General features: G+C 42.0%; 2 protein-coding genes and 1 long non-coding RNA gene across 4 annotated transcripts; 1 reads left to right on the plus strand and 2 right to left on the minus strand.

Moving 5' to 3' along the window:
• The first annotated feature begins 1,367 nt into the window (after nucleotides 1-1,367).
• On the plus strand, nucleotides 1,368-20,991 carry galr1b (galanin receptor 1b). The gene is made up of 3 exons (XM_080884846.1): nucleotides 1,368-2,142; nucleotides 3,540-3,605; nucleotides 19,581-20,991. The coding sequence occupies exons 1-3, from the start codon at nucleotides 1,453-1,455 to the stop codon at nucleotides 19,896-19,898; spliced, it is 1,074 nt and encodes a 357-aa protein (XP_080740972.1). The 5' UTR covers nucleotides 1,368-1,452; the 3' UTR covers nucleotides 19,899-20,991.
• LOC308398293 lies at nucleotides 2,843-7,264 on the minus strand. The gene is made up of 2 exons (XR_013971910.1): nucleotides 5,532-7,264; nucleotides 2,843-4,233 (listed from the first exon to the last, which is right to left on the minus strand). It is a non-coding gene; the product is annotated as an uncharacterized lncRNA (long non-coding RNA).
• A 1,688-nt stretch (nucleotides 20,992-22,679) lies between the features above and the next one.
• On the minus strand, nucleotides 22,680-43,280 carry LOC308398300 (transient receptor potential cation channel subfamily M member 1-like). 2 transcript variants are annotated; one of them, XM_080884853.1, is made up of 27 exons: nucleotides 41,072-43,280; nucleotides 39,730-39,922; nucleotides 39,436-39,649; nucleotides 39,190-39,314; nucleotides 38,899-39,070; nucleotides 38,120-38,294; nucleotides 37,695-37,818; nucleotides 35,253-35,325; nucleotides 34,770-34,870; nucleotides 34,425-34,589; nucleotides 34,145-34,279; nucleotides 33,035-33,085; nucleotides 32,614-32,754; nucleotides 32,486-32,515; nucleotides 32,116-32,408; nucleotides 31,712-31,940; nucleotides 31,347-31,475; nucleotides 31,130-31,276; nucleotides 29,473-29,601; nucleotides 28,382-28,633; nucleotides 27,905-28,079; nucleotides 27,514-27,534; nucleotides 26,899-27,043; nucleotides 25,372-25,577; nucleotides 24,983-25,115; nucleotides 24,390-24,766; nucleotides 22,680-24,301 (listed from the first exon to the last, which is right to left on the minus strand). In XM_080884853.1, exons 1-27 carry the CDS (start codon nucleotides 41,242-41,244, stop codon nucleotides 23,709-23,711), a joined length of 4,701 nt encoding a protein of 1,566 aa, XP_080740979.1. In that variant the 5' UTR covers nucleotides 41,245-43,280; the 3' UTR covers nucleotides 22,680-23,708. The 2 variants fall into 2 exon arrangements, with proteins under 2 accessions (XP_080740979.1, XP_080740978.1); XM_080884852.1 differs by lacking the exons at nucleotides 22,680-24,301; nucleotides 24,390-24,766; nucleotides 24,983-25,115; ... (14 more) ...; nucleotides 34,425-34,589; nucleotides 35,253-35,325.
• Nucleotides 43,281-51,453: the final 8,173 nt, after the last annotated feature.

Raw genomic sequence — 51,453 nt, forward strand, 5'->3', positions numbered from 1 at the left:
CAGCATCCTGAGCACAGGTGTGTTGCTCTGAAGCAGAACAGTACTTTTTCTCAGGCTTCTTGGTTCAGTAAAGACTGCAGGTTGAGAAGCACTCGTAGAAAATGTGTGATGTAATGTGTGATAATGTTATCTCACCAGATAAAACATAATCTGTGCGTGCAATGATCCACAGTTAGACTTATCAGCACGAGAGGATTTTAGTGTAACCGAGTTTAAAAGTTTAAAAGTGATCAGATATAGTCCGATTTTAGACTCACAGAAACTTCGTTTTTTAAACTAAATATTGACGTGAATGAAACGCTGTGGTGACTCGTAGCAGACAGTAAAAGCTCAGCGTGTACGAAGTGCCATCGAAATCAATCGAACTTGAGACACGCCTCGAAACTTCTGAACGGGAAATGGCAAACAAATTGCTCAACAAAATAAAAGCCTCGTTGGTCAAGACAGCTGGGAGCGACACAGAAAGTTTTGAGGAGGAGAAACATCACGAAACCCAGGTCACTGATATTCTGTTAGTTATTAGGAGAGAAAAACAGATACGAATAAATAAAAAAGCACTTTAAACCTATCAAAGAACATAAACAGAATCTATATTGTATAAACATGAGTTGATACAAAAATGGACAAAAAATAATGAGGAAAAAGCACAAAATATCAAACCAACTCTTAGTAGTTCAGCTTCATTCCTGCTCATTTTTGCAAAAGGTCGAACTCTTACACTCCACACTCATAGCGTTTAACTATATAAAGTGACCAGAAACCTATTATACAAGAATATACAGTGACAACAACAAATGCCATGCACTTTAGTCTCTATATCACAACATGTTAAAAAGTGACATTATCTCTGGGACACAAATCTTTAAAAATATGCATCTGATGTAAATAATAACAGGTCCATAGTTTTTGTTTTAAAAAGTGTTGTTTGAGTTTCATAAAATGTTTGCACACACACTGCATTGGAGCTTTTTTATTTTTTTATTTGCATTACTCCCTAAAAAGTGAACTTTTTGTTTTATAAATAATTTCAATTAACTAAATATCTCCTGAGCTTTTAAAGGAATCTGTTGACATCTTTAAGATGTAAAATTTCACCTGCTTTTTGTGCCTTCACTCTAATACTGTTTTATGTGCTCTGGTTCTCAGTGACGTTTTGTTTTGTTCTTTCTCAAGATGAAATGAAGATGCTTTGTTCACTGCTGAACATCTAGGTTCTTTATTAGCACGAATAAAAGTAAGAAATAGAGGACTACCTTTTGAATAACATGGCTTTACTTTGAAGTCCCCGGACAGGAAACAGCCTTCAACGTTTCCCTAAACTTGCAGTGTTTCCAGGAGTCCTCAGAGTCTCAGAGCTGACTCCGCTGCTGGAGGTGTTTGATCGGGATCATGGAGCTGGTCTTTCTGTCAGCCTGTCCCTCTCTGCACCTCTAACCCTCCAGCTGCCCCACTATGGCGCTCCCGGTAAACGACTCCTGCTCCGTGCCTGACCTCCCCGAGTTCAATCGGTCAGAGGACGACGGACACACACCGGAGTCGGTGATTGTGCCGGTGGTGTTCGGGATCATTTTCGTGTTGGGGGTGGTGGGGAACATTTTAGTGCTAGTAGTGATAGGGAAGGTGGGGTACAGCGCAGGTGGGGGAGGCGGCGGTGGAAGTGGAGGAGGAGTTGGGAGGCGCTCGCTTAGCCCGACCAACATCTTCATCCTGAACCTGAGCGTGGCGGACCTCGGCTTCCTGCTCTTCTGCGTGCCCTTCCAAGCCACCATTTACACTCTGCCGGAGTGGGTGTTCGGGGCCTTCCTCTGTACGTTTGTACACTACATCTTCACCGTCAACATGCTTGTGAGCATCTTCACGCTCGTGGCCATGTCCGTGGACCGCTACATTGCCGTGGTGCGCTCCAACAAATCTCTGAGCGTCCGGAGCCCAAGGAACGCACTGGCAGGGCTGTGCGTCATCTGGACGATGTCTCTGGTGTGCTCGGTGCCGGTGGCCAAGCACCAGGGCCTCATTAGCTACCACAACGGAACTTTCTGCTGGGAGGACTGGGCCGGAGCCTCCAAAAACGCCTACAAAGTGACCCTCCTGGTGTTGGGGTACCTGCTACCGCTGCTCCTCATCAGCTGCTGTTACACTAAGGTCAGTTCAAAATAGGAGGCATTTAACGGGGTAATGTTTGACCCCCAGCTGCAGTAAAACAGGCATTAAGAACAGAGCAGAAGGTCCAAAGGCCGTGCACAAAGTCCTGCAGATCATAAAAGCTGTGCGTATAAACGCGCGTGAGGCGCGCACTCACCAGCACCGGTGTGGCGCTTCAGAATAAAACCAATTCAATAGGTCAGCTTAATGTGGGTCACATGTGATAAACCGATATGACCAAACTATGATAACATCATACAAAATACCCAGCTGAAGTTTCAGAATAAACGCACCAGACGCAGGTAAGAAGCTTTTGCTTCATCGTAATGATTATCGAGACATTTCCCAGAGGTTAAATATTCGTTTCCCCAACTGTTTTATTTAAATGAAACTTAACATCAAATATGGTTCATTTTCTTTAAACCAGGCAGTAAAAACATCAGCATCCTAGACCCCTGATAACCGGTTTAATATCCATCCTCTGCATTTAAATTTATGATCAGACTGTCAGAGATCTGTGAGCGTCAAAGCTGATCTGTTATAAGTCAGTCATAAATAACCGTTCAGCGATACCTGTAGCAGTTATTATCAGTTTATGTGTAAAATATTTTCTGATTCATTCATTAATTGCTTTAAAACGCAATTAATCACATTTTCTGCTAATAAAAGTCTGGAATCCAGCCAAAGAAAAATCTCTGAACACGTTTGCACTGTTTAATAAACAAATAATACAAAAATATTAATTTTACATATAAATTCAGTTCTGATGGGTTAACCATTTGCTCTCACTTATTTAATAAACAAACAAAACTTACAAAATAATAAGTATTAAATGAGTACAAGTCCGTCCTTCCATCAGCTTATCCCCTTCAGGTTCACAGGGGGGCTGGAACCAATCCCAGCTTGCCACTGGAATGTGAAAAATGTATTTATTTTATTGGCGAAGTGCTTTTAATACCTACAGATTGTTGACTTGAACTACACATTGATTAGATTAAACAGATTTAAAATGAACATTTCTGTTGCTTCCTGAAAGTGGCTGTAATTCGGTTACCAGGGAACTAATTAATAAATAAATTCACAATAAATTCCAGGTTCATTTATTTGGATTTTTTTCACGGTTAAAGTCACTTATCAGATAAAAGTGTCAAGCTGAAGTAGCACAGAGTCAGTTTGTGTTTATGTAACAGCCGACTGTCACAATAAAAGTCCTCTGGTGTGGCCTGTGACTTCCTCCAGCTGGCATCTGTGTAACTTTAACCTTCAGCTGCTGATATGAGTACAAGTTGACCAAGTTGATGCATTTGCTGTTTACAGACCAGTTGATCCGTTTTTGATAAATCATTAAGAAGTATTTCCTTCAAAATTAATCTGTCTGCTCTACTTTTTCTCTCCAGATTTTATTTCATCTCCATAAAAAAATGAAGAACATGTCCAAGAAGTCTGAGCGCTCCAAAAAAAAAGTAAGGGTCTCCTCTTCCTTCTGTGCTGCGCTGCATGCAGGGAGACCAAGCATACGATTACCTTCTGTGGAAGAATCACTCAGTTGTAAATGCATTACACATGGCTCGTGAATTAAAAAGGCTGCAGGTGTTCCAGCTTTTATTTTTAATGAGTTGTTGGAAAGACAGCTTGCTGTTTCCTGTAAGTAAACTTTCATCCAAACTGGTAGGGACTATGGGTCTGGTACTGGTACAGCAGCAAGCCAGTGCACAGTATTATCAAACCATACAGGAAAAAGAGAGAGTCAAAACTGAAAACGAGCACCAGCGGGCTGTTTGAACACTGTTACTGTTACGATGAAGAGATGCTGAGGAGGATTCCCTGTAACAGGATGATTGGCAGCTGTATTAACTGTAAGAAATGAGTTATTTTATATGAAACTTTTGGCTGCCAGGCTATGTTTTTTTTCTCCCAGAATATAAACAGGTTCTTTAATTAAAAAAAAAAGGAAACAGGTTCATTATGAAGAACTGGCTCATCTTAAAAGGTTTTGCCTGAAAAAGAAACTTATGAGCTCCTCTAAAACAATAGCAGCTGGCACTGAAGGTGGTCTTTTCTTCTTGGCGCTGTCCTCTCTGTCTTCTTTCTCTGTGAGCCACATGGAGAGAACAGTTACGTTTAAAGGAGAGATAAGAAAAGGAGCATTAGCAGAGCTTGAACGTTGATCTGTTTTTCTTACAGGAAACACAGCTCAGTTCGGGAGAAAGAAGCTGTAACAGGGATGACGTGGAGAGGGTAGTTTTAAAAAAACAAATAAGAAAAAAGTGGTGCCTACCTGAATGCACATGCAGCCATCTTGTTTTATCAGCAAATATTTTTTTGTTTTTGCATATATTTTGTTTTTTAGAAATGCATATGCTTATAACTCTGGTGCTTAGCATATAGAAGTGATTCACAAACTAGAATGTTTAGTGGTAAAAAGGAACCGCATTCATTTGAAATGTGGGGAAACGTTGCCCATCTCGAGCATCTCTTCTGGAGCATGTTGCCCCGTGTTTGCATGGGTTCTCTAGCTTTTTATCTTCTCTACAATAAGTTGTAATCCTTAATTGAAACAGCATCTGAGTTGTTAGAGCAAAGAGTCTGGTGTAAGACAGCACCTGTTTCTTTTAGGTCTGGTGGACCTCCCCCATGGCATTTCATACTACGCCAAAATAAATAAGTAATAGATAAACAATAAAATATCAGAAAATTTGTGTTTTTTCACTATGTACCATAAAAACGGATAATTTTCACATTAACAAAAAGCAAAACAAAATACAGATTCTGCCAGTTAAAAAATGTCTGATTGTGGATTACGGGACGGTCTGCGTAATGTGCTAATAGAACTGTTTCTGTAATTTTACACATTTATTTCTTAGAATTTAAGCCCAAATCAAATCAGCATTTCTTTATAGAAAAAAAGAGATGTATTTTTGAAATTGGACTTCTTTCCCTTGTATTAGAATATCAAACTGATTACATCTGTAGTTGAACATCAGTTTTCTGTCACGCTGAGGAACTCTGAATGTCTTTTCTCTTTGCTGGGGGCGGGCCAGTTAGCGTCTTTACCAGGCATGGCTCTATGAGGGGGCTATGTCTCCTTTTTCAGATTGCCGACACTTTGCTTTCAGAGACCCTGCCAGGGGCATTTGTCACCAGCAATACTGATCTTGGGATTAATTGAGCAAGGACACCCCCATCACACCATGATAAGGGTGGAGAGGTATTTGAAACTAATGAAGTTGATTTTTGTTATTCTATTTAAAATGTATGCTTTGGTCTGCATAATATGGAACCTCAGGTTTAAAGCCACTGAGGGAACAAGAAAAAATCAATATAATATGATTAAACATCACCATCACAGTCAAACCTGTTCAGCCAGCAGCTCAGTTGTGTTAGCTCACCTGCCCCATCATGTAGGTCATAGTTTGCCCAGAGTGTGACAGCTGTGGAGCAGTAGAAGTTCAACATGACAGGTGTGGGCGACAAGCCTCAAAGATTGAGTTACTTGGTCCTAGCTGGCAGGCGACAGTGTGCAGATCTCCCGTACCAACAGATCAGAGAGACATTAGCTACAGGCAATTTACAACAAAGTATCTGCTGCTTCTCGGGTCAGTGGAGCAGGAATAAACGCTACTGGGTAAATATTTAGACAACAGGACTAAGAATAGAGGAGATTCCCACAAAGTCTGAAGAGGAGAGAAATGTTGGGCCTTCATTCACACCAGTTCCATCCTCTGTGGAAACAAGAGACACCATAACACTGATAACAATTATGTAAGCGCTCACGTCAGATTGATGTTTCAGTGTCACGGAAACACCAGCCAGCTGAGTTCTTTGTGAGGACATACTGCTGTATATATAAATATATCCCAGCTCGCCCTGTGGACGGTCTTTATCCTTCAAGCTCGGATCCACCAGACCCAAGTCAACCAGAGGACTCGGGCCTTGAGGGTCCTGCGCTGTATCGTTCCCAGGACTGCGCTCTTCTGGACAGATTCCTTGGATGACGTTTCTGGGATCTGCTGGAGTCAATAGCCTAGTTTGAGGGTCACTGCCCCGAGTGCTCAGATCAGACCATTTTTTGCCATCACCCTCCACATCTCTCAAGCTCCTTTCTCAGTCCTTGGTACTTCTTGAACTTTTCACGTTCCTTCTTCCTGATGTTGTTATCCTGTCTTCCTCTGCTTGTCCACCACTATGTCCAACTGGTTAGCCCTCACCAGTTTGTCCCTCTGTATCTGGAAGTCCCACAGGATCTTGCCTTGGTCATTCTCAACAACCCAAGGATCACCTGCAGGGCGTAGGTCAGGGGTGGGCAATTCCAGGCCTCGAGGGCCGGTGTCCTGCAGGTTTTAGATCTCACCTTGGGTCAGCACACCTGAATCACATGATTAGTTCGATACCAGGCCTCTGGAGAACTTCAGGACATGTTGAGGAGCTAATTTAGCCATTTAAATCAGGTGTGTTGGTTCAAGGACACATATAAAACCTGCAAGGACACCGGCCCTCAAGGCCTGGAGTTGCCCACCCCTGGCTTAGGTGTTGATTGCCTGGGTCGTGTTCTTCCTCTACAGCTCACTCCTCAGAAGTTGCATTATTCTCTGCAGGATTTTGGTGGGTGTGACTTTCCTTGTGGCCTCTTCATGGTCTTCATTTTCCTATTCCCAGTGTAACCCGTTCATGTGTTACGCCTGTTGTTCTGCGTTGTGTTCTGGCGTGAAAGTAAGAGGCAGGAGACAGTACTGGGTCTTTGGCTCTTTACTGCACATCTGCAACACAGAAATATGCGTTCGATCTGTGTGTGTCATGCGACTGCCAGTACACCTCTCCTCCGGCCATGCTGAAAGGAGCTGTGCCTGCAGCTTCATTAATGTACATTAATGTAATGAATCAAATACAACAAATTGTTTTAAAACATTAACTTAAGCTCTCAAAAACAAAAAGCACAAAATAAATAATATGTCACTGAAAAAACATCAAAACAACTTATAAGAACAATAAATGAAAGACTGCATCTCCAAAACATAAGAACATCTCCATACCTGCAACACAGAAATATGCGTTCGATCTGTGTGTGTCATGCGACTGCCAGTACACCTCTCCTGACGAAGGAAAAAAGAGTGCATGCTGTTAAAAAAAGAGCAGAGTGAAGCTGACCCCCCACCCACTTGAAACGTAAAGGCAAATAGGCGGAGCGGTTAGTGCTACGTTTGTGCAGATTTGTGCAGGTAAAATTAGCGTTTGTGCTGCTACGGTTTCCGAGATATTAAACTTTATTTTATAGGTCATTCAAAGGTCACCATCCCCCCAGACTGCTCCAAAACGGGCCAAAATGGTCTACTTTTTTAGTGCTACGTTTGTGCTGATTTGTGCAGGTAAAATTAGCGTTTGTGCTGCTACAGTATCTGAGATATTAAAAGTTATATTTTTTGCTGATGACATCACCATCCCCCCAGACTGCTCCAAAACAAACCAAAATGGTCTACTTTTTTAGTGCTACGTTTGTGCAGATTTGTGCAGGTAAAATTAGCGTTTTTGCTGCTACGGTTTCCGAGATATTAAACTTTATTTTATAGGTCATTCAAAGGTCACCATCCCCCCAGACTGCTCCAAAACAGGCCAAAATGGTCTACTTTTTTAGTGCTACGTTTGTGCTGATTTGTGCAGGTAAAATTAGCGTTTGTGCTGCTACGGTTTCCGAGATATTAAACTTTATTTTATAGGTCATTCAAAGGTCACCATCCCCCCAGACTGCTCCAAAACGGGCCAAAATGGTCTACTTTTTTAGTGCTACGTTTGTGCTGGTTTGTGCAGGTAAAATTAGCGTTTGTGCTGCTTCTGTTTTAAAGATATTAATGAAAATGTAAAGGTCAACCAGCCCCCCCACATTACCCAAATCCAACAAAAGTGGTATCAAACGTTTGTGCTACGTTTGTGCTGCAAAGATTTTCGTTTGTGCTGCTATCATTTTAAAGATATTAATAACAATTTCTAGAGGTCATCAGAGGTCAACCAGCCCCCCCACATTAATTAAATCAAACAAAATGGGTGTCAATCAACTGTGCTACGTTTGTGCTGGTTTGTGCTGCTAAAATTTTCGTTTGTGCTGCTTCTGTTTTAAAGATATTAATGAAAATGTAAAGGTCAAAAGGTCAACCAGCCCCCCCACATTACCCAAATCCAACAAAAGTGGTATCAAACGTTTGTGCTGGTTTGTGCTGCAGAAATTTTTGTTTGTGCCGTTATTATTTTAAAGATATTAACAAAAATTTCTAGAGGTCAACCAGCCCCCCCATATTAATGGAATCAAACAAAATGGATGTCAAACGTTTGTGCTGGTTTGTGCTGCAAAAATGTTTGTTTGTGCTGCTAACATTTTAAAATGTTTAATAAAATAACGTCTTGATGCGTGCTTAATCATCCAGGTAAGTAAATCCCAAAAGGTTGATTCTGTTCATCTGGACATTTTCAGTTGGAGAAACGTTTCGTCACTCATCCAAGTGACTTCTTCAGTCTCAGCTGACTGCAGGTCACCAAACCAGTTCGTAAGCAGGTACAGGTGTGGCCAGAAGGGTCCTCAGAGGCACTGCTTTTCCACCACAGGCCGCCACACACGACAACACCACAGACTTTCAGGAATATACAGAAACTGTCACTGCCTACATCCCAAAATGCATCGATGATGTCACAGAGACCAGGACTATCACTGTCTGGGCCAATCAGAAACCATGGCTCACAGGTCAGGTTTAAATGCTCCTAAAGTTGAAAAATGCAAGCCTTCAGAGCCGGGAATTAGGTGAGTCTAAGAACAGCAAGGGCAAACCTGTCACGTGGCATCAGCTACAGCAAAGCTTCAGCGACAGCAGAGATACTTGGAGGCAGTGGCAAGGAATACAAACCATCACAGACTACAAGCCCACTCTACAGACCGTGGTGACACAATCCCCAGACAGTGTGTGGAGATCCCTCCACCATCATTACTGAACCCAAGAAGTCATCTATCTCCTGCTTTAAGGACTACCGTCCTGTCAAACTCACCTCCATCATTATTAAGTTAAGTGCTTTGAACGGTTAGTCATGCATCAAATCAAATTATTGCTTTCCCCCAACCTGGATCCATTTCAGTTCGCATACCGGTCAAAACGCTCAACCGATGATGGCATTTCAACTGCCCCTCACTCAGCCCTCACACATCTGAACACTAGAGACTCATATGTCAGAGTGCTGTTCATAGACTTCAGTTCAGCATTCAACACCATCATTCCCCAGCAACTCATTCACAAACTGGATCTGCTGGGGATCAGCACCTTGCTGTATAACGGGCTGCTAGATTTCTTGACAGGAAGACAGCAGACAGTACGGGTCAACAGCAACACCTCCAGCCCAAGAACACGGAATACGGGGGCTCCCCAAGGATGTGTGTTGAGCTCCCTTCTCTTCACTCTGCTGACCCACGACGAGATCTACTACAGGGGTGAAGTTAACCATCTGCCAGAGTGGTACAGCAACAACAACCTGTCCCTGAATGTGGAGAAGACCAACAGTGACTCTACTTCCTCTGCAAACTGAGAAGCACAAGAGATTCAACCCCCATTATGAGCACCTTTTACAGAGGCACAGTTGAGAGTATCCTCACCAGCTGCATCACTGTGTGGTATGACTCCTGCATTGGGTTCTGCAGGAAAAAATGACAACGGGTAGTGAGAGCAGCCGAGAGCATTGTGGGGACCTCTCTTGCCTCCCTCCCCAGGAGATCTACTGCACCTGCCTCATCTGGAAGGTCGTCTCCATTACAGGTGACTCCACTCATCCCTTCAACAGCGTCTTCAGTTTGCTGCCATCAGGAAGGATACTGAAGAGCCTCCGGGGCAGAACCAGCAGACTGAGAGACAGCTTCGTCCATCGGGCTGTCAGGATGCTGACCATCTCTGGATCAAGAAGGGGGGCCCAAGGGTACATCTTTCGCCATCCTACAATGCTGTGATTGTAGCCATTCCCCACTTTCTGTGAATGGTACTCACTGCCATTGATCAATAGGCTTTGATTAGTTGTCATTGATCAATGGTCATAAGAATTTGCATACTAACAATCATGGAATTAACCCCCCGGCACATTGTTCATTCAGTGGCGCTAGTTTCCTTCACTATGCAAATGTACTGTTTATAAGGTTGGGGAAACCTGCAGTCAGCTGAGACTGAAGAAGTCACTTGGATGAGTGACGAAACGTTTCTCCAACTGAAAATGTCCAGATGAACAGAATCAACCTTTTGGGATTTACTTACCTGGATGATTAAGCACGCATCAAGACGTTATTTTATTAAACATTTTAAAATGTTAGCAGCACAAACAAACATTTTTGCAGCACAAACCAGCACAAACGTTTGACATCCATTTTGTTTGATTCCATTAATATGGGGGGGCTGGTTGACCTCTAGAAATTTTTGTTAATATCTTTAAAATAATAACGGCACAAACAAAAATTTCTGCAGCACAAACCAGCACAAACGTAGCACAAACGTTTGATACCACTTTTGTTGGATTTGGGTAATGTGGGGGGGCTGGTTGACCTTTTGACCTTTACATTTTCATTAATATCTTTAAAACAGAAGCAGCACAAACGAAAATTTTAGCAGCACAAACCAGCACAAACGTAGCACAGTTGATTGACACCCATTTTGTTTGATTTAATTAATGTGGGGGGGCTGGTTGACCTCTGATGACCTCTAGAAATTGTTATTAATATCTTTAAAATGATAGCAGCACAAACGAAAATCTTTGCAGCACAAACCAGCACAAACGTAGCACAAACGTTTGATACCACTTTTGTTGGATTTGGGTAATGTGGGGGGGCTGGTTGACCTTTACATTTTCATTAATATCTTTAAAACAGAAGCAGCACAAACGCTAATTTTACCTGCACAAATCAGCACAAACGTAGCACTAAAAAAGTAGACCATTTTGGCCCGTTTTGGAGCAGTCTGGGGGGATGGTGACCTTTGAATGACCTATAAAATAAAGTTTAATATCTCGGAAACCGTAGCAGCACAAACGCTAATTTTACCTGCACAAATCTGCACAAACGTAGCACTAACCGCTCCGCCTATTTGCCTTTACGTTTCAAGTGGGTGGGGGGTCAGCTTCACTCTGCTTAAAAAATAGTGATGGGATTTCCGGCTCTTTTTAGAGATCCGGCTCTTTCGGTTCGACTCACTAAAAAGAGCCGGCTCTTTCGGCTCCGAACCGGCTCTTCAGGTTGTTTTGTTGCTTTAATTAATTTATTATTAACAATAATATAAAATTATGCACAAAAGGAATTACTAACATAAAAACAAGTGGTTTTATTTATATATGTTTATATATAAATATATGCGGTGGCCCCTAGAGACAAAACACGTACAAACTCCAAAACACATTTCTAGCATGAACTGAACTTCCAAAGCAGAGCTACTAGATCACTTAAATTACACAATTGAAAGCATGTGTGTATTGTTTGTGTATTTATACACAGGCACTCATATATATATTCAAATAATTTAAAAAAAAGTTCATTTACCTGTTATTACCACACACCAAATCCGGTCGTTGGTACTTGCTGGCTTGTGTAGCCACAAGATAACAAAGGCTCAACACTGTACCCAGCATCCTGGAGCACTTCTGTTGTCTTTTGTACGTGTTTTGAGTTTTTATGTGCTTCTGAGTTTTTATATGCTTCTGAGTTTTTACGTGCTTCGGAGTTTGTACGTGTTTTGGAGTTTTTACGTGTTTTGGAGTTTGTACGTGTTTTTACGTGTTTTGGAGTTTGTACATGCTTCAGAGTTCGTACGTGATTTGAAGTTTGTATGTGCTTTGTCTCTAGGGGCCACCGTAAATATACTTTTATTTATTCACTCCACATAAAATGTAATAAATAAATCATATAATACAAAACTCAACTATTCACATTTCAAGTTTTAACTATTTAAATTTTCAGCTTTTTCCTTTCACAAATTTAAAGTGAAAAGAACACAAAACACTGCAAACCACAACACAATTAAATATAAATTATAATATGAAAACTAAAAGAACATGCATATTCTCTGTCATATGGACCTGCATGAATAAACTTTCTCAATCCTTTATCATCTGCAACTGAAAATAGTTGTGGATGATTACTATACCTTTCTAATGTTGTTGTCCCTGCCTCTCTTTCTCTCTCTCTGGCTCTGTTCCTGTGCTACTGAGTGTAACTACCGCCCCTCCCCCCTCTGCCCAGCGTAAAGCACAAGGCTCGCGTGCAGAGTGAAGCGGAAAAAAGTGCGAGAGAGAGGCTGAGAGAAAGAAAAAAAACAAAAACCCACGTGACGGCTCGCGATAAGGAGCCGGCTCGCGTCGTTCACGTCAAAGAGCCGGCTCTAAGAGCCATTTCGTTCGCGAACGACCCATCACTATTAAAAAAAGAGAGACTGCCGCGAGTACGCTCTCAAGCCGCTAGCGATCAGGCTAACTTAGCATGCTAGCATTTTAGCTGCGTTCTCGACTAAAACTCATTATAAGTGTATATTAGTGAACTCCGCCCTCCACAAAACTTATCCCGAATGAGTCTCTTAATGACAAACAAAAACGCGGCGGTTCGGCTGTATTCACACTACAGCTTGGGATCCAAACAAACTTTAATTAGCTGAGAGCAACGTGGCAGTGACTTACCTCCGGCCATGCTGAAAGGAGCTGTGACCGGGGCACACATGCACGCGCCTACGTCACCACGCAGCGCACACATGCACATGAACGCACACAGACTCAGATCACACAGGTAGGAGAGTGAGATGCAAAAATGACATATTTAATCCAAAAAAAGAAAGTGTTTTGGGTGAAATTCACAAGTATTTAACACATATGTTACACAGGCACTTGCAGCTGCCCTCGATGTCTGTATGTAAATTTCTGGTAGTGCAATCCCCTCAGTTCTGGCTACCTTCCTTCTCTCTGTTACCATCTGACTACACATCTGTAGTCCGAATGACATTCTGATGTGATTGCTGTACCTCCTTGTGGTGTGTATCAGTGAATTGATTTCTCGTTCATGTTGGGTTGCGTCCTCATCCCAGATGCTCTTAAAGTATTGCTCTGTCTCCAGCTGTAGTGGGGCTGTTCTCATACTGTTCCCCTACCTTGGATGGTTCAGTGGAGAACATCTGGTTTATTGTCCTAGATTCTATCTCTATGGTATACCAGAGGGATAGAAGCTTCTAAGGCCTCAGATATAGATAGCTTTCAGTACTACTTTTTAGGCACCCCTTAGAGAGGGGGTGCACAGTTGCCCCATCCATCCTCTCCAATGCCTGGGTCTGGCTCTTGGCTGGGTACTGAAGTTTGTCAATCTCTGCTCTCTGCATCTTTATGCATCGCCATGATCTCCGCAAGCATCTGGCCCAGCAGCTGGACCGGCTGTGCGGGCTGCGGGTCTGCCCGTGCACTGCTGGCTCTGGGTCCATTGTGTAACTGACCCATTTAAAAAAAGGGCCATGGGTCATACTCGAACCCGGGCTTGCTACTCTCAGGCATGTGATATATGACCGTATGCTCATCTAACTGAGCTAAACCACAATTGGAGAAGGCATAGAGAGGGCTTAAGCTAACACATTAAACCGGAGATGGCCGCCGTGTATTCAATTTATTTCAACAAAGTAACTGTATTCTGATTACCACCTTTTTAAATGGTAAGTGTAACAGAATACAGTTACTCATATTTTGTATTTTAAATACGTAAAAGAATGTATTCCGTTACTCCCTAACACTGCACACACTGCACACACACACACACACACACACACACACACACACACACACACACACACACACACACACACACACACACACACACACATATATATATATATATACAATATGTGGTCAGAAATATGCAAAACACCCAAAATAGGCATAAATAAACCAAGAAATGTTTCATCAGTTCTTTCCTGTTACAATATTTGTGCAAGGTTTTATGCTGGTGTGACATGGTTAGATAACACACTTGATTAAAGTGTGAGAGCAGAAACATCATATGAATTCACACAAACAAGAAAGACAATAAAACCATGTAATAAAATATAACAACGCATCGTATGACTAAACAACACCTGTGAATTTATTATGTTTGAAATTAAATAAGGGGCTGGAAACTTGGCACCTTTCAGTGCTTTCCATCCGGACTACATTAGTTTGTTTGAATTTACAAATATTTGCATCAACTTATGAAATAAGAGGACCTGTGGAACAGAATCCATCCGTCCATCCTCTTCCGCTTGTCCGATTCAGGGTCGCGGGGGCGCTGGAGCCTATCCCAGCTGTCTTTGGGTACACACTGGACAGGTCACCAGTCTGTGCATTCACATTCACACCTATGGGCAATTTAGATGTGAACCCCACTAACTGCATTTCTTTGGACTGTGGGAGGAAGCCAGAGTACCAGAGAGACCTCCCGCAAACACGGGGAAAACATGCAACCTCCACACAGAAAGATCCTGACCTGATGGTGAACTCAGGGCCTTCTTGCTGTGAGGCAAGCATGCTGCAGTGGTTAGCACACCAAACAACCTTTTCAAAATATTTCTTGGAAAAGTCCTCAACTCCATATTAAGCAATCAGCTGAGATTTTCCATCTGGGCACTGTTTAGTGCAGTTTTGTCTGTCGGTGGCATTAGTGAGTCTGTTGCTCTTAACTTGCCAGGGTTACTGTTATAAAGAAAAACACATTAGTCCAACAGCTCTTTAAAATAGAATCCAGTGTGTCCATATTCAGATGCTGAGCATGCAGTGGACATGTGGCTCTGTACAACCTTTTAGAAAGGTCGTGGAATCTTTAATGCAGCTGAAAACAGAGAGATTGTTTCCATATAAACAGTATAATGTTTCAGCAGATGTTCGGGTTGAGTGCTGAGTCTCATCTCTTCACGTAAGACTGCAATAAAATTTTACGACGCAGATTTAGCTGCAAAAAACAATGATTTCAACACAAGAGTTCAAAAAGCAAGAAGACCCGGCATGATTACTTTGGAACTGAGATCATCTCGGAGGACATGCCATTTCCAGCCTCGCTGTCAGACACGCAGTCAGCTGTTATCTTCAGTCTCATACAATGAAACGCAGACGTCTCGGTTGCTGGTCAGTTTCATCTGCCCACAGTCCTGAGGATGAATAGTTTTATTGATCTTTGTGCAGTAAAGAGAGAAAAAACTAAATCGAATCAGTGTTCGCTGTGTGAACTTTTAAATCAACAACAGATCCCCACAGTACACCTTCATCAGCTGTCTCCTACTTCTTGTAAGGGTCTCGCAGCCTCTATGGAGTTACTCTGTCTCCATGTCTTCAAGAGATTTTCAGGTTTAGCGCTGGCTTTGATTCAGTGATATTCAAATCAGGACTCTGCTTGGTTTGTTGGGCTCAGATGCCTCCTGATGGTGATGGAGGAGAAGTTAAATATACGAGTGAATACATCTTGTAATGCTCAAATATAAAATTAGTTGATGTTTGAAGATGTTTGAAACCCAGGATTCAGCCGAGCACCGTCCTTCACCTGAGAGAAATTTTATTTTTGTGAGACTCAGTTGTGGAAAATGTAAAAGTGAGCGTAGCTGGATTGCTTTCAGCGCTCAGAGTCTGTTTGTACGTCTGAAGTGGACAGACTGTCATCTATCACCTGTCGGCCGCTCTGTTTGGATATATTATAAAGCCCTGCGTATTTTATCATTGTCCATCAGCTAACACACTCACCTGCTTTTGCATCAGACTAGTCTTAAACCCACAAAAGTCGCAAAGGCTCCACAGTTTTAGTCTTGGCTACATCAGCTTTGCTTGATTTACAGTTCAAAGTAATCCTTGAATGTTACACTGGGCCTTAATTCAGGCTTTCAGGTCATCTTCTGTCTGAAAAAAGATGCTTTAGCTCCCTTTAACTGGTGCTTCTTTCAAACAAAAAAAAAGGAACAGCTGTGTGCCTGAGATGATCATATTAGAGATATCCGCCCTCATTGACAGCAGGTGGGAGTGGAAACAAAGCAGTCTGAAGCCTGAGCTTCTGGCTCTCAGGGAGTACTTTGGCCATGTTTGTTATGATCATCTTCAAATGTAATAGTATATATACAGTATGACAGACGTTAAAAACAAGCATAACAAATATTTTTGGGTCTCTCAGACAGAGATTACAACGTGAGAATATTTTAGGACATGTGGGAGTTTTTCTGGAGAGAAGATGACACTTTAACGAATGTTTGTTTTTTTGCAACTTGAAATTTGCAACATTTTCTGAAAGTGTAGCCATGTAAACATTAGTGGTGTGCTTTAGTTTGGAGGATGAATGAAGTGCTGTCTGTAACAGGATTAGACTTTGTGAGAGCAAACAAGAACAAAACAACCCTTTTATGGAAAAGAGCATGGAAACTGTGAACAGTCAGGACACTTGTAGAAATCAAGTGAAGTGAACATTTTCATGAGAGCATAATGAAAGAATCTTTGCAGACGGGATACTAAGTGAGTGTGAACACATTTTAAAAAAATCAGACATAACTGGGACAAAGCAGTGAGGACTTTTGGGAGAGCGAAAGCTTAATAAATGAGAGCTGAGAAGCTTTTGTTGCCGAGTTGAAGTGTGAAATGGCAGCTGCCTGTGTGGGAGAAGATGCTTTTTAATTAGATTAAATATTGACATGAACTGAGTATGGATAAATGTGCGGTTCCAGGGTTGTGGGCGGAAATGTGATGTGCTGACTTTGGAGATGAGTCACGGTAAAAATATGACAACAAAAAAATTGGTTTGAAGCTGTTAAGACAAACACTGAACTCATATATATTTCAGGATGTAGTGTCTGGGGATGGATTATTACTTTCTCTGTTATTACTTTCATTTTTTTAAAGTCAGTTCTTCATTGCCAAAGATTTACAAGAAATGCAGATATTCTTTGAGAACAGCTTGTTAAAGCTCCATCTATAATCAGGCCTATGTTCAGTTTCTGCTGTGAAGTATTTCAGCAGTAAAACAGCGACACACTGTTAAGTGATGTGTTTACCGAGTGCAGGTGAAGTGGAGCAGGATCGGTGTCTGCATTATTGGCCGAGTCTTTGAAGTCCAGACCTGCCTTCTGACAGTTAATAATTAATAGTTATCATCTCCTTGCCCCAAGTTTGGAGATTTTTATTTAAAAAAAACAAAGAAACAAACTTTTGTTTAGGATTTTTTGGTCGCTAGAAGATGCATTTACTGTCCAGTGATTGCCAAGACTTGCGATAGCTTACGGTTTTGTAATGTGGACCTTACACAGTTAATTCACACTTAACCCTGTGACCCTTGGAAACATCACGCGGTTTGAATCTTGCTTCTCAAAAAAGGACAAACTCTGATCTCCATTAGTTTCCAAGTGACTACAGTAACAAGAGATAACATAAAACATGAAAGGTAAAATAAATAGCCATTACCATCTTACGGGTAAAGTACAGATTAAGAAATAGTTCATGAAACAATATTTAGGTCTTTGGTATGTTTCAAAAAGATATTTTAAATAAACTATCACAGCTGAGGAAACTCAAAGTCCCAAAACAGACTGGGATGATAAGAGAAGGGCTGACGATGACTTAGCGGTCTAAAAAAGTACCGAAAAAAACTCTAGGCAGATAACTGTGACAAACACACAAAAACAGTCTGACAAAGAGTGATCGTGGACCACTGGAATATAAGCTGGGGAGCCAGCAGGATGAGTGGTGACAGGTGAGTTTGAGTGTAATGCGCTCATGATGATGCAGAGGGATATTTGATCTATCTTGGGTTACTTTTTCGCTGGTTATGGTCATATGGAGCCTAAATTTCTGTTTTATATTGTAACGTAGAGATCCTACGATAATACAGAGAAACCGCCAACAATCAGACAAGTTCTTGGTGACAGTTGGAAGGAAAAACTCCCTTTCACAGCACGTCTTTCATCCTGTCTTCCTTCTCTCACCCCAACCGGTCGCAGCAGATGGCCCCGCCCCTCCCTGAGCCTGGTTCTGCCGGAGGTTTCTTCCTGTTAAAAGGGAGTTTTTTCCTCCCACTGTCGCCAAAGTGCTTGCTCATAGGGGGTCATATGATTGTTGGGTTTTTTTCTCTGTATGTATTATTGTAGGGTCTACCTTACAATATAAAGCGCCTTGAGGCGACTGTTGTTGTGATTTGGTGCTGTGTAAATAAAATTGAACTGAATTGAATTTTAACAGGAAAAAACAGGCTCAGGGAGGTGCAGTTGGAGTGGTTATTGTTTGCTTTGCAATAATCGCACCAAAAATAAGATTTCTGAGAACTGAAAAGAATAAACTAAGAGAGAAAAGCTCTGTATTAAAATAAAGACAAAAATATGGAAAATAATGTGATTCTAGTGATTCACAGATATAATGGTAACATACTGTAGTTAATGAGCATTTAAAAGGGGACCAATTTATTCTAATTTCTAGCACATTCATTCATTTATTCATGGACTCTGATAGATTTGCTTTTGTTATTTTATTCTGCAATTATGCTGCCCTGCTCTTGCAGTTTATCATTCACTTTAAGTCAAAATTCCTCTGATTGGCTGCACCTCACAAAGGGTTTTGAACCACAGGTGAGTCAGCCTGCCGTGGTCACAGTCAGAGGCATGTGCCCGAGATGGCATTTTAACAATATTCTCCCTCTAGGACATCATGCAGATCCAATAGAAGAAAAACCTGTCTGAAACTGAGTGTGCAGAGCAGTCTGAAGCCTGAGCTGCAAGTGGCGGGTTGACGATGGCTGACTCCTCCAGTCCTCAAGTTGAAGCATCAATGGGAAAAATGCCAAACTCCAAATTACCGCTGATGGATCCATTGGAGTGTGTGATAATAAGAAAGTGCTGTCCGAATATTTGTGTAAATGGGTGAAGTGGCTTGTTATTGGCTCAGAGTAGAACAATGCTATATAAGTCCATTTACCTCCTGGCTCGCGGAGATTAGTTGTACATATTTTGGCCTCATCATTCAAATATTTTTCCATGTTTAATATGAACATCCGCCACTGAAAAAGTATATACAGAAAATAAGGAAAGAATAACAGGATTACTTTGAGTGGTGGCGGTGGTGGACTTTAGAGGATAATATTGAGGAATATTAATGGAGATTTGAGGAATCTTTGAGGAGTGTTTGGTCAATATTTGTCGGGCATATTTCTAAGTGTTTGGAAAGTGAATTCACATTGTTTATGGAGTTTTGGTTTAGTATGTGTGGGGAGCTCGGAGAGTATTTGTAAAGTGATTAGGGAGTGTTTGTGGACTATGTGGAGTGTTGGAGAAGTCACTGGCTGAGTGATGGTGATGGTGGAGCACTGGTGAAGTATTTAGACGTTTAGGAGATTACTGCCGGAGTATACAGGGGCATGCTGATATACTGTACGACTACATCCTGTAGATTCACACATATGTTATCTCTCCCTGCAGACGGCTCAGACGGTCCTCCTGGTCGTCACTGTCTTCACTATCTGCTGGATGCCCCACCACATCATCGTCATGTGGGCGGAGTTCGGCACTTTCCCCCTGACCCAGGCGACCTATGTCTTCCGCCTCGTGTCCCACTGCCTGTCCTATGGAAACTCCTGTGTTAACCCCATCCTGTACGCCTTCCTGTCTGAGAACTTCCGCAAAGCTTGTCGCAAGGTCTTTACCTGCTACTTCCTGTACCCGCCGCCTCCCACAGAAAACGTGGTTCGTTTTCGCATGGAAAACTTCTCCACCACACACTCCACCACCAACATATGAAGGGCCAAGATAAATGACGCTCAGGGTGCTTATCTAGCAGTAAATGAGGGAAAGCTTTTTCTGAGTGGATCTGCTGCAGGCAGGTCACATGAAAATAAGACGGCACGTGATTGGAGGATTTATTCACAAGAAAACAAGAGACTCATCAGAAACTTGCAGAGCCTGCTGGACTGCTTTAAGTTTTGTGTAAAGATATTTCAGATATTGTTTTTAAGCTTTAAACTTAATATTAAAAAAACATTTTGTGATGTGTTGGTTTTTTTATCGAAAATTTTGAAACTTTCATACTTTTATGTTTTTTTTTGTTGTTGCTTTTTTTTTTAAATAAGAAGAATTTTTTCAGACCATTAACGCAACCTGAAATCTTTCAGTTTGAAAATGTAAACTGTCATCATATCATACGGTATACAAACGAAATATACATAAACGTTTACATTTTTCATATTTTTATTCATTTTGTTTGGACTGACCGAGAGTCTAAAAGAAAGACATGCGAGTTTAAAGTAACCAGATCAGTTAAAAAATGTAATTATATTTAAAATATAATAAATAATTCTGCAATTTGTTTTTACAAAAATTAATTAATTACTTAAAAAAAACCTTTAAATCTGTATTTCAGTTTTAATGGTGTAAAATTATTTATCTATTTATAATAATTGTGCTGGTTCAGATTATAATTTCAGTTTTTTATAATTCAGTGTTTTTTATTCATTGGCAACCTTTTCGAACCTTTGAAAACATGAAATCTGAATATTTATCCCGATTCAAATGACATTTATAACATCTGGAGTTTGTTTGTGTCTCACGTTATGAAATTAGGTCTGATTCATTAAAAATGTATTAATAATTAATGAAGCTCGTTCAGCTTTGGTCCACAGTCAAACTTTGTGTTTCCTTTCTTTTAGGGGACAGAGAACAGAAATGACCATTTGGATGTGATGAATGTGTGTGCATGAAAGACAATAACACATGTTTATGGACAATTACTCCACATTAGCAACGTACTACCAATGATTTGACTTAACTAGGCAGTGAGCAAGGTCTGTATTTGATGATCTGTGTAATATTTATAGTGTGTGTAATCACAGGTGTTTGACCACAGTTTCTTTGTGTGTAAATAAAGTATGAACTGACTTCAACAAGCGTTGGACTCTCATGTCTATGTGAAGGGCATTGTCCGACATTTAGTGCCAGTATATGTGCAGAGCGAAGAAGAAAAGAAGAAACATATATATGGCATCAAATGAAAACCCGGCAAATAAAAGTGAATAAAACTACCATCTTTATTAAAACGTAAAAGCATAACAAAGGGAAGCAATTGTAATATTCTGTACTCTCGTACTGTTTGGTTAAACATGGTGATGTCAAGTATATCGCTGTATTCTATTATACTATACTGTGTATACTATACAACAGCGGTCCCCAACCCCCGGGCCTCGGACCGGTACCGGTCCGTGAGTCGTTTGGTACCGGGCCGCGAGAGTTGAGGCTCAGGTGTGAAATGTCTGGTTTTCAGGGTTTTATCGGTTTTCAGCATTAGTTTGTTACCGTTTTTATCGTTAACTCGGTTTTCCTGGGTCTTTTCATGTGTGTTATGAATAAATCTTCTTTTTTTCGGTACCGGTACTAGTTTTATTTTGTTGTATTTATCCGCGACACCTTAAAGGCCGGTCCGTGAAAATATTGTCGGGCATAAACCGGTCCGTGGCGCCAAAAAGGTTGGAGACCGCTGCATTAGACTACACGTATGACCAAACATAACGACATATTCATATAGTGCTTTATTCAATACGCTTTCTATACCTGCCAGCCAATGTGGAATCACCAGTTAACCTAATATAAAGCATTTCTGTAAGTTCAGTAAGGAAGATCTGTAATCAATCATCTGACTACTTTCCTGGGTGTTAGTTCTGTTCTTTACATCACTACCTCTTTCTCATGCTGTCAGCCTCAGTACCGTCATCATTAATCTAGTCAAATCATCGTCTTCTTGCCCACCTTCTTTGAGCCACTCTGCCTCCAATTCACGTAGTTTAAATCTGTGCTCTCCATCTGCAGGGGAGGGGTGGAGATGTGCGTTTAGGGTGTGGTGTCAGGTGAGGCTGACTCACAAACCTGACCCCAATCATCTGATCATGTCTCCCCACTTGCGTATGTCGCTAGGAACTGAAGAGAGAACTGCGCGTGGTGTGAAGCTGAAGGAGGGCAGCTTGAAAGCTCCTGCAGAAAGCGATCGAAATTTAAAAACAAACACTGAGTGTGTAACGCTGTGTGAATACGTCCTTTATTATCACATTCTCCTTTTTACACTCGTGGAACCCACCCTCCTTCCCATCTCCACCAGACAGTCGCCTCAATCAGTCAGACCTCAGTCCTCATCTTCACCTCCGTCAGCATCCAGACTCCAGGGGCTCATGTCCTAAATCCTATCACTGCTGCGATTCCTTCATGCCATGATGGGTCATAGGAGTCAAATCACCAGATACATTAATTTCTCCTTCTCAATAAATCAAATTCTTACAAGTGATCTCGCCTTATTGAAATGCATATATGTATAATATGCTGGAGGAAATCTGTGCAGGCACAGAGATCTGATGTTCAAACCAGAACTCTTCTTCCTGTAAGGTGACAGGGCTAAGCACTGCACCACTGTGCCACCCACAGGACATAATGCATATGTCACGTGGGTGACAACAGGAAGAAAAAAGTTAAGAATGTTCAGCATTTGTAAGGGTGATAAAATTGCCATATAAAGCTGTTCATTCCACTCTCTCAGCAGTGCCTGTGGTGACCATGAAACATGAAGCAGTCTCCAGTCCAGAGCCGTACTGGGATAGAAGAAATGCTTTGACACAAAGTTCAAACTAAAACATTTTCTTAAATTGTTCATTACTCAGTGAGAGGTGGTCAGGGATTAAATTAAACAATGTTACAAAACAGGTAAGATTCTTATGATAATGAAGGCAAACGATAAACAGTGAAAATTTCAAGTCTACAGCAAGATTTTATGTTAATTAATCTTATTATTCTAGACAGTTTTATATTTATTTTACTGCAGATTTAATGAAGCACTTTAGTGCATAGCAAGAAAGAACACACGTGGCTTCTGTATGAAACAAAAAATCAGTCAGGTTTCGTTGTGTTTTGGCTTCAGTCCTGCACAGTTGCTATAAACTAATAAAGTAGAAGATTTCGCTGTGCTGCTGAGTTTAAAGACAAATATGTTTTTAATGCAGACACAAAGGAAAGCACATGATCGTCTCATCATTGAGCTTCTCACTGAGGTAAGACTGTAATGTGTTTCCCTTAAAGTATGAGTTGCCTTTGTGATATATGTTGTTGTGAATAAAACTGAATTCATTTCAAGGAAATTGTTGTAGTTTATAAAATATGATCAATACAGGAGTAAAAAAAGTAGTGTTATTCAGGGAATGTTCATTGGCTAACGACGGGTCACAAGCCCGTAGCCAATGAGCATGCGATCTCTTCAGTTTTCCTTTCTTGTGCTGCTGTCTGTCAAGATCGTGACAGAGGAAACGATCAGTTAGGTTAAGGATACTATGTTTGTTGCAACTGGTTACATTTACTTTTTCTTCTGGAATTTAATAAACCAAATGCAGGAGCTTTGTGTTGGGCAGGAGGGGGGGCTGCAGCTTCAGGTTTAGCAGTTATTTCAGAGTTATTATTGGTTCAGGAATACTGAAGCATCATGCTTGCTTTATTCATCTCCCGTGAGTTCAGAGCAGGGTTCAGTCCTTCAGGATAAACAGTCGTCTGAAGAGTTCTTGGACCTGGTCCTTCCCCGTGTCCTCATGGCCCCCCACTGAACGCTGAAACCAGATCTTTGACGCTGCTGGCTGTACGTGGTGTTTCCTCGTCCTCCTCCTTCTTCTTCCTCATCTTTCTTGGGTTGGCATTGAGACTCTTGGAGCGCAGCGTTGGATACATCTGGTCCTCCCCTACCAGCAGCTCCTCCTCCTCCTCTGCATTATTATTCTGACCCTCCTGTTCATGGCTTTGCAGCTTGGTCTCATCTAGTTCCTCTTTGGATTCCTTGCTGGTCAATTCAGTGGCCCAATTCTGGTCCTGCTGGCCGGGGCTATAGATGATGTTGCTGACATACTTCTTATTGGAGGATGGAGAGCTGCTGAGGGTTGGAGAGGATAAATACTGTGTGACCTTTGACCTCTCCAGAGGGAAGGACACAGCCGCCTCCAGTCGGCCCTTCTCTATGGGTTTATCTTTGTTAGTGTCAGCCGAGTCACGTTGAGGTGAAATGGAGCAGATCTTGGGGGATTTGATGTCTGGGTCACAGGGAGAGATCAGAATGTCCACGTTTGAAAGAGACTGAGTGTCCTTAAGTCCTTGTACCTCCAGAGCTGAGCAGAACTCTTTCAATTCACCTAAAAAGAGAAGTTCAAACAGAGGATAACTGTTTACCTTCATTCTTCTGATATAATGCGTCCAATAAAGACTCATCTCCTGTCCTACCTGTTTTGGTTCTTCCCTCGCTGTTCCCACCTTGCCTCTCTGGACTCTGCTGGACCCTCTTGTCGTTTCCCTCCATGTCTCCGAAAACCGACGTCCTGTCGTCGTGCTCCAGCTGGTATCTGTACAGACTGTACCCGTCAGCGCTGTTGATGCTGCCTTGGCGCAGCAGAGTGCCCGGCTCACACACGGACGATCCTCTGGAGTGCGTGCGGACGAGCTCAGCTCGGTCGACGCCCGCCAGCTTCTCCAGAGCGTTCATCATTCGGTTAGAGAACTCCTCCAGCTGAGCCAGGCGGAGGTCGACCGTCTGCAGGGATGCCTTCATCGAGTGTTCCCTTTCATTTACCTCCTCCAGACGCATGAACATGTTCTCCACCCTGAACACACGACATGAGTACTCAGGGCTGTGATGGCAACAAGTTGTAAGTTATGCTGTCTCACTTAAGTTTCAGTTGCCGGGTAAATCATTACATTTTTGTTTGTTTTTTTTCACATTTAACAGCATTTTAAGTTTTATTCAGTTCTTAACGTATGTATTTTTGATTCTGGCAGTTTTGGTCCTCCACAGATTGCACGCTGAGATGAACACAAACCTTTCAGACGTGACTCTTATTCGCTCGTTGTTAGACGACTGCTTCTCATCGTCCTTCTCTCTGAAGTATTCCTCCACACACTGTTCCTCAAACTCATGCAGACTCTTCAGCTCATCTGCATTCAGCACCAGCTCTGAGGGAACACAGCATTTTAAACTCGGCACACAAACACACGTGACTGCAATGTGTGCCTCAGACTGGTAGAGGTGGTTCTGATAGCTCGAGAAATACCAGGATTATGCTGTATTCATACTGAGCCTTTAACCTACTTTAGCTTCTGTTAGTGATGTGCTTAAACATATTACATTTTTAGATATCAGATACTGAAAAAAACTGAACAGGATCCAGAGTTTAAGTTCAGGTTCTGATTATGGCGGTCTCTGTCTTACGCAGTCGTCTTTCGCGGTCGTCGTACTCTCCACCCTCTGCTCTCCGTCTGCAGTGGCAGCACAGCCTCTTCAGTACAATGTAGATGTGGGGGAAGACGATTAGCGGCGGGGGCAAGATGGGGCGGTCATGGAAGGTCATGATCAGCTGATATCGCTGGAACTTCCACACCTGGTTAGAGATGGACTTCACCTCAAAAAAGGTGTTGCTGTGGAGCAAGTGGAGAAAATCTCTTAACTCATTCACTGCCATTGACGTCTATAGCCGTCAATTGCAGTGTATGAGTCAATGGGTTTAACTCATTCACTGCCAATGGCTGGCAGTGAATGAGTTAATTATCACTTTATCATTATATAATCAGGTTTTCAAAGTTCAAGGTGAAGTTATCAACTGGAACCGTGAGCTAACTAGAAAATGGTTTCTAGGTATTTTTCCTTCCCACCAGTTAATAGATTATGGTGACATCTACACAGGAAGTGACATTCCCAGCCCGGGCTATTGTTTTCAGTGCATCTCTACTGTACCTCTGTAGAGCAATTGAGGGGACACACTGCAGATCTAAGCAGTTTGTCCTCAGATGTTTCCTTGGATAGAAAATTTTCCAACAAAATGATTTCCTCTCAAGGTCTTGATATAGACACAGTATAGCACCAATAACATCAACTCGTGTTCCTGCTGCCAGATGGATACTTTGTTTCTATTGATCACACAGCCCTTTGTATCAGAGCAGAGAAGCTAAAAGGTCAAAGTTCATTTAAAAGCTTTGTTAAATTGGAAGTGTGCAAAAGTCTGCTTGGGTCTGAGTGATGAAAAATTTGTCATCAATGGGGTGAACATGAGGCTTCTTTTGGATGTCAGCATGCTCTACAGTCTGTCGCGACACTAATGTTACAGAGTTTGAACTATAAGGGCACAAACAGTGTGTTCATCCTCCAGCTCCGAGCAAATGAGTGAGTATAAGGCCGGGATTATACATGCTTGTGGACATGAACAGCTGTGTACTTGGGCAGTCACCACTTGATAATGAACCTCACGTCACATACTAAGTATGTACGTACGGCAAAGTAAACACTGCCATAATCAGCAGCCAAATGGTTTTTAGGACACATACGGATCATTCTCAGTATTTTGTCCACATATTTTTCTGTTTCCCCCATTTCCCCTTTTTCGACACTGAAACTAAACTCAACTCTTCTTCACTGCATTTAACTTGAAAAATATGACAAGTGTTTTTAAAGTGGGTTTTGTCTGAGTCAGTGTCTGCAACCCCTAATTTCCTTGTCTGCAGTGCAAGTGTCAAAGCTTAATTGACAGTTGTCTACACCTTACAAGGTGTGGATAAAGGCATGCCTGAGGCTGGCTTTGGGGGATGCCAGTTTTTGTCTTTGTGCTCTCTGGGCTGTCATGTGTAGCTCGGGTTACTAACGGATTTAAAATTAAATGTTGTTTCCTCTTTATGTTGTGACTTTTAAGCCACGACGGAACATATGTTACAGCTCGTGTCTGCAACGACTGCTCGGTGTACTGACTTGAAGACGGCAATGAGCAGGTTGACCAGAAGGATGTTGGCTACCAGCAGGTAACAAGCCATGATGGCGGGCGTGAGCCAGGCTCCAGGGATGCAGGGAGGAAGCTTCTTCCCATCTTCATCATATAAGTTTTCTCCACAAGGAGCTGAAACCCAAATACACACACACACACACGCATAGACTTGCAGCACTCATTAAATCTGACATAAAGAGTAAACTATAACAATGCAAAAGACAACATCAGGCAACAGCATTTATGAGCAACTGAGTTTTTATGAGTGTTACCAAAGAAATTTTAAATAGGGTCTGTAACACCCACCCTCAGAACCTCCTTGTTTCATAGACAGCACTTATGAAATGACACATTTTTGTGAGGGTAGCTTAGTTATTTCAGCTGCTAAACTCATTTCAGCCTCTTCTGGTTCAATGAGACTGAACCGAAGGGAGTTAAAAGAAAATCAGTGAGTTTAAAAGCATAAATTCAACAAATGATGGTCAGTAGATAATACAACTGAGATTTCACAACACTATGAGATTAGCCTTGTATGACCTCAAATGCACAGATGAGCACACTGACTGTTTGGTTTGAGTGGGTTAGTGCTTTTAGATGCTTACGGTTGATTTCCATCGCGTAAACTGTCCAGGAGCAGCGGAAGGAAAGAAGGAAGAAAAATAATCAGCTGAAAATCCTCAAAAAGTGAAGAAGACTTCATGTTGGAACCACTGAAGGAGATAATGTCTAACAAAGGAGAGGATGACAATCACAGTCACAATGAACACAACAAATCAACTGCAGGGGAAAAAATAAAATTCGTTTGTAGTATCCAAATGATTAATAAAAAGCATAAGTACAGTGAAAGTAAATACAGAGATCAATTGTTTTTGGAGGGAGAGGACAGCAGGGTGTGTGGACTAACTGATAGTTTACAGCATGGAGGGAGGACGGGGTAAGGACAGCATGAGGACAGGGGACTAACAGCTGTCTTACTATGGATTCTAGTCTTACGGTCTATGGAGTCGGCAAACACCTCTCCGTAGATCATCCAGTAGGGCATGTAGAAGATGTTGCGGGCCAAACGCCACGTCGGCTCCTCATCTGGGTGGAGGATGGCCTGCCGAGCTACACCAAAACTCATCAGCACCACCAGCATGATAACCACGAAGTACAACATGTCGATCATCTGGAGACATGTGGGAACACGAGACATTTAACCCAATCAATGTGGACTCTGTGACGATATCAATATTATACCACACGTATAAACAATAACCTGTGTGCACTGCTGGTACCCCACATAAATCTGATAATACAGTGTACATGTAGCTGTGTACTGTGAGGTACCAGTACATCACAGTCCTTTTAAATGTAAGACTATGATTTCCTGGTGCCTTTACAAAAGGTTGTGTAACATTGCGTTGGCCTGACTGTAAGTGCGGTTTCCTGAATGAAAACATAAGAAGAAACCCACACTAGGGGTCCTACCATTTTGCCGATCATCATGACATAGGGCCCCAGGTATTTGTTTACTCCGAAGATGTCAAGAACTCGGATGTACCAGAAGATGATGTCGACGCAATAGATGACGCGGCCATATCCCATGTAGGGCTCAGGCTCCAGCCGCAGCAGGAACCCAAAGATGAAGACCGAGATAGCCACCAGGTCTGTGATGTTCCAGTAGTCCTCCAACCACACGTTGATCTTCTGCTTCAGCTTCCCAGGCTCGGACATCAGGATCTGACCAAGCAAGTGTTTTCATCCAGGTCAGAAGAAAAGGTCAGAAGTTCATTTTTCAGAGACTGTAAACACGTTACTGTACAACCCGCTTGAACTGTAATGATTTGAAAAGTTTCCTAAAGTATCAATATTGCTGCTAATGTAATTCAGTCTGATGCATTTCTAATGGAACAAAACAATTAAGGATCAAATGTTGTGGTAAAAGTGTAATTCAAGAAGAGACCCTTTAATATGAGATCACCTTTCAACCTGTCAGCTCAGAGGATTAAACCTTTAGGTTCCGCCATTGAGCATAATTTCAGTTGCATTTGGTTACATTTTTTCATGTAGTTTCTTCAGTAAAGTGTAAAATTCTAATTAGGCAAAAATAAAACTTTCTTTTTCTGTTATTAGCTGTTCAGATCTCACCCTGCACCCCGATCAGATTTCATTTTGTCCTCACACCTACTGAGCTCATGCTAACTGTTAATGGCTGTTTTGTTTGTTTGTTTTTCAGGCACAAACTTTGCTTTGCCTTCAAAATTTTAATGACCTTCAGAGCAGAATCCAGAGTTCATAACAAGCTCACACTCAGTCTGAAAATGTAAAAAATAGACTTGTCAGACAAGAGCAGTGTCTGTGTTATATAACACAGTACTGGCATACCAGTATAAATTGCAACTTGGAGCAGCAGAGATAATGTTGTTCTTGCACACCTTCACAGACTGGAAGAGAACCTGATGTGGATCGATTTAACCACCTGGGCCAGTTCTTGTGTAGTTAGGGACTGAAATCTGCTGCTGAGTGAGTGTCACAGAAGCAGGCGGGGGTTAAACAGCCAAGGTGTGTTTGATGTTCACCTGTCTGAATTTCTCCAGGCCCAGAGTGACGATGTAAGAGACGACGATCCACTCTTGCAAAGACGGCCACCGCTCCATCTTCACCAGGATTATGTAGTTATACAACATCAGATACACCAGGTATGAGATCTGGCATAGACAAAAAACACAAGGATCATAGAATCTAAAAGTAAAAATTCAGCTTCTGGATTTATGATGGACAGCTAGAATTGGGAACGTTTCAGACTCTTAGACCTCTGAGTCTTGATGTGCCAATTTATTTAAGCACATAACATTGTCCTTCAGAGTTACGACTCCTGGGAGACCCGGGCAACCCTTGGATAGTAAGTTCATTAAAGATATGGGAAAGAGTACTTAAAAAGTATCAATTAAACCAGAGGGCCGGATTCCTTAAGTGGTTTGCATATGACCCAGAATTTTTGCCTAGTAAGATCGACTCAACATTCAAAACATGGGCAAATAAAGGTCTCACCACATACAGTACGTTGTTGAAAAATGGAAAAGTGATGAGTTTCCAGGACCTTAAGAAAAAGTTTGGGTTGCAAAATCAAGATTTTTTTTAGATATTTGCAACTGAGGGACTTTCTGAATAAAAAGTTAAAAAATCCTCAGTTATCAACTGGGAATGAAGAGATTATATATATATTCGAGAATGTATATAGAGATGGACCCTATTACAAAATTTTTTCCAAATTATATTGTTCACTGATCAATCTACGGGGTGATGATACAAGATATGTTAAAGCAAGATGGGAAACAGAGAGCAACCTATCCCTAACAGGAGAGGAATGGGATGGGATCTGTAGACAGCAGTGGTCAGTAACAAGCTCCCCCTCATGGAGGGAATTCAGTTGGAAGAATGTAATTCATTATTTTATTACCCCAGCTCGAAAATCCAATTATTCTCAGAATACAACATGCTGGAAGCATTGTGGACATGCAACAGCAAATCATTTCCGCATTTTTTGGGAATGTCCCCATGTGGTTCCATTTTGGAAGGAAATACATAAGGTCATGGAAACAATCTTCCAAAAGAAAATACAATTTCATTTTGCATTATTGTACCTAGGTAACCTAGAGAGTCTTAATCTATGCAAACCGGATAAATATTTGTTCAGTGTGCTGTCGGTAGCTTCCAAAAAGGCCATAACTCGCCTTTGGCTTAAAGAGGATACTCCTACTATAGATGAATGGATTGATGTGATATATAATATTTTTGTTATGGAAAGAATAACTTTTAGGCGAAAGTGGCAGGTGGACTCATTTGACAAATATTGGTTGAAATATGTACAAAATGGGAGGCCCGATTTTGTATAATGTCATTGTATTTCTTGGTTTGTTTCGTTTGTTTTTGTGTTTTGTTTGGTTTTGTTTTGGTCCGTTTGTCTCTTTTGTTGTTGTTTTGTTTTGCCTTGCTTTCCCCCCCACGGTGATTAAGTTGAATTTGTTGTACATGTTGTATAAATAAGAAAACTAATAAAACATAAATTTTAAAAAAACAAAAAAAACATTGTCTGTTGCAGTTCTGTCAAACACGAAGTTTCAGGGAAAATATTCATAAATGTTCAGTCTTTTTATATCTACCAGATACTTATTTTTATTATCTGAAATGCCCTTTTATATATTTCTCATTTTAAATATTGAAATGTGCACTTGCCGTGTTGAACCAGAACTTGGTGAATGGGGCATTGTAGAACTCATAGATTTTCCTCCCGATAGGAACCCTCTTCCCGTGCTTCTTGTCACTCTCATTTTCTTCTTCATCTCCTTTCTTTGAAGTAGCGTCAACATTAGATGCTGCATCCTGAAACAAAGTCTTAGTTACTCAAACAGCCTGATTTTATGCCGATGTTAACGACACGAGAGTTTTATACCTTGTTTGACTTCTTGTCATCTTTAGTTTTTCCATCATTGCTTCCTTTGGATGAATGATGAGGAGCTTCATCCCCAAGACGAAAGTCCAGGAGCATGATGGCAGGAGGGAAAATAATCCCTAAAATGACCTGGAGACAGGGTGAGGAGGGGACAAAGGTCAAGCTTAACAGAATTATGTTAACATATAGATGCCTCTACTGCTGGGATCCCTCAGGGTTCTATCCTTGGGCCCATTTAATTTAAAAATTATATTTTAACTTGTGAAGTTCTGAAAAGCAAACAAACTCTTAACCTTTTCTGTCTATCCAGTTTCTTTATTCTACCCTTTTCCTGAGAAAACCTTGCTGCTGTATTCTGCTGGTACCTTGAGGCTGTTGCTTTTGCCCATCCTCAGACAGCCCATCCACATGTCGGTCAGCAGCATCTGGCTGCAGGTGTGGGCAATGAAGTCTCTGTGTTTGGCAGCTACAGCCAGCTTCAGGCAGGTGGAGTTGCTCCAGTTTTTTAGCTCGTAGGTCAGGAGCTTCATGGCCACCTGCTCATCGTGTTTGTAGGATTGATCCAACAGCTCATAGGCCAGCTGACCAAAGTCCCTGCAAAGAAAAAGGCCAACACCCTCCTTAGGCTGCCTCACAGTGGATACTTTAAAGCTGGAAAACCAGCATGTGGCTTTAACAAACACAACTGAGAAGGTTTAAAAGATAACAAGGGCCTTAAGAGTATAAACAGAAGCTGGACACGATGTCCAGGATTGTGTGTGGGACTCACTTGGAGTTGTTCTCCAGGTCCTGGTAGATGTCATCCACCAGCTCGCTTTGGGAAGACTCGTGAGCCATGGCCTTGTAGAGCTTGCAGGCTACTAGAGCCTTTGCCATGGCCTCCTCCCCTCGCTGCCACAGGAACAATGCCATCTTTTGGCGCTTCATCAACACCGCCCACACCATCAGTTCATGGAAGGGGTATTGGAACCTGCTGACTTCAGGGTCATCTACATCAATGTCTACTTCCTCCTCCTTTTTCTTGTTCTTCTTTCCTTTCCCCTTTGGATGGGGTTCATCATCCTGCAGAAACCAAGCAGGTCAGCAAGTCTTCCTCTCAGAGCAGATCACCTTTAGTTTTCAGATCTACATGTACATACCTCCATGCCAAGAAGCTTCAGCGCTTTGGGCTGTAAGACACAAGATGAAAATGTGAGTAAATATTAGTGTATTGATGCTACAGCAGATGCAAGGTCATTTCTATCGCAGCTCCACCAACTTTACTCACTCTTTTGAGGCCATACAGGTTGTTATACAGAGTCCTGAAACTCTTCCTTGTGTACTTGCAGCGGTACGCTCCACCCATCAGGAACTCCAGGACCAGTCCAATATCGATCAGTGTGATCTGGTAATCTGGAGGAAGATTCCCCTGAAACACATGTCATTGGATTATGCATCTTTTGTTCAGTCATTCCTCATATTTTCTTTGATTTGCTAGTTTTCTTTCTGCAGATGCAGTGTAGAAGAGCCGATTTCCTTCAGTGAACAGGACACTTATACCTCGTTTTTAAAGGTTGTGAACATATTTTCTATGATGTGCAGCTGCGGTTCTGCCCTGGTACCTTCTGGGGACAAGCAGCCTGAGCTCAAAGCATATACTGCAGTTTAAATATTTCATGAACTCGGTGAATCCAGAGCACGGTACTCACCTTTTTGACATCTCGGACCAAAAAGTGCAGAGTGTTGGCTGGTCCCAGTTTCTGCAGAAACCAACCACAAAACAAGGTGATGCGAATAAAAACAGTGGTGGCTTCTCTGCTTAATACAATTTATACAAATTAACAGATTCACTTAGAGACCAGAGGACGTGATGAGCGGGATGCACGCAGACAGCAGCAGAGAGCTGTTTTGTAATCTGACAATAATGTGGTTAAACCATTGTTTTAAGAGCTTTTATGTCTGTGGATCAGAGCTAGATTAGAGACAGCAGCAGTGATATAACAGAAGAAGGACATTAAGCTGCAGAGCAACGTGTCAGCGAGAGTAAAGTGGTTAGAGCAGAGCTTTTGTTTTGTTAACAGATGTCCAAATTTTATTGAGATCAAACAAGCATGAAGGTATTATATTACAAGGGAAGAGTAACAAATGGTGAAGTACCAAGAAATTGGAGCATTTTCTGCCTGATGTATATGAGCAGTGTCCCTGAGAGAATTAAGATTTTTCAATGCATCATATAAAACCAAAACTTTTTTTAAGGTTTCTGCTGATTCAAACAGTGCAGTTTAATCTTACTCTCATATTCAACAAACCAGCCCTCATTACTGCATCAATAACAAACAGGCAGACTGGGAAAAACATTTGAAAGGTGACATAACATGTATTACCAGCAGGGTGTGCTCAAGCTCCACTGCAGCTTAGTTCAATGCTCTTCCAGCCCCCATTGAAGATAAGATAAAATAACTCTTTATTGTATTTTGAATGAACCTGAGGTTTATGTGTGTGTTACCAGCCTGCTGTGAGCACCAAATAATCAGGGCTCTCACCCTGCTACGTCTAACATCTTGATTCAGGATAATCACACCCAGTTTACCACCATAAATCGGTTACCCAGTTTCATTACCCCGTCATAAAATGATGCTTTGTACTGGGTTTAAAATGGGTTATTTCTTTCTGCTGCTGATGGATTTTTATGCTGATTTCATTCAAGGTCATTTTTAATTTTTATTTATCATATAATTCTTGCAAAGAGCACTTTTTCCGTTGTAAATCAACTATGACTCTGCACACGGGAGGTGTCATGGAGTAGGTCCTCCTCTCACCGTGTTGTACAGCTCCTCCAGACGGGGGATGGTGAGGAAGTGGTGGATGTTGACGCCGTTCTCAATCAGAAGTTTAACGAAGTCGACCCTGTCCAACACCAGAGCGTCCATCATGGCCTGTTCCAGTGAGTTCACCTGTCCCACACAAAAACACCATCATGACAATCATCCCCTGCCACCTGCTTCTGGATCACAGATTTGCCTCGATGTGTCAGTCACTGAGCGGATGCTGGTGGCGGCTATTCAAGATGATAACATCACTTTTAGTCCAGTCTCCTACCCAGTTGAGCAGCTCCAGTTTCCGAGGGTCCGTCTCTTCAGGAGGTTCAGGTTTGCTTTTTCCTCCTTTTCCCTTCTTCCCCCGGGGTTTCCCTTTAGCCCCTCCTGCTGATGGTCGCTGGGCTACTGGGCTCTTTGGACGGTCAGAAGGTGAAGTTCGCACAGGCTGAAACAGAAAGCAAACGCAAGTGGGGAATCAATAATCCACAAACACATAAGTAAAAGACACCTAGGCTGAGGAAGCAGACAAATGGATGACAGAACGCTGATGTCAAAGAAAAAAGTTTCTCTTGAAAGAAAAACAAAGTTTACGGAGTGACTGAAGCTGTTGTATCTGTGAACTCACAGGCCAGTGGAGTCCATACACAAAGATCTGACTGCGAGCAATGTCCACTCTGTTCCAGGCCAGAGCCAAGCTCAGCTGATCAGACGCAGATGCATTTGTACCTGAAACCAGGAAAAAAGATCTCACCCTCAGTTCCGTCCCTACACAGACATGTTTTTGGAATAAATATTAGAAATATGAATGTGTTGCTGTTACATTGACCAATTAAACCATGTGAAATCACTGCGACTCCATATGCTTGAAGAAATTATCTGTATTGCCAGCAACATGTGGCTTTCATGACACTCATTACACCAAATGTCCCAATTTAAGTGGAGAAAAGCATAATTTGCTTTGATGTACTCAGACCTATCAGAGAAATGATCCTGAACTGAAACACAGGCCAACATTTCTCTTAGGCAGTCGCCTGTCTAAAATGTTACCTAACACAACAGCATTAACATTGTTGTGCGTTTCCTTCTTAAAACCCTTTCACACACCAACCTTTGAGCAGAGCTGTGAGGATGGACATCTCAATGTCCTGCTGTCCCTCTGAGCCCATCCTGAACACTGTAATCTACACAATCAACAAAGAAACAGCACAGTGAGCGACACAAACCGCACCAGACACCCAGAGCCTGAGAGGCAAAGCTCAGGGCAGAGAACCGGTCCTATTATAGGTCATCCGTCTCAAATCAATGTGCATCTTCTGCTTTGCTGGCTCCAACTTACTTATAAATCTTATGGTGCAAAGCTTGGACACATATAGACTGATTACTGTGACAATTTAGCTTCATTTATCTAATATTTTTCAAGATTCTTTCTTTGAGTCAACATAAATTAATTTAATGTCAGAAAGAATTGTGCATGCTTTATTTTGCATTTTATTTAGCATCAAATATTAGACAAGAGACCTTAATGTTTTCATAGTACTCATTCATTCACACAGTGACATTTTTAGCCTTTTTGAGATGTTCATGAAAAGTGGATCAGCTGATCATTTAAAGGATTCAAAAAGATCTTTAAAGGATTAAAAATATATGAAGCTAAAATTTCACAGGAATCATCATTTATCTTCAAACTATCTACAATAACAATTTTATGCAAATTGGAGACGATAAAGCAGGTCGTAAAAATGTGATTGAGATGGAATAAGGCATACGTAATCTGGTAAATCTGTACCTGTTATCTCTGAGCCTCCAAGGATCTATTTCCTTTGATCAGATATAAAAGTTGGATGCAGACAGATGTAAATGTGATGAAACTGTCAGAATTCCAGATCTAACAGACGTTGGTCTTGATTTATGCAGCAGACCAGGGTCTGAGCAGCTCTCCTGCAGAGGTGGTGTCCAATGCAGCAACCTGAACACAAATGTCTTGTGACATTTGCCAATAATGTTATTTGTATTTATTTTTAGATGCAGGCTGTATCACATTCAACTCTTAATCAACACCGATTGTGCATCTATTTTTTATTTTATTTAAAAAGACCTTAAATGAAAGAATAGGTCATCTGATGACGTCCTCTAATATATTCCAGCAGCATCAATCCAGCCTACTCATGAGGAAACCGTTTGGTTTTTAAACCCCCTTATCTGGCGATCTCAGCTAGACCATTGAGTGTCACTGAAAATGACATTGAAGGCTTCCCAGTGTGGTAAAATATGAAGGACCCTCAGTAAGTGTCAGTAAAGGATGAATCTGGAGTGAGAATCTGTTGTTTGGACATGTGCGGCAGGTTTTCAGATGCGTTGCACTGCTGGTTTCCCCCCCATCCCATCTGTATTCTGTTGATTTGGTCTTTGTGCTTATTTACTAATTGATTTACATTCAAAAGGCAGGTTCTTCTCTGGAAGAGATTAATGGATAATGATATCATCACTGGAAGTCAAAATCTGAACAGGCATTTTCACGTGTGTGATTTACACGAGCTTTATTTTCCTCATGTTTCTGACTTCAGGTCATGTCTGCAGACAAACATGTGAACCTGCAGCAAAGCAATTTTAATCTGACAGCAGATCAGTTTAAGTGAATTGATGTTCAGATTTTTACATTTATGGGCAGCCTGCTGTTGCAGCTGTTCTCTGGAAGAAGCAGAGGATTGTGGGATTAAATAAATGGTGGAGGATCACAGAACAATCTCCACTAAGTGCTGCAGTGTCAGTTCAAAGGGAAACCCTTCATTGTGCAAATGTCACAGTGAACAGGTTTGTATAACATGAATCTGTAATCTGCAGAAACTGTGCCCAACCAGTAGTGTAGGTTAACGTACCACAGTTACACATGTGAGGTTTAAAAGAACTTAAACAATGTTTAAATTGTTTAAGTTCCCCCCCCACACACACACACACACCTGAGCTTTTGTCATTACAATCAAGTGTTTGCTCAGTGCTGGTTCAGAGACTTAAGCCATTGTTCTCAAATTGGCACCAACACTTGTGCACCCTGGCATGTAAGGTAGCTCCCCCTGGTTGCGTTCGGTCATCAGGCCTCTACATGGCTTTAATTCTTTTGCAGGGTTGGACTGTTACAGGACACCCTGCCCTACACAGTACAAAAGAAAAATGGTGCATAGCCAAGACGAAGGAAAAATAAAAACCAAAATCTGGCGCAGACAGTTTAATTTTGAGAAAAATTAATGCGTTTCATTGTGAACTCAAATCACAGTTTGACATTCGGTTGTTGTCTTTAGTAAGTCTGCAGCATATTCATGCACTCCTGAACCACTCCGATCCAGGCAGGGATTATTTCGTCCCCAACAGTAACACAGTGTATGAAGGCAGTAGGGCTGGTTTGTGATAAATGACTGAGACGAGATGGGTTGGGGATGGAGATCAGGTTTATTAATGAACTGATGAGGACATACGTGACAGACAAATGCAGTTATGAACCCCCCCCCCCAAAAAAAACCCCACACACCTTAATTTCAATTTGCCCCAAACCTACCAGAGCTCTCTTCTTCATGCACTCCATCACCATGAGGAAGATCTGCTGTGCCTGGCTGCGGCTGTAGTTGAAGGTCTTCTGGATGGTGACCAGCAGCTGGTCTTTGACACTCTCACTAACCAACCTGCGCAAGAGAAACATCCAGGTAGCCACATTAACATTAAACTGAGGAACGCAGAGGGGTATAACGATAAAGATATTCCCATATTAAAACTGGAAAACTATGAGCGTCTCACATGATCTGATAAATTGAATTATTAGTAATTGTGCATTTTAGAAGCAAATGTGATTTTCTACATGACATTGTAGTCTGGCTATTTAACTTCAATCTGTCGATGACAATCCTCAGTGATTGTATCAATACCATAACTGCCACCAGGTGTGATCGTCTAGTTAAGCCTGGCTTTTACGTTCGTTCAGCTCACCCATCTTCCTCGCAGTATCTGTGAGCAAACGAAAGGATGTCTGAAGCTCGACCACTGCCATCACAGACCACCACTGGGACAGGGGGCTCCTCCTTCAAGCTCTCCAGTGTGATTGAGATAACATTTGGACCACCTTCTACGATTAGACAGACCACTGGGACCCCCTGACCAAGACCTGAAACCACCATACACAAAAATAAGTTCTAAGGCCAACTTCTATCAGCATCTGCAATTCAAAATAATGACCTTTAGCATTCGGTGATTAGCTTCACTTGCACCAATTTGGTTTTCCTTTTCTGAAGAGTCACTCATTCACACAGAGTGCTGTGCAGCTTTAGCATTGCTGAGCCACCCACCAGAAAACTGCTCTCATGCATGGTCTTCCACCGTTATGCAGGACCACGTACCCAAACCCAGCACCCCTTTCACTCTGGAACTGCTTTCTAGCCATGCATTGTGCTCAAACTAAAAATGGTTTGTTAAAGACAACATTTCTGCCACAAGTAGTGTGAAACAGCCGCCTCACTTAGACTTACCTGACTCGATACAGTTAAGGTTTGATAGAAAAAAAAAAGTCTTGATTTTCTGGTCATTTATGGTGGCCTCATGAAGTGAGAGGTGACAGCTGAGCTCCCCTTTGCTGTCCCTGCCTTACAGACAGCTCCAGGCATAGGATGACAAAGGGAAACCCACAGGTCACACAGATTGATGGACTGATAAGCTTCAGACTGACACTAAAAGCAATTGTGCATTTTGGGTAGGTCACATGTTTGACTCACGTGTGTTGATTTTCTGCAGAGAGATATGCTTCTCCAGCTGCCGGCGGAGGCGAACCTCAGCGCCGTACTTTCCACACGTCCCGTTATCAGCAAGGATGAAGTGGGAGTGGCTGCTGTTCAGGACTGACAGCTTGCTGAGCGGGTTGGACATTGTCTGATAAGGCCGGGTCACCTAAAACATGAAACCCCATGTTTCACCCAAGTGAGGAACAGCACATTCTGCTGCCAGGTGTTTTACTACATAAATATCTGCAAACACTGTCGGCTTAGACTCCGTCTGGTTTGTCTTACATCTCTCCCAATCAGGTCTTCTTTGTTCTCCACAATCCCCCATGGTGCAATCCCGATAGCACAAACTTTCCCTCTGGACTTTGAAGAATGGTCTTTCAGAGCATCGCCAACATGGCGGATGACTCCTGGGGGAAAAAAAAAACAAAAAAAAAAAAAGAAAAGTCATGATATACAAAATGACTCTTTTTGATGTCAAAGAACAGCAATGGCATCAAGTCATCTTTGCATAAAGAATGAAGGCTGTACCTGTACTGACTCCTCCAGTGAAGATCCAGGCTCCAGTGGTGACAGCAGCTTTGATCAGCCCTTTACCAAAGACCTGCTTCAGCTTGGGAGGCAGGTCAAAGTTCTGGAGGCCTCCATGAACAGAGATGAGTAGTGTGGGAAGCTCCAGCTGCCAGTCCTTCACCATCAGGTGGAGCAGGGAATCTGGTTTGGAGTCAAAGGAGACCCTGATGTACTGCAGGAGGAAGAAGAGGTGTCAGTGCTAGAATGCTACAGAAGCAGTGAAGCTGGCGTGTCACTCCTCAGGCACACTACCATGGCCTTGTTGACATGTCCTCCTCCCTGAAACTCCAGCACCCCGTAGGCATCAGTGGGGGAGACCTGGGTGTGTTTGAGGGCACTCCATCTCTCCGTAGATTGGACTTCCAGCTGGACCAGTGGGGCCCCGTCCTCTTTGGCCCCCAGAGGGATGGCGGTGTGCTGTGCCACCAGCTGACCACAGCTGCACCTGAACAAAAACAGCAGTACAAACAGGTTACAGGCACTGATGTTCATTTACCGCCTCACTGTGTAAGGTAACTGTTGCACTGAGCAGAGGGGGAACTGTCGTTTCTACTATAATATGACGAGATGAGAAACTATCATTTCCACTTTAACCATTTTTGCTTTTATAGGATATCAACTCTGCAGACGGGCTTTCATTAAATTGCAGGAACTGAATGTTTTGTGCAACATTACCGCAAATAAAATTTCTGAACCTGAAGTTAAACACTAATAGTACAGGTTCTCCAAGAATTCTTCATAGCAGCAGAACTCACATTATAAACCGGTGGTCAACTCGTTTTTACCATCAAGCTCGTCTCGTTTGTCATTTAACAGACATGAGGTCATATGACTAAAGCACATAATCAACAGCGAGTGACCAGTCACATTACACTGAATGAAGCGATCAGTGTAGAAGAGAAGCAGCTAATAAAGACAGAAAGACTCCAGTCACTGGAAAGCTTTTTGGCTCCTCTGGAACTTGAGTTGCTTGTAACAAAAACAAGTTAGAAAGCCGCACTCATGGCCTCAAGTACAACACAATTACAACACTCAAGCAGACGGGAGCGATTCCAGAAAACCAGCCTTAATTTACATTACACTCAAAAACCCGAACACCAACGAGCACAAGCTCAGAGCCAAGAACACACAGAGACTAAGGTGAAAGACTGGTCTGTTTATACAGATGAGTTCATCAGGGAAGTGGAGACAGCTTGGGGAAAAGGGACACAGGTGAAGACAATAAGGACAATCATTAAGGATTAGCTCAAAGACACAAAAGAAACAAAGGAAAAAGGAAATAAACTAAACACAAAGGCAAGAAAACAGAGGCTGGAACAATAGACCAAAACACAAAAAATACGAAGAGCTAACTGAAATATCAAACTCCAAAAATGAAAATGAGGGTTAAAAAATTTAAAAGAAAAGAAATAACACAACAAACCCCAGAGGAAGCTGTAATTATAGCTGCATGAGGAGGACCAGCTGATAAAGATCACTTGAAAGTGACTGAACGCAGCTCGTCTCCTCGTTCATAATCATTCTGTCTGGTGAGAGAAATTAAAAAGAAGAGAAAATTCTCTCTCTGAGGTTCTGCACTCGATTGTGTCGTTACCTGCTGGCGTCTTTGCTGGGAATGATCTGGATACATTCCCTCTTCTGGAAGGTTCTGTCGATCCAAGCTCTCTGGATCTGAAAATATGTGATTACGAAGAAACATGAGGATGACTCTGCTTCTCCTTCTTCACAGTAACAAAGTAACAGGTTAACTGTCATCAAGAAAAACATGAAACCGAATGTCCGAGAAACACCTGCTTCCTTTCATCTTCAAAGGAACTTTAATTATTAATTTATCAAATTAAACTTCACTCATCCAACACAGTGATGTTTTTAATTTAAGGACTATATTTTTCCAACTCTACTGATAAATTCACATCATCTGCACAAAGAAGGTAACAAAAGGCAAAGAGACAGAATCATTGTTTTGTCAGTTTGATCATAGAAAATGATTTATTCCACTTTTCCTGCTGTTAATAATAAATAAATAAATAACTATTTGGTGGTGTATCCTAAGGTGGATATTATGGATTAAATATGTCTCACATCAGCAAGATTACAAGATAAACTTAGTCGTGGATCAGAGTAAGTTTTTATAATAAAAACAAAAACTTTATTCAGTCACTAATATAGAAAACTATAAACAGGAAGTCAGCTGAGCGTGTCGGTGCTCTCTGTGGTTCATTCTTGTTCCTGTGTTCAGCTGCAGAATGACTCAAATGAAACACCAAACTGCTCATGTCTGAATATATCTGGCTAATTTCTGGGAGAGTGGAGCTTTCCATTTCTTTATGCACCCAATCCTCTTACCCTCCGTCCTAATCCTGGAGCTGCACAGAAAAACACACGGAACTCCCCTTTAAAGCTCTATTTCCTGTGTGTTTAAATCCAAACAGCACCAATGACTGGTTGTTATTGTGTGTCTGCACTTTGTAAAATTCCTGCACTCTGGATGATGGAGGATTAACGTCCGAACGGCACATGAGCCTCAGCGTCATTGTCTATTTCACGTGAGCGATAACCCTCCACCATCATCATCATCATTATCTTTCCCTCCCCATCCTCCTGACAGCTGAGGAAGAAGAGGAAGAGAATCAGGTAAATTCAGTGATTCATCAGGCAGCAAACGTTCTGTAGAGAAGGAAACCAAAGTTACTGTTCTGGGTTTAACTTTAAACGAAACAAAGACGTGTCAGAGAAAATACTTCAGATGTGAAGAAGTCACAATTAAAGGGCATGATTTTCACATCAGGATGTGTGTGAGAATTCAAATGTAGCCCTCAGTACAAATCCGTCTGATATCCAGTAAGGCCAACATTAGAAATTAGAAAATAACTTTCTAATGTATGCTGCTTTATGTATGCTTGAGCCAGGCAGTGCCCACACCTGCAGCAAACTGAGTGTTTCCAGTAGTAAAAATGCTTTTCAGAGAGCTCCATGTGGGAAAAGTTGACTTTGTTCCCATCAGGATTCTCCCCAAATTGTCCAGAGTTTCCTGTGTGACAACAGCTAGAGGGAGAAATGGTTAAATGAAAGTGGGTGAGCCATTGCCTCTAGCTAGGATTCTGCAGTTGTTTTAGCCTGCAGAATAAAAACCCAGGAACGGAACCAATCCCAAAAAGTTCTGTTCATTTGGACGTAATGATTCAGTGGGAGAAACGTTTCCTTACTTATCCAAGTGTCAGCTGACTGCAGGTTTCCCCAACCTTATAAACAGTACCTTTGCACAATGACTGAAGCCAGCACCACTAACGATGGACTGCAACTGATTCGTGACAACTGTCTGATTTTGTTTTTTCAAACCCAGAAAGCAGCTCGAAATTATCTAGTGGCAATGAAGGATGTCAACCTCAAGAATAGCCAAATTTTATGGTGGACAAAATCTTGCTTCTTGTTCGTTTCTCTTCAGTTTTTTCAGTGTGTCGAGGTCGTAAACACATTGACAGGGATAAACCTAAAAAAGTACTTTTTAGACATTTTTTAAAATTAATCTTTGAACAGATAAAATAGATTTGTTGTACATTCGCTCTATTTCTATCCACTATGAATATCATTCTTACAGAATCTTTCAGAAACCAACAAACCTCTCAGATGCTTCATGTTCAGATCGGGCGAAGAAGAGTCAGAAGTCTGTGTGGACACCAGCAGCAGCCTGCACATCTACTCCAACGTCCAAACATCTCACTCAGTGCTAAACCTGAAGTGAACTACAGACCCAGCAGCTCTGTGAGCTCCCACTGGCTTCCAGCTCCGCGAGGACCCTGTGAGGACTGGGTCTGGGTGCAGCTCAGCAGATAAGAAAGGAGTTGACTTTATGCAGCTGAGCAAGTTCATGTGACAAGCATGTGAGGCAGCAGGGCTCTTTGTTCGACCTGGTCTCATGACTCCAGGCCGAGGTAATCCTTCTGGGAGTCTCATGACCCATCAAGCTTCAACACAAGAGCATTTTCATGAGCTGCTGGGACCAGACTCAATAAATCTGCTTTTAAAAATCCCCCAAAAACATAACCTCCCAAAACCTCCCAAACCCTGATCCTCCATGTGCTCAGCTTTAAACTGAAACCTGTTGAACCTGCTCCCCCTCAAGATTTCGGTTTGTCTTCATGGAAACTGAGTCCATCTTCTTTGGTTTGAATCGTTTTGCTTCTTTACTCCAGTTTTTACATTTGGTTGCTTTTCCACCGCATCTCAGAGAGGAATTCTGTGCTCTTTTCTTCACTACGGTCACCTCCACACAGGAGTTTAGAAATGCAGAGCCCACTTTAATTCAGGACGGCCTCACCTGTGGACCAACCAGACTTTCTAACATTTTATCATGGCACGAAAAGCACCGCTGATATAACTGCATCTGGATTCTGGGAAACACTCGTGAAAACAAAGTTTGCCTGCACAACAGACCGAACACACATTCAGTTCATATGACAGTTTAATCGATCAGAACATGTACTTTTACTTCTGATACTGTAAATAATACTGATGGACCTCTTCACAGGGATTTTATTGCAGTACTTATACTTGAAAATTTAGTGGAGTATTTGTTCCGTTCTTCTGTGCAATAATATTCTGCTAAAGTACTTTTAAAGTGAATAAAATAAAATCAAGGAGTGTTTTCTCAACGAAAACAGAAAAAAGGAAGGACTCAGCAACAATGCACAGGGTGTGTGAGAGAGGCCTGGAGATTTGGATTATCAGGGGTTTAAATGAGATTAATGCTGTTCAGAGGAACTACTTGTTTGCATAATGAGCTGTTGTATTATGCTCTATTTTATTTCATTCAGAGACAGGAAGTGGACCGCAGCTCTGAACCAATCAGAGAATAACAAGGTAGGAATAAACAGCAAATCTCTTCAGTCGGCACAACAGCAGCACAATGCATTGATGGGGAGGAATCAGCAAAAATCAAACACTTATTCTTTGTTTTTGAACAGATTTAGTGCATGTCACATATGTAGTACCAACACCAGTTGGGGTTGTACAACAATCCCTGGTGGTCTCTAGTTTGCATGTGTGTTTCCATGTGAACTGGAGCCTATTTCAATTTATTTCTATAAATATTGTATGAAAACATATTAAAAATATATACTGATGATAATTCGTTCAACGGTGAAAGCAATATTTAGGAAACTGATAAACCTGTGCCAGAAGTAAATGTGTAAAGTTCTTCTTTTGGACTTGCATCTACACTTAACTGAGGTTCATCGGGGCAGTTGTTACACAATCTTTCTGACAGACACACAAACAGCAACAAAAATATTTCTGTAAGATCTCAAAAAGTAGCATCAAAAAGCTAAAATAAAAACCTCAATGAAAAAATGCTGGAAGAATTTAAAAAGAAAAGAAAAGAAAAATCAAGCATTTGTGCCAAAAATACAAAAAAACCCCAAAAAAACCTGCAGTTCCCACGATCGCCACGGGCTTCCGTTTTTTTAAAATGTCCAACTTTACAGCAGAAATTTTAAAAATAATGTTTACAGCCTGCGATGTGAAACAGTTTTGGGTTCTCTTTATATAATACCTACTTCGTATTTCAGTTGCATTAAGGCTCAAAATTGGCATTATTAAGTCTGAGCTGGATGCTTATAAAGGTGGTTTTAGCTGAAATGTTTAACTGGTTACCACTAATTTGATTTACTGAATTGGGTCCCATGCAGGTTTACTATGATGATGCCTTTTGAAAGTTTTCATACAATTATGAATCCATTTTATTAATTTTATCAAACTCATTTTATATATGAGTATAATCTGTGATAAATATCAATATCAAAAATTCTTTGCTCCAGTTTGGGAGAAGGATATTCTAGGATTTTTTTCTAATTTAATTATGTTGTTCTATGAATGAATGTTCTTTCTGCCTTTCTGGCACTTTATCTTACAAAAGGCTTTGTGCAATCCTTTTCTTCCTATAGGAAAAGTGCCTGTCTTAGTTTTTATAAACAAGTATAACCCTCGATGACATTCAGTCAATTTAATTTGTTCCTTTTCTTCATAACTTCTAAAAACTTTTCACAATATGCAACGTTTTTTCCCATTTTTTTCATTCATCAAATTAACGGGAAACTGATTAACTGAGGAGATACAGGTGAAGCTTGCGTCTGACAGAAAGGATCTGGTTCGAGTGTTAAGACGAGCGTGTTACTCATCTGTGCGACGTTGGCGTCTCTGTTTTATTAATTAGACCCTTTGCTGTTCGCACTTTAATGTGTCTGATTTCACAGTCACATGTTTTCCAGGGAAAATAAACAGATGATTGTGTTCATTGAGCAAAATCACATGAAGCCAATGAACCGTGAAGTGAGCGGGCCACATGATCTGAGGAGGAAGAGGAGGGGAGAAGGGCATGAGTAGGTCACATGGTCTGAGAGAAGGTGCTGCTGCTTCCTCCCTGAACCTAAAAACAAAAATCTGATTTCTTTGTTTTGTTCAGATATTTGTCTTTTTGTTTTTTTAATTCTACTAAATGTGAAGTTGCAGTAGCACTTTATTTAAACCAGTTTAACTGTCCTCTAACTGACCTCCAAACCCAGCTTCCTGTTCTGACCCGGGGGGGCCTTGCACTGTTACAACCCTCGGTCATAAAAGAGTGCAAAGAGTGATTTCTGTGTTCATGCTGTTGTTGATTGGCTGTCTCCCTGTGGATTCAGTGTCTGCAGATAATTTTCTGTGGAGTTTTTCAAACATTTCTCAGAACAAAACCTCAGAGTCAGATGGAGGCGGTGGTGGTGATGATGATCAGACAAATAAGAAAATGCAAGACTGAAAGAAAAATGATTAAAACAGCACAATGGCACCAGTGAGAGAAAACCGCAAACCACAAACAAGGACCAAACCAGCACGAGGAGGCCTTCAGATATTCAGTGAGTGTTTTCAGAACTGCAAATGAGTTTCAGAACGTTTGCTGAAAAACACTGACACCAAAAAAAGTCCAGAAAAAAATCAAACAGGCTTCACAGAGTTCATCTTAACATCTTAACTGAGAGACCAGGAAACGTTTCTCCAAGAGCTCACTCTGGTTCACACCCACCAGCTAATTTTAACTTACACTCAAAACATCTGTAAGAGGCAGCATTATGCTAAACAATCTCAAGGGGAATGATTGCAGGATATTCAAGTTCTGAGAGTTAAGGTAAGTGTGAGGTGCAGGGGTGGAGCCAAATAGTGGCCAGGTGGGTCCAGTGACAGAACAGAAGTCTTGCAGCATGCATGCATCCTATAGAAGGCTGTGCATGTGTACAGCTGATGTTACCTGCAGTGACTACTAAAGAGCTTTTTCTCTTAATGCTTGTTTAACCACCTGCTTTAATTGCAGTTATGGATGAGCTTCTTTAACAGTTCAAAAAGAGGAACTATAGGTAACATTTCAGGTACTTTTTGACCATTTGATGCTGTAAGTAACGATCTCATCCTGGCCACCGCAGTAAATATTGCCACCTTCCCAGGTGAGTTTTCCATCCTACCTTCTGTGATGCAGAGGATGCGCTGCGTTTTATGGATGAGCGTTTGAAAGACCCATCAGTTCCTCTCCTCCCTCTGCTGTCCATGTTGGTAAAGTTTAGCTTTCCTCCACCTTCATCGTCCCATCTCCCCTTCTGTACGCGTGTCCTCTGTCTCTTCTCTGTCTCCCGTGTCCTCTTGTGGTCGTCGCAATCCCGTCCTCAGTCTGTGATGCGTTCATCTCTGGGTGGGGTGTGGTGGGTGGAGACCCCATCCTGTCTCTCCATGTGTAATCAGGATTAGTGGATGCTACAGACGGCCAAGGGTGGTGCTCTACGAGGGATGCAGATTTAATAAATGATGATTGGAGGTAAATCTACTTTAAACCTTGCCTAACTCAGTGCAGACAGGATAAAGTTCTGTCTTTTATTCTTTCATAAAACTGAAGTACCACTCCAACATATTTGGATGTGCAGCTCCACCTCAGCACTTTCACTGCTGTGAAATTTTAAATGAGAGTGAGTTGGGTCAGATTCCCCACTGCTGTTTGCATTGATAGCATTAATGAGAGGTAAAGGCTCCATCTGCAGGTTGACTTGAACATGACAAATTTATTCATGACAAGAACATATCAGTTGCTCCAATTAATCATTTTTCTGCAGCATAAGGCAGGATCAGGTGACCCTGCAAGAGGCTCAGACTGCAGGAGGACTTCCCCTGATGCACTGAGAACTTCTCCTCCATGTGCCTTAAGTGCTGCTTTCTCCCATACTATTTGCCTATACGCTGTTTTTCTTCTCTGTCCTCTCACGCCCCAACCATTTGCGGCAGTTCGCGCAAGCATCGTTCTGCAGAAGGTCTCTTCCTGTTTTAAGGGTGTTCTTCCTTCACACAGTCAACAAGTGCTTAACAAATTAGGACTAAAAATAAAACATTAAAACATATTTAATAAAACTTCTATAAAATAGAGTGGCTGTCACGGGTTGCCGGGGCAAGCCGTGTGGGAGTTATTTAGGACCAAAATGCGGCAGCTCTAGTGCAAGTGAGTTTATTAAACAGAAGTAGATACAAACAGAAATGGCAAAGGTGAGTATGGAACTACGAAAACCTAAACTGGGCAAAACTAACAAAACCAACCAGAAACGAAGCTGCAGGGAGGCACAGGAAAATACACAGGAAACCGGACGGCGAGAAGCAGACGAACGAGGACGAGGTAACACACACTATAAATACACACACCAGGAATCAAGGGATGGGAAACAGGAGGGGAACACACCTGGAAGACATCACAGCTGACGAGGCAGGGGGAACGTAAACAGAACACACTGACATAAGACAGAGCCCTTCAGAGTAAAACAGGAAACACATACGCGTAATGACACAGACTCAGAGACGCGGACTAAACACAGAGACCTAATACACTAAGGAGATACACAAGCAGGGAAGACACCAAACAGAGGAAACACAACTAAACCCTAGGAAACCCAAAACAACAGTCATAATACAAAACTATCAAAAGTAAAAGCACAAAACCAAAAACACTGGGTCACCGACCCAGGACCATGACAGTGGCAGCAGAATAAAAAATAGTCTTTGCTGAATCTTTGTTACGGAAACATCGGCATGGAGTTTGGGGTGCGATTCATCCCGTGTGAAGCGATGTTGAATTTCAGTGGAAGGGAAAAACAAGGATCTGCATTTTGTCCCAAGTGGTATGAAATCAGTGACTCTGCACTGAATCTTGATTATGATTATGAGTCACTTTGGCAAAACCATCTTGGTGTTTTGCAACTAAATGTCATGGATGAAGCGTGCAAAAAGCAAAGGGACCAAAGTAGCCACGCCTTAAACCATCCCCTGCTTTATCATCTATTTCACTCTAACTGGAAAAATAATTTACAAAGTGAACTTTAACGTTTTGTTCAGTAAGACCCAAAACTGGTGACTGAGATCACAAATGTCTGAGGAAAATGTTTATTGAGGTCATAAGTCAAGTAAAAAGTTCTGTCATTTTTTCATACACTTCTATGCAATCAGACTTCTTTTGAGGATCTTCCTCCAGCTGATCATTAATAAGAAAATTTAAGGCTTTACTTTTCATAACTAAAGCTGCTTCCACCTTGCATACACAGTCTATCATTCAAATCACTTTTTATTTGACGACTGAATTTAATTTGAAAAAAATGTTATTGAATGCTTGACCATAACCTGGAGTCGCTCTGGGCTATAATCCAGCAACACACACATAAATAAAACCTGATTCAGTAAAAGGTTTTACATGATTTATATTACAGAGATTCAGGATTAATGTTACACTCTCACACCGGATTATTGATGAGGGTGTTTCTCTCTTATCATATATATTAGCATCTTCTATCAGAGGCGTCATTAGAAGTGATTTTGCTGGTATTATGCTTCAGATACACAGTGCATGGCGTATCCATGGAGGTTCAGCTATGGACACAAAATACTCCGTGACAGCTAGTTTGCTCTGTGTGATTTTATTATTTGTCATTTAATGTTTTTAGGCTTTTATTCTAAATAAATTGTCAATCTGGATCTTTGGTTGTCATCTGATTGAAAAGGTCCTCTGTCTTTTACAAATACGGTCAGATTGTCCAGAAACACCGCAGACCACGGCCTCTCTGTGTGAGGATCTAAACGTATTCTACGCTAGATTTGACACAGCGAACACCATGAGACCGGACAGTGTGCGCACCGCGGATGACGTCAGTGCGCACACTGTGTCTGAGGAGGATGTGCGGAGGTGAACGCACGCAAAGCTACTGGTCCGGACGGGATTCCCGGCCTCGTCCTCAAGTCATGCGCGGCTCAGCTGGCTGGAGTGTTCACGCACATCTTCAACCTTTCCCTCTCTCTGTCTGTAGTCCCAGCCTGCTTCAAAATGGCCACCATCGTCCCTGTACCCAAATCCTCCACCATCTCCTCATTGAACGACTGGCGACCTGTAGCCCTGACCCCCATCGTAAGCAAATGCTTCGAGAAGCTGGTCAGGGACTTCATCTGCTCTGCACTACCCGACTCACTGGACCCTCTACAGTTTGCATACCGCCACAACAGGTCCACTGATGATGCCATAGCCCTGACACTACACACTGCCCTGTCACACCTGGAGAAGAGAGACACGTATGTGAGGATGCTGTTTGTAGATTACAGCTCAGCATTCAATACCATCGTTCCCTCGAAGCTGGACAGGAAACTGCTGGATCTAGGACTGAGCAGCTCCCTCTGCAGCTGGATCCTTAGCTTCCTGTCTGACAGACGCCAAGTGGTCAGACTGGGCAGCATCACCTCATCCCCCGTCACACTGAACACTGGTGCTCCACAGGGGTGTGTACTGAGCCCTCTCCTGTACTCACTCTACACCTACGACTGCACAGCCACTAACAGCTCCAACATCATTGTGAAGTTTGCGGACGACACTACAGTGGTGGGTCTTATCACCAACGGTGATGAGACGGCTTACAGGGAGGAGGTCAGCGCCCTGACCCACTGGTGTCAAGACAACCATCTCACCCTCAACATCGCAAAGACAAAGGAGTTGATAGTGGACTTCTGGAGGTGCAGAGAAGTACACACCCCCATCACCATCAACGGCGCTGCTGTGGAGAGAGTGAGCAGCTTCCGGTTCCTTGGAGTACATCTGGCTGAGGATCTTACGTGGTCAGTACACACAAACAAAACAGTGAAGAAGGCGCAGCAGCGCCTCTTCTTCCTCAGGAGACTGAAAAGATTCGGCATGAGCCCCCGCATCCTCAGGACCTTCTATCACTGTGCCATTGAGAGCATCCTCACTGGATGCATCACCACCTGGTATGGCAACAGCACCGCTTACAACCGCAAAGCTCTCCAGCGAGTAGTGCGGTGTTCTGAACGGATAATTGGAGGTGAGCTTCCCTCCCTCCAGGACATCTACAGGAAGTGAGCCTGAGGAAAGCGGGGAGGATCATCAAGGACTCCAGTCACCCCAGCCATAAACTGTTCAGACTGCTTCCATCAGGAAGGAGGTTCTGCAGCATCCGATCCCGTACCAGCAGACTGAGAGACAGCTTCTTCCACCAGGCCATCAGACTGCTGAACACGTCATAGACACCTCAGCTTCACTACTGGAACTTCAACATTATGCACTCCACACTGTACAGTAACGCCACTGTTTTGCACATGTCTCACTCTGTATATTTTATTTTATATATTTTATTTATTGTTTACTCTATTTAATTTGTAAAATATGTGTACACACACACACACACACACACACACACACACACACACACACACACACACACACGTAGAAAAATATTTAGTATACACATCCAGAAATGCATATACTATTATATATTGTACATATATTTATTAGTTTCAGATGTAGCCATTCTTGTATTTTGCTTGTTTACATTATTGTATTTTGCACAACTCTGTTGCTTGTGAAGCTCGCACACAAGAATTTCACTCACATGTGCTGTACCAATGTACCTGCACATGTGATGT

Source organism: Rhamphochromis sp. 'chilingali' (genome assembly GCF_963969265.1).
Source record: "Rhamphochromis sp. 'chilingali' genome assembly, chromosome: 6".
NCBI lineage: Eukaryota > Metazoa > Chordata > Actinopteri > Cichliformes > Cichlidae > Rhamphochromis > Rhamphochromis sp. 'chilingali'.

Bases quoted from the DNA above. Each gene is read 5' to 3' on its own strand.
- galr1b (XM_080884846.1), top strand. From the start codon at position 1,453: ATGGCGCTCCCGGTAAACGACTCCTGCTCCGTGCCTGACCTCCCCGAG. The intron at 2,143-3,539 runs GTCAGTTCAAAA...TTTTCTCTCCAG, and splicing joins TCAGCTGCTGTTACACTAAG to ATTTTATTTCATCTCCATAA. The intron at 3,606-19,580 runs GTAAGGGTCTCC...CTCTCCCTGCAG, and splicing joins CTGAGCGCTCCAAAAAAAAA to ACGGCTCAGACGGTCCTCCT.
- LOC308398300 (XM_080884853.1), bottom strand. From the start codon at position 41,244: ATGTTTTTCTTGATGACAGTTAACCTGTTACTTTGTTACTGTGAAGAA. The intron at 39,650-39,729 runs GTAGTGTGCCTG...TTCCTCCTGCAG, and splicing joins GACATGTCAACAAGGCCATG to TACATCAGGGTCTCCTTTGA. The intron at 34,871-35,252 runs GTTGGTGTGTGA...TCCTGGTTTCAG, and splicing joins CCTCACAGCTCTGCTCAAAG to GTACAAATGCATCTGCGTCT.